This window comes from Miscanthus floridulus, chromosome 9, assembly GCF_019320115.1.
Source record: "Miscanthus floridulus cultivar M001 chromosome 9, ASM1932011v1, whole genome shotgun sequence".
NCBI classification, from domain to species: domain Eukaryota; kingdom Viridiplantae; phylum Streptophyta; class Magnoliopsida; order Poales; family Poaceae; genus Miscanthus; species Miscanthus floridulus.
This window is the reverse complement of record NC_089588.1, coordinates 102,244,745-102,316,833: the sequence shown is the minus strand read 5'-3', so window position 1 is coordinate 102,316,833 and position 72,089 is coordinate 102,244,745. Positions and strand designations below refer to the sequence as shown.

The 72,089-nt window shown below is 44.1% G+C and overlaps 1 protein-coding gene, 3 non-coding genes and 2 pseudogenes across 4 annotated transcripts in view; all 6 read right to left on the bottom strand.

Annotated features, from left to right (window-relative positions):
* Positions 1-1,089: 1,089 nt before the first annotated feature.
* LOC136484617 (small nucleolar RNA Z267) lies at positions 1,090-1,163 on the bottom strand. The gene has a single exon (XR_010766123.1). It is a non-coding gene; the product is annotated as a small nucleolar RNA Z267 (small nucleolar RNA).
* Positions 1,164-1,266: 103 nt separating this feature from the next.
* On the bottom strand, positions 1,267-1,352 carry LOC136484648 (small nucleolar RNA snoR122; annotated as a pseudogene).
* A 72-nt stretch (positions 1,353-1,424) lies between these two features.
* Positions 1,425-1,514, bottom strand: LOC136484621 (small nucleolar RNA R44/J54/Z268 family). The gene has a single exon (XR_010766126.1). It is a non-coding gene; the product is annotated as a small nucleolar RNA R44/J54/Z268 family (small nucleolar RNA).
* A 14,054-nt stretch (positions 1,515-15,568) lies between these two features.
* On the bottom strand, positions 15,569-18,142 carry LOC136480436 (uncharacterized; annotated as a pseudogene).
* Positions 18,143-24,932: 6,790 nt separating this feature from the next.
* On the bottom strand, positions 24,933-25,071 carry LOC136484590 (small nucleolar RNA Z247). The gene has a single exon (XR_010766098.1). It is a non-coding gene; the product is annotated as a small nucleolar RNA Z247 (small nucleolar RNA).
* Positions 25,072-69,739: 44,668 nt separating this feature from the next.
* LOC136484030 (subtilisin-like protease SBT3.9) overlaps positions 69,740-72,089 on the bottom strand; it is a 7,798-nt gene continuing 5,448 nt past the window's right edge. The window contains exons 7-10 of the mRNA XM_066481201.1: positions 70,957-71,217; positions 70,714-70,828; positions 70,443-70,614; positions 69,740-70,364 (exon numbers count right to left, since the gene is read on the bottom strand). Coding sequence (XP_066337298.1) covers positions 69,862-70,364; positions 70,443-70,614; positions 70,714-70,828; positions 70,957-71,217 — 1,051 coding nt within the window. The 3' untranslated portion in view covers positions 69,740-69,861. The remainder of the gene's footprint in view (positions 70,365-70,442; positions 70,615-70,713; positions 70,829-70,956; positions 71,218-72,089) is intronic.

Genomic DNA, 72,089 nt, shown 5'->3' with positions numbered 1-72,089 from the left:
GCACTGCAGCATGGGGGAGAAGAAAAGGAGCGGCCGGGTGAATGCGGGGTGCTCTGGCGAGGCCACAGGCAGATTTTATATGGGCGGAGAGGGAGTGGAGAGGCCGGTGGTGGAGCTCGAGTTGATGACCACTACGATTGACGTTTTGGCTGCGATGCTCGAAGGTGGTGGAAACTGATGAGTGATGAAGTGGGCACCTATAGTTGTATTCCTTGATGAGCTTGACGGTTCTGCTATGAATTGAATGAGCACATGCAAGAACTCTGGAAGTCATCCGTGGTTACTGGGAGAAATCCACAGCGTCAGCACAAGGTAGATGAAAAGGTCGCTAGCAAACATGCAGCTGCATGCGCTTGTGCATCAATGCAAGCAGCATGCATGTACATAATGGCATGATTGACGGGATGCACGGTAAAGAAGGAAGTGATGTGATAGAAAAAGATAAGAATAGAAGAAAAATATAATTAAGCTTGCTTGCTAGCAGAACGTGGAGGCCTGTTTGTTTTCTTGTCGACGTGATTCACTACTACACAAACTTTACTGGAGGCGGGCGTTTTCGGTTTCCCGCGGCGGGCAAAGCCGTCCGCCGCGGCCTAGATGCCACGGTAAATCGTGGCTTAACCGCGGCGGGCGGCTTTGCCCGCCGCGGTTAACCGATTTACCGCGGCGGGCGGTGTAACGTGCCCGCCGCGGTAAATATACTTTTACCACGGCGGTCACGTTACACCGCCCGCCGCGGTAAATTATTTAAAAAAACAAAAAAAAACCCAGGAGCCCGTCGGTGAGCCCATTCTCGAGCCCACCGAGGAGCCCGTTCCCAGCCCAATACCAGCGCCACCGCACCTCGCTGGATCCGCCGCCGGGGTCTCCTCCTCGCCGTATCCGCCGCCGAAGAGGTCATCCTCGCCGGATCCGCGGCCAGGGAGGACGACCTCGCCGGATCTGCGGCCAGGGAGCGCAGATCGGCCGGATCCGCGGCCGTGGACGAAGAGGAGGCCGGACCCGCGTCGTGGACGACGAGGGCATGACACGAAGAAAAGATCGTCGAGATTATTGAACTGATAGGATGCAACAACGATTATTGAAGTGCAAATGCCTCAGATTTAAGTTTATTTCACAGCGAAAACGCTACAAAGTATATTTAACACCATCATAGGCAATTTGCTCGAGATAACTTATCAGACCAAAGGAAAACAGAACCAGAAAGAGAAAAAAACAAACAAATTAATCAAATTCAAAAGAAAACAGATTGCAGATCTAAAAGTCTGCCTCAGTGAGTCAGTGGTAGTGACAATTTGTAGATCGTCATGGAACAATCCGATAATACGTGCATTTGTTATGCATCATCGGCAGCCAATTACCAGGAAGAAGAAACAGATCTCGGAAGAAATACAGAGAAACGAGATTTGGTTTTGGGGAAGCCAAAAGCATCAGAGAGATTCCCATTGAAGACTTAGTCTATCACGCCCAGAAAAGGGTTCTGATGTCCCTGTCTTGTTCTCATCACCTGCTCCCATCTAATCCCAATCCAAATCGCCAAGAAAAACGATCAAAACAGTAACCAAAGATCCGGAGAAAAATCGGAAGAACATGCTGAAGCAACACGGCACAGCACGGATCGGAGCCGCTACCCGCAGGCCGAATCGAATCGAACGAGGCATGGGGAGGTGGCTGCGGGGGATGGGGTGGAGGAGCAGTGAGATAGTGGAGGGGATGGGGAGGGGGAGTGAGAGAAGAGGGAGGGGCGCTGCCCTACTTGCCGGCTATGGAGAGGGAGAGGGAGAGGAGGGGCAGCGCCGCACGGGGAAGGACTGAGAGAGAGGGGAGGGCGACGACTGATTGAGTGAACGGGGATGAGTAAAACCCTAACTTTCGGTATATATACAATGAGCGGATATTGGGCCCAGATGGGCTGCCTGCTAGGCCACTATTTACCGTGGCGGACCTTATAATATGCCCGCCACGGTAAATAGATTTACCGTGGCGGGTGTCTTAAGACGTCCGCCGCGGAAAATATGGTATTTTCCGTGGCGGACATCTTAAGACGCCCGCCACGGTAAATCTATTTACCGTGGCGGACAAAAACGTCCTCCTCGGTAAATAAAAAAGGCCCGCCTCGGTAAATCATGGCCATTAATCGCAGCGGGCAAAAATTGTGCCCGCCACGGAGGCTATTTTGGTGACGCTGCGCAAATTCGTTTTTGTAGTAGTGATTATGACGTACAAAGGATTAAGTATATAGACAAAGGAAATATATATATGAGAAAAGAAGAGAGGAAACTGAGTTTGCGAAGGACATGGATATTTTTGTTCAAGGACTAAAATGTGGTCACGTGGTGAGAAATGAGATGGGTAATGGAGCAGATGGACAAAGAATTGGCATGAGATTAAAAGGATTTTAGTCAAACAAGGATTAAAGAGTTTGACTATGATTTTAGAAATTATATTTAAATTACTTTTCAAAGACATTAAAACTCAAACTATTTTTTGAGAGCTTTTTAAATCATATAATTTGAAATTCATTACTTTTTTAAATAGAGCAAAACCAATTCGAGGCTTAAATGAGTTTTTAAATTCATTTTTCACTCAATAGAATTTAATGCCCTCAGTATGAATGCAACAAACATATCAAATTTAAATTTCAAATGTTTAAGGAAAATCACATTTTCACTATTTAAATTCTAAATAACGTAATTTAATCTTGGAAAATTTTTGGAAATTCATGAGATCGCTTATTTTATTTAGTGTATTATATTCACAACCCAAAATCAAAATTTTGGGGTGTGACAATGCCGAGGAGAGGGGCCTCGACGCTATGAACCAAATGCATGAGGAGATCCAAGAAAAGAGACGCCGAGTCGAGGTGCATCTGCGTGTGGTCAGATAGAAGGCAGACCAAGCCAGAGAGGAGCTCAAGAGAATGGATGAATACCTTGCAGCCCTCGACCCCCGCAACCCCCCTCGCTTCCACCCCTGCCACCTCCACCCCACCACCACCCTAAACCCTAAACCTTAACCATATACTTGAGCACAACAACCCACCTCTACCCCCGCCATCTCCACCCCCACCACCACCCCTTCGCTTCCACCAGATCTACCCAGAATACATTCCCCCAGCCATACAATACCAACCCCAAAGAAACCCACCCCCGCCAATGCCTTACGACCTGAAATCTCCCCTAACCCAAATACTGAAAACCAAAAGCTGGCCACTTGAATACAAGCCACAAAATCTACCAAGGTACGATGAAAGCTTAGACCCTCGCCAATTCATAATGGCAGTGGTAGCAGCAGGTGGGTACGAGTACACCATGGCAAAGTCTTTCGTAATCATAGCATGAGACATCGCCCAGAGCTAGTACAACAACCTTCCACCAGGATCGATGGACTCATGGGGAAGCCTCCGCAAAAAAAAAATTGTGCACAAACTTCAAAGGTGTTAACTCCTCAACCAACAATCCCAAGGAGCTATTTACCTGCACTCAATCAGAGAGAGAACCCTTTCAAGGTTTCTGGCGAAGGTTCGTTCAGCTCAGAGCCAGAACCCCAGGCATAACTCATGAAGCAATAATCCTAGCAGTAGTCAACGGCTTGAGGCCAGGCCCATGCTCCTCAAGGCTCGCAAGAAACCCTCCAAAAACCATCGCTGAGTTGCATGAAGTTATGGAGAAATACGATAGAGCAGACATAGTATTCCGATCCAAAACCAAAGCTCAGAGAAACCAACCTCACCCACCCCCAAGGCCGTAGCAACACAACCAGTACCCTCGCAACGACCAAGTCAATGTAAACACCATATAGCCACACCTCTGCACCATCAAAAATAGCAACAAAACACAAGATCTCAACAAACCCCCACCAATAACCAAAACGACAACAGAGACCACACTCAAAATAGACCCTCGCCAAGAGACCCAGCAAAGCTTTACTGCCATTTTTGTGGCCCAGGAAAGGGGCACGCGACAAAACAGTGCACTTGTTTCACGAAGGGAAAAGAATACCAAGAGGCGCAGCAGGCTACAGCAGGGCAACCAAAACCCATGAACTACACAAGAAGACAACCCACCACCCCATTTCACTACACACCAGTAAACTATGGCATAACTTCACAACTCCTGATGAGGACATCACTTCTTCAGAGGTACCCGCTGATCCTCCAACCGTCATGCAAGGTCCAATGACCCGGGCTCAAAAGCGACAACTCAATTTAGAGGTGAGCTCGTTCTTAAGCGATACTTTTCATACTTTTGAGAATAGACTACTACCTAATGATGTTATCTTGCTTAGGAACATTGGAGAGGGTCATGAAGGACTTAGAGGAAGTGGTGGAGGTGATGATGACCAGCAAGGACGTCCAACACAAGCCGGAGGCCCAGTCCAACAAGAATTCGAGTCTGTCTCGGCATCCAGGACCAGTCTGCCTTAAACTGGTCGCCCAGGACGCATCCGGACTCCGTTTTCAATGCTCCACATATGGATGGAAAGCTATTTTGATAAGAAAGCCAATCCAAGTTGTTTCACGTCAAAAGCTGTTCGGAATCAACAGGAATCATCGAAATAAGTCAGCGTCCAGAATCTGTCAGGGTGCTGCGACACCGTCTTTTGGTCCGTTGGACCATGTATCGAGTTTGGGCCCATTAGAGGCGCGTCCAGTGGTCTTGCATGACCCTAGAGTCTTCATAAACAGCCGCCGCCCCTCCATTAGGGTTCGGGTTTTGCTTAGATTATTCTGTCAAGAACAGTTTCGCCGTTCATCGGTTTGTGAGACCCCAGCTCGTGAGATTAATCATTCATCTGCAATTTGGTTGCTTTCTTTCTTGTTCTTGCTTTTGTTCTTCGTTGCGCAGGCAGGGATTAGCCTTCTTGGCAAGGTCAACCTGGTCCGTGACTTGGTTGATAACCAGAGGAGTTGTGGTACTAAGATTGTAGGGTTCGATCTTTCGATCTGAAGCCGGATCGGTGTGTCATTCTCCGCCACAACGATAGTTACCATCACCTGACGGAAGATCGAGACCCTCATCCCCATTAAGTGGTAATCAGAGCTTCAGGTATACCATCAAGTTCGCATCTTACCCTTAGTTCGACTGTTTTTGCTTTTATCCCATAGTCCAATGCCATATTTGTTTCCTATCCTATAATCATCCGCGTCATAGCCTTTGCATGATTCAGTTTCAGAGTCCACTTTGTTGAGTTTGTGTCCTAGGTCAAAGTCTTGTTGCTGGTTTAGATTGTGTTCTTTTCTAGTTTGTGTTGATACCTCCACCCGTCGCTATTCCGTATCACCATCGGTTTGCATCTTGTGTCCACTAAATCCCTGATTCGAGCAGCTTCCTTAAAACAGTCATAACTTTTGCATCCGAACTCAAAACCGGAAAAATTTTATATCTACGGAGAACGGCAGAAAATTTTAGATCTATTTCATCCCAGTGCGGCTGGGTTCGCAAAAATTAGATTTGCGAAATTCGATTAGGAAAATTGAGTTTCTGGGCCCACAAGTTTTGGTATGCTTTTTAGCACAGTCCTAATTTTCTATAGGCCACATCTTTTATTCAATTGAGCTCAAATTTTTTGTGGTTTATTCTTGTGTGCTCCTTGATGAGAAAAAATATCAAAAATAGCAAAAGCAAGAAAAAAAAGATTGGACAAAAAATAAAAGAAAAAAATAGTAAGAGAATAGAAGATATCGAAAAGGAGCACATAAGAAACACTCAATAGCTCTATTGTTTGTGATACCTTTTGCCTTGTTCACATCTGTTGCTACCTTTGATACTTGTTTCCTTTCATCCTTGTTTCCTCTCTTGTTTATCACAACTGGTGATAGGAACACGTATAGGCCAGCAACTAGGACAAGTGCTCTGGACATTTATTCAATATTGATGTCTGTCACTGACTTGTGTGCCACATATACATATTTGTTCTTTTGCGTGCCTCCCAAGCTCCACATATACTTCAGATCGGTACAGAAAAAGACCCTTGCAATCTTGGTGTCACACCCTCACAGGTATCACGTACCAGCCACCGGTTGTACCGTCCACTGCTTTGCGTTGGTAAGAACCTTGTAAGAGCTTGATAAGGTGTTTCCTTTTGCTGTGATCTTGAGAGGCAGCACCACTCCACCTGCGTAGTAGGATTATTAGGGATAACCTTCACTGTTTGTTGCTATGTTTTGTGTCTACGATGGCAGGTGATGATGAAGATAAGACGCCCAAAGACTTCAAGGAGTGCGTCAGCCAAGAGCAACTACAATCTGTTATAGAACATGCTCATAAGGATATGAGCGAGGCAATTGCCAAGGCTATAACCAACGCGCTCAATGACCTCAAGCTCGGTAGCACTCTCGAGAGATTGGACAAAAGAGTGTCCATGTTAACCGATAGGATAGTTGCATTGGAAAATCGTCCAGCACCCGATGAAGATGTGAACGACGATGACGCGATGTATGATACCGATGGTAATGTTGACCGAGCAGCAACAAGGAGAAACAAATTACATCTTCGTCTTCACACAAACACCACAGGTATGGGTGGCGCTCGACACTTCAACCACCATCAAGGTAATCGAAATCGTGCTCCCAATGATCCTTATGCAAAGGTTAAATTTACCATACCTTCTTTTTCGGGACAATATGATGCTGAGGGATACCTTGATTGGGAGATGACAGTAGAGCAAAAGTTTAGTGCCCACCTTGTACCTGAGCAATATAGAGTTCAACAAGCTACTAGTGAGTTTAAGGACTTTGCCATTATTTGGTGGTATGGGCTAGTTGCAGAGGATGTTTTACCTGGTACATGGGAAGAACTTAAGATAGCTATGCATGATCGTTTTATTCCTCCTTCTTATAAACATGAATGGCATAACAAATTGCAATGCTTAGAGTAGGGCAATATGTCTGTCCAAGAATATTATACAGAGTTTCAAAAGTGTGCAATAAGTTGTGGGATAGTAGAGGACATTTTTCCAGCTGAGATACCCCCGGGGCTGCCACCTATGAGAGGGATAGAGCATCAAATCGATTTGATTCCGGGAGCCACCTTGACCAACCATGCTGCTTATCGAACCAATCCTGAGGAGACTAAGGAAATTCAGCGACAAGTCCAAGACCTTTTGGACCGCGGGTATGTACGTGAAAGCCTTAGTCCTTGTGCCGTTCCTGTACTTTTGGTTCCTAAGAAAGATGGAACTTGGTGTATGTGTGTTGATTGTAGAGCCATCAATAATATTACTCTTCGGTATCGTCATCCTATTCCTAGGCTAGACGACATGCTAGATAAGTTGTGTGGTTCTATAATTTTCACTAAGATTGACTTGCGAAGTGGCTACCACCAAATTAGAATGAAACTTGGAGATGAATGGAAAACTACGTTTAAAACCAAATTCGGGTTGCATGAGTGGTTAGTAATGCCTTTTGGTTTGACAAATGCACCTAGCACTTTCATGCGCTTAATGAATGAGGTTTTAAGAGCTTTTATTGGACATTTTGTGGTAGTTTACTTTGATGATATATTGATTTACTGCAAGTCTTTTGATGAACATATGGATCACTTACGTGCTATTTTTAATGCCTTACGTGATGCATGTCTATTTGGTAACCTTGAGAAGTGCATCTTTTGCATGGATCGAGTTTCTTTTCTTGGCTATGTTGTAACTCCACAGGGAATTGAGGTCGACGAGATGAAAATTGAAGCCATAAAGAGCTGGCCAGTTCCCCAAACTGTAACGCAGGTGAGGAGTTTTCTTGGTCTTGCAGGTTTCTACCGCCGCTTTGTCAGAGATTTCAGCACCATTGCTGCCCCATTGCATGAGTTGACGAAGAAAGGAGTGGTGTTTCATTGGGGAGAGGCACAAGAGGAGTCCTTTGACACTTTGAAGGACAAGCTTACACATGCACCATTGCTGTAACTTCCAAATTTTGGTAAGACTTTTGAGCTAGAATGTGATGCTAGTGGAGTTGGCATTGGTGGTGTTTTGATGCAAGATGGTAAACCAGTTGCTTACTTTAGTGAAAAATTGCATGGTCCTGTTCTTAATTATTCCACGTATGATAAAGAATTGTATGCACTTGTTCGTTCTTTAGAGATGTGGCATCATTATTTGTGGCCTAAAGAATTTGTTATTCATTCTGATCATGAATCGCTTAAGTATCTTGGCTCTCAAAATAATCTGAATCGTAGGCATGCTAAATGGGTTGAATTTATTGAATCTTTTCCTTATATTATCAAACACAAGAAAGAGAAGGATAATGTGATTGCTGATGCTTTGTCTAGAAGATATACATTGCTGTCCCAACTTGATTGCCGGATTTTTGGTCTTCAATCCATTTAAGAACAATATGCGCTTGATCCTGATTTTAAGGATGTGTTGCTTAATTGTAGAGAGGTACGCACATGGAATAAGTTTATGATCAGCGATGAGTTTTTGTTTAGAGCTAACCGCCTATGCATTTCAGTTGGTTCCGTTCGTCTATTGTTGTTGCAGGAGGCACATGGAGGCGGATTGATGGGATATTTTGGTGCCAAGAAGACAGAGGAGGTGCTGTCCACACACTTCTTTTGGCCAAGGATGAGGCGAGATGTAGAGCGGTACGTGGCTCGGTGTGCCACATGTCAAAAAGCTAAGTCGCGGTTGAACCCACATGGTTTGTATATGCCTCTTCCTGTTCCTTCTACTCCTTGGGCAGATATATCTATGGATTTTGTGTTGGGGTTGCCAAGGACTAAGAGGGGGAGGGATAGTATTTTTGTGGTGGTTGATCATTTTTCTAAGATGGCATATTTTCTTCCTTGTCATAAGAGCGACGATGCTGTTCATATTGCTGACCTTTTCTTTCAAGAAATCATTCGCTTGCATGGTATGCCTTCTACTATTGTTTTAGATCGCGATGCAAAATTCTTGAGTCATTTTTGGCGCACGTTGTGGAATAAATTGGGGACCAAGCTGCTGTTTTCTACAACATGTCATCCCCAAACTGATGGGCAAACTGAGGTTGTGAATCGAACATTGTCCACCATGTTGAGAGCCATTTTGAAGCGCAATTTGAAGATGTGGGAAGAGTGTTTGCCGCATGTGGAGTTTGCATATAACAGGGCGGAACATTCCACCACCAAGGTAAGTCCTTTTCATATAGTGTATGGTTTTAACCCCTGTGCTCCTATTGATCTTTTGCCTTTACCTACCACTGAGAGAATACATAGTGATGCTAGAGAGCATGCTGATTTTATTGGTAAGTTGCATGAAACAACTAAAGCAAATATTGAAAGAATGAATGAAAAGTATAGAATTGCTGGTAGTAAAGGTAGAAAAGAGATTAAACTTGAACCGGGTGATTTGGTTTGGTTACATTTGAGAAAAGATAGATTCCCTGAGCTGCGTAAGTCTAAATTAATGCCAAGAGCAGCTGGTCCTTATAAGATCATTGAGAAAATAAATGATAATGCCTACAAACTTGAATTGCCACCCGAGTTCGGGGTTAGTCCCACCTTTAACATTGCAGATTTGAAACCTTATTTGGGAAAAGAAGATGAGCTTGAGTCAAGGACGACTCCAATTTATGAGGGGGAGGATGATGAGGACCTCACTTCTTCAGAGGTACCCACTGATCCTCCAACCAGTCATGCAAGGTCCAATGACCCGAGCTCGAAAGCGACAACTCAATTTAGAGGTGAGCTCGTTCTTAAGCGATACTTTTCATACTTTTGAGAATAGACTACTACCTAATGATGTTATCTTGCTTAGGAACATTGGAGAGGGTCATGAAGGACTTAGAGGAAGTGGTGGAGGTGATGATGACCAGCAAGGACGTCCAACACAAGCCGGAGGCCCAGTCCAACAAGAATTCGAGTTTGTCTCGGCATCCAGGACCAGTCTGCTTTAAACTGGTCGCCCAGGACGCATCCGGACTCATTTTCGATGATCCACATATGGATGGAAAGCTATTTTGATAAGGAAGCCAATCCAAGTGGTTTCATGTCAAAAGCTGTTCGGAATCAACAGGAATCGTAGAAACAATTCAGCGTCCAGAATCTGCCAGGGTGCTGCGACACCGTCTTTTGGTCCGTTGGACCATGTATCGAGTTTGGGCCCATTAGGGGCACATCCAGGGGTCTTGCACGACCCTAGAGTCTTCATAAACAGCTGCCACCCCTCCATTAGGATTCGGGTTTTGCTTAGATTATTCTGTCAAGAACAGTTTCGCCGTTCATCGGTTTGTGAGACCCCAACTCGTGAGATTAATCATTCATCTGCAATTTGGTTGCTTTCTTTCTTGTTCTTGCTTGTGTTCTTTGTTGCGCAGGTAGGGATTAGCCTTCTTGGCGAGGTCAACCTGGTCCGTGACTTGGTTGATAACTAGAGGAGTTGTGGTGCTAAGATTGCAGGGTTCGATCTTTCGATCTGAAGCTGGATCGGTGTGTCATTCTCCGCCACAACGATAGTTACCATCACCTGACGGAAGATCGGGATCCCCATCTCCATTAACTCCCACCACAACATTATTCAACCTTCACAAACTACAACCACCCCTATCATCATATAACACCTTTGACAACACCCAAACATCATTCAGCTACCAGAACCGCCAAAATACATAGCCATACGTAGTTACTCACCCGGCCCCTCCACCCACCTCAAATGCAAAATCAGCATCGAGCCTTACCACCAACACCTCCACCACCACCAGCTCAACCCCCACAAAAGCAAATAAAAATAGAGCCTACAAGCCAACCCAATCAAATCATAATCAACAACCCAACCTCAACCTTTGGCATGATACTCGCGATCACCGGGGGATCCAACGAGGATCGCGGCAACAAGAGACAGCGCAAGGAACACATGAGGCGGGTGCATCACCTCGCCACAGATGGCCATCACAAAAACTCGTAGTGGTCTCACATCCCAATAACCTTTGACAACATAGACCTCAAACTGAGGGATTATCCTCACACAAATGCGATGGTCATAGAAACAAACCTAGCCGCTAGACAATAACAAAAATACTGGCCGACACCGACAGCTCCACCAACATCTTGTTTGCATCAACCTTTGATAACATGAAACATGACAGAAACCTTCTCTAACCAGTCGGCCACCCGCTGTATGGATTCGAGGGCAAGCAAGTCAAGGCAATTGGCAAAATCTCTCTACTAGTAACCTTCGGTGACCAGAACAATAGCAGGATAGAGTACATAACCTTAGACATGGTTGACATGCTATACAACTACAATGCAGTCTTCAGTCGAGGGGTCACAAACATTTTCAGCACAGTCCTCCACGTGGGTTTTCTTTCTATGAAGCTACCTTCCGCCAAAGGCGTCATCGCTATATACGGTGACCAAGACCTCGCTCGAGTAGCAGAGGAAACAGCCACGCTAGGGCAGAAAAATTACACAACCTCAATAAGGAAAAGCCAAAAACCAAGGACCCTTCTCCCGATGTGCTAGAACAGTAAATCCAGGCGATGCTAGTAGAAGAAACCAATAAAGTGTTGTTGTTCGAAGGCAACACCAACAAGCAAGTCATCATCTCTGCTCTGCTCAATGAGAAAACTGAGAGTGATCTCATGAAATTCCTACGCGATAACATTGACATCTTTGCTTGGTCAGCCGAAGACCTTCGCGGGGTTGATAGGTCCATCATTGAGCATAACCTAGAAGTAAACAAGAATCACCCTCTAGTAAAACAAAAGCTTTGCAAAATGTCTAAAGAAAGAAAGCAAGTAGCTAAAGCGGAGGTCCAATGCTTGCTAGACGCGGGGGTCATCCGACCAGTCAAGTACCCAACTTGGTTATCCAATGTCGTGCTCGTGAAAAGGAAAACGGCAAGTGGAGAATGTGTGTCAACTTCACGAGCCTCAACAAAGCTTGGCCCAAAGATGACTTCCCATTGCCAAGAATAAGCACCCTCATCGACTCAGCCGCAGGATGTGAGCTCTTGTCACTTCTCGACTGCTTCTCAGGCTACCATCAGATCTGGACGAACTAAGAAGACGAGGAGAAGACTAGTTTTATCACCCCTTTTGGAACATACTATTTCAGGAGGATGATAGAGGGACTACGCAATGTAGGCTCAACCTTCACTCGCATGATAGCGAAGGTATTCAAAGAAGACATGATAATATCAGCCTACATGGATGACATCTTCATACATGGCAAGCTCAAACAAGACCATATCGAAGACCTCCGTAGGGCATTCAGCAACCTCCGCAACACAGGCCTCAATCTCAACCCTGAAAAGTGCATATTTGGTGTAAGTAAAGGAAAGCTGCTCGGCTACCTCATCTCACCAAGAGGAATCAAGGCCAACCAGAAAAAATGATGCAATCCTCAACATGGAGCCACCCACCTCCAGAAAGTTAGCACATAGTCTCGTAGGAAGGCTCGCCGCTTTAAACAGATTCATCTCAATGTCAGCAGAGAGTGGGCTCCCATTTTTTAAATCTTGAAAAACACTAACCCATTCAGCTGGGGACCTATCCAGCAAAAAGTCTTCGAAGACCTAAATGTTTACGTGCACAACCTCACATCCCTTGCCAGCCCTCAACATGGTGAACCACTCCTTTATGTGGCAGCCTCGCCTCATGCCGTCAGCGCCATGTTAGTAAGAGAAAAACAAGAGCACCAAAAGAAACAACAACCAGTCTATTACGTATCTAAAACCCTTGACAGGGCCAGAAAATTCTACATAGAAATGGAGAAGGTAGCAAACGTAGTTGTTATGGCCTCCAGAAAACTCAAGCACTACTTCCTAGCACATACGATTATCATACCCTCGAGTTTCCCACTTGACAACCTTTTCAAGAACTCTGAACCAATTGGGCGAATTGGGAAATGGTCCACGGAAGTCAACGACTATGTAATAGAGTTCATTGGTAGAAGCACAATCAAATCTCAAGTCCTCATAGAATTTATCGCGGACTGATCACCTAACACACACAATACAACAGAGGTCTCAGAACCAATCTGGATAGTGCACACAGACAGGGACTAGGGATCATCAGGAGCAGGAATTGCAGCAATACTAACCTCGCCGTCTTGTATCAAGCTCATATACGCAGCAAGGCTTGAATTCCAATGCACCAACAATATCACAGAATATGAAGCAATCATCCTGGCTCTATCAAAGCTTCGTGCGCTCTCAGTGAGGCGGGCAGTAATCAAAATAGACTCCTAGGTAATCTCAGGCCACATCGAGAAAAGTTTCAAAGCCAGAGAACTCGAGCTACAAAAATACCTGCTCACAGTCCGCAAAATCGAAGGCTTCTTCCTGGGAATCACAACCAAGCCAATTCACAATAAAAAAATAGTGAGGCTGACGAGTTACACTACAAGAATCCTGTTAATCCATGATGGAAAATTTTCGTCACGGATCACTGAAAAACCGTCAGTAAACAGCATCTGTGATGGTTTCAGAAATCATCACGGATTGAGCATCATGGATTGACATGCGTGACGGTTTGTCGAAAACCATCACGGATTAACATAAACGGTGATGGTTTTAAACCGTCACGATAGAGCCCGAGGCCTAGTTAGTCCAGCCCGAACCCATTTCCTGTGACGAAAAATAACCGTCACGAATCAATTGCCACATCAAAGATACACCAGCTCATTTGTTAACAGGCCAGAATCAAAGATGGGCCAAGTTTGGCCCAATTTCAGCCATTTTCGCATCAATTTTTCAGCCATTTTCACAGGCCCATTTCAGCATATTGCAACTCAAATCCATCACTAATTTTTAGCCCACTTTTCAGTCCACTACTACAGCACATATAGCCCATATACACAGCCCATTTTTGAACATTCAGCCCATATACACAGCCCACACACAGCTCAAATAATTACTGTTGCAACAATATACACAGCCCACACATTAAATAAAATAATACACAACCCACACATTAAATAAAATAACTCATATTTCCATCCAACAATATATCACATAAATTTGCAACCAACATCAGATTACAAGTATTCATCCAACAATAGTTAACATACAGAAGTGCATACAGCCATATAGTTTACCATGGCACAAGCCAACAACATAGAATGCATAGAAGCCCAGCAGCTTGATGCATGTAGCAGCAACAGCAAAATGCGAGCAGCAGCAACAAAATATATACCACCATGTATCGCTTAACTTGGTCGAAATTGACTTGACACAAGTTAGCAGCAGCAAAATGCATCAAGTTAGTGGCAAAAGATATGCACCATGCACGTCTTAACTTGGTCGAATTTGACTAAGTAAAAGGTTAAGTTTTGCTTCCATCTCAGATTGACTCCTCTTCATCTCCTCTCGGTCAATAATCCTTGCCTGCTCAGATTCTTGCACTTTATTTGACAAATCAATCACTTGTACACGAAGCTCAGCATTGGTCTTTTTCTCCGCTTCCAGTTCAGCGCTCTGCTCATTAGAAATACGTCGGGCATTCTGGTACCCCACATTCTGCAAGAACTGATTCTTCTTGGTGTTCTCAGCAAGCACATCAGCAACAACTTGAGCCGCAGACTTAAGTTCTTCACCTTCTGTTGTTGTAGATAGCTTGTTTTCCATCTGAGTCTAGCAAAAAAGTAGCAAAGATGGTTGATGTTGAGAGAATTAAAAATACAAAGATCAAAGTCTGAAAATTATCTTACAATAGCCTCTTGTACAATAGGGGTGTAGCATTTTTTTTTGCTGTAGTGGCACTCCTTGAACAAATCAAATGCATTAGGTTCTTCATCATTATATTTGTCATCCTGAGAACAACATATATGCATTAGGTCCGGCATGAATTAAGATGTTACAAAATTTTGGACAGCTACTATTCAACTAAAAATCTAGAAGAACATGTTCAACTATAAATAGGATTAACCTGAATAGTTACTGTTCAACTAAAAATCTGGAAGAACATGTCCAACTAAAAAAAAGACAGTTGCGGTTACAATAACAGCAGTAGCTTATTACAATAGCACCAGTAGCTTGTACCAAATTATACAAAGACAAATCTAAAAAATAGCAGCAGTAGCTTGTTACAATAGCATATGCAGCAGCATGTTACAAATAGCTTAATATGGTGGTTAATAGCAGCAGAAGCTTAATATTTTTTTTATGACAAAGGAACCTTTATTGATTAGCAGCAAGCTGCTGCAACAAGGGAGAACCACTCCTGGTTTACATCATACAAAGCCTCATGAAGAGGACATCTACAAATATGTTCGGAACTGATACATGTGAAAACAGCAAGGCTACAATTATCTGGTGAGGCTCTAAAGGCTTGGGAAGATAAAATATGCTTAATATTGTCATCACAAGAGCACAGCATGTTAAAAACACAATATTATGTAAACTTATCCTTACATTAGAGCAGCAGCATGACAAGTAGTTGTGTTCTTACATAAATCAATACATCTCAAATTCCCTTATGTAAAGTGAGAAAACATTTCAGCAATATGAAAATTATTGATGAGCTTCATATAGAGAGCTTTATCCCCCAGCATGCTTAAGTAACAGTTGCATACATTTATTTATAAGGTGTTTAACATGGCTCACTTACCAAATTCTCAACATAAAAGTATCATATAGATGTCTAGAAGTAAGTTTATAGAACATACTTGACGTAATCCTCAACTTGGGCACAGTTGTTCAGCACAAACCACACCATTTGATCAATGCCATTTTCATCATATACATATTCAGGTGCAGAAGTAAAATTAACTCCATGCCCAAAAACATCAACACCATAAGCTTCTTCATTGGAAAAACCTTTATTTCTTGGCTCCCGATTAAATCTTGTTTCAACATCGTCCATGTATTTAGAGCAAAATGTCAGACACTCATCAGCAATATATGCCTCAGCAATTGAACCTTCTGGTCGTGACCTATTCCTCACATATCGCTTCAAAGTATATAGCCGCCTTTCAATTGGGTACATCCACCCATATTGCACAGGACCCCTGAGCAATGCCTCATCAGGTAAATGTACAGCAAGGTGTATCATCACATCAAAGAAAGCTGGAGGGAAAAATTTCTCAAGCTTCACCAAAATTATAGGGATTTCTTTCTTCATTTGAACTAGCACATCCTTGTTAAGCGTTCTGCTGCACAATTCCCTAAAAAACCTCCCTAACTCAGCTATTGCTTCATAAATATCCCTGTCCAGAAATCCTCTCATGGCAGCTGGCAAAATTCTTTGCAAAAGAATGTGACAATCATGTGTTTTTAGCCCTTGTACCGTTGTTCCCTCAGCATTTAAACATCTTGAGATGTTGGACGCAAATCCATCTGGAAACTTTACCTCCTATAAAAAAGCATAGAAAGTCTTCTTCTGTTCAGTGGACAAGGTATATCTAGCATGAGGCATCTCTCCATCCTCTCTAAATTGCAGCTCCTTTTTAATACCCAAATCTTTCAAATCAAGCCTAGCTTTAGCTGTGTCTTTTGTCTTGCCCTTTACATTGAGAATTGTCCCAATTAGGTTCTCACATATGTTTTTTTCAATGTGCATCACATCAAGATTATGTCTCACCTTTAGCTTTTTCCAATATGGTAACTTCCAAAAACTAACCATCCGGCTCCAAATTTCCACATGACCGCCTTCAGAGTTGGAACGCTTCCTTTTCCCAGTTCCTTGTGGCTTCCCAGGTCTGACGTCTTTAACTCTCTCCAATTCAGCCAGTAGCTCTTCCGTACAGAATTTACCCGGTGGATCGTTGCTTTCATGAAGTCTGATAAACTCATTGTTTCTCCTCAAAGAATGTTCCTTTGGAAGGAAACGGAAGTGCCCAAAATAACCAATTTTGCTTCTTAGGGCATATGAAAGAGGATGCTTGTCACAATGGAGACAAGCAAAATAGCCCTTTGTTGTACGCCCTGAGAGAGTGCTCAACGCTGGGTAATCATGGATGCACCACAAAACTGCAGCACGAAGTTTAAATGATTTGCCAGTAATAGCATCATAAGTATCGACACCTGTCCAAAGCTCAAGTAAATCCTCTACAAGAGGCTGTAGAAATACATCGAAGTCCTTCCCGAGTGATTTCGGACCTTGAATAAGCAAAGCCATCATAAAGTTTGATTCCTCCACGCACTCCCACGGTGCTAGGTTGTATGGCACAACAAGCACAGGCCACATGCTATATTTTGTGTTCTTTTCTAAAAAAGGATTGAACCCATCAGTAGCTAGGCCAAGTCTAAGGTTTCTTGGATCCTTTGCAAAATCTAGATATTCGAGGTCGAAATCTTGCCATGCCTCACCATCAGCTGGGTGGCTCATATTCTTCTCATTGGGCTGCCGCTTTAACTTGTGCCATTGTGCCGCTTCTGATGCTTCTTTGGTCGAAAACATCCTCTTTAGCCTAGGTGCCAATGGAAAATGCTGCAACACTTTTTGTGGAATCTTCTTTCTTTCTGCATCTTTCCATCTCGAGAGACCACAAACCGGGCAATTGTCATGCTTGTCATATTCCTTTCTGAACAACACAAAATTATTGTAGCACACATGTATTGATTCATACCCTAGACCTAGTTCCTTTAGAATACCCTTTGCTTCATCATATGATTTTGGGAGTGTATTGTGTTCTGGGAAAGCATCAGCCAATACCTTCATGTGTGCAGTAAAAGCAAAATTGCTAATTCTATATAATGACTTCATATGTAGAAGCCTTACCACCAAAGAGAATCTTGAAAATTTGGAACATCCAGGATAAAGTTGGCGCTTTGCCTCTCTCATGACAGTTTTCAAAAATGACTCTTTATCACAAGGTTCTTCAGCACCAACTTCATTTTCTACATCCGGCCTTGCCTGTGCCGCTGCATTCTGTAGGTCTCCTAAAATCCCTTCCAAACGATCACCATAGTTGTCATTCTCTGTCACACCGACCCCATGTGTGGAACCATCATCATCTTCATGCATATCAATAGGATGCTCAATAACATTGACATCTAAGCTCTCTCCGTGATGAATCCACTGAGTATAAGTAGTTTCCATGCCATTCATCAGTATATGCTTCCTCACAACATCCTGTTTTCGGTACTTCTGATTAAGGCATCTGCTACAGGGGCATAGAATTTCAACATTCTCATTGAATTTCCCCTGAATGAAATTCATAAATTCTTTCACACCGTCAATGTATTCAGGGGAAAATAGTTTGCTATGCACCCAACTTCTATCCATCTAATCAAACGTCGTAGATAAACCACAATGAGCTAACTGCTATAATTCAAATGCTACATCCAACAAAATCAACAAAAAAAAGAGAAGAGATATATACCTTGGTTGTCAGTAGGAGTTCAGGTGAGGCAGATGGGGATCCCCTCGGAGAGGAGGCAGCTGCTTAGCGTTTGACGATTTCAGGCGTGCTCGAGGCCGTAGGAGTCCACTCAATAGTTGGATTTGTCACTAGGTGGATGCATGGCCGCACTCGGCATCTCTCATTGGTGCGGCAATGGAGGGCAGCGGCGCTGCGGAGCTACAAGATAGGGTTGGAGCCTTGAAGGGCGGCGGTGATGCGAGATGTTGCTGGTGTGCAGCGGTGATGCGGGAGGACGCGGCAAACGAGGAGGCGACGGTGCTGGACGGCGCGGCGGTGGTGGGCAACGGCGCGGCTCTTGCCTAATCTCGCCGTCGGCGGCAGTGTTTGAGTCCAGCGGCGGTGGCTGAGTCTCTGAATCGCGGCTGGTGTCTAACTGAGTCCGTGAAGGAATTGAGGAAAGGGGAAACTTACTCCTACATTCATCAACAAAAAGAAACAGAATTGTACTCGGTCACACACAAGTTGCTAGCACAGTGGTGAGGCGGACTGTTGTCCACTCGCAGGTTGTGGGATCGATTCCCACGGACTCCACTCTTTTTTTCTATTTTCCCTATTTACCTAATGTTGGGCCACTCCCGCCAACAAAAGGCTAATAGAATCATGTTCTGTCACATTGGAGCAGCTAGCGCAATGGTAAGGCATATTGTTTTCAACACCTAGGATCAGGGTTCAATTCCTGGGGATTCATTTTGCCACGCCGTGTGCGGGAATGACCCAGGCGAGTGAATGACCCAGGCCTACTGTGATGCTAGGCCGGTAAATAAATAAAAATACTTAAGTGCACATTTAGACACGTAGTGTAAGTACCTCAAATGGTAAGACATGTTTCTATTTTTTTGCAAGTCTTGTGTTCAAATCCCATATATATAGTTATAGGTGTAAAGTTTTTTGTTCCCATCCACAATAAATGGAGAACATTTTTAATTTTGCCAAAAAAAAACATGTAACAAAGTAACAAAATTATTTTGTTCAAATAATTTAACAAATTGTCTTTTGGGTTTGATACTTTTTGCAAATTTTCTACTTTTCTTTACACTAAATATTGATAGCGGGCCAACTGTCTTGGGCTAACTAGCGTATGACGAATTCAAAATCATACACTGTGACGATCCTAATAAAACCGTCACGAGTTAACGGGCTGGGAATATCCAGTGGGCTCATCCATGACAAAAAAATGAATATCGTCACCGATTACGTCTGTCAGTGGCTGTCAGTGATGGTTTGTAAATCCGTCAGCAAGAAATCGTCACGGATTAACAAGTTTCTTGTAGTGTTAGCAAAAGCTACTGCACAAGGCATCACCATACCCTCAGATATTTTTTATGAGGTAATCAATCAACCCTTGATGGAAATGAATGTTAAAGCACTGAAGCTTATCAACATAGTACATAGCGAAGATTGGAGGGCACCCATTGTCGCCTACCTCAGAGGTTACCATGAACCAGAAACCAAAGAGGAAGAAAAAAGAATACAATAGAGGGCCCGAGGGTACAAAATCATCAATGTTGAACTGTACAAAGCCAGCACAACAGCCCCGCTACTCAAATGCGTCACAATCAGCAAGGATAAGCAGATATTAAAGGAGATACATGAGGGCTCATGCGGGATCCCACAATGGGCACCGTGCGTTAGTAGGAAAAGCATTCAGACAGGGGTTCTACTGGCCTACAACAATCAATGACGTAACCTCGCTTGTGAAACATTGCGAGGGCTACCAGCTGGCGGCAACTCACTCGAACAGGCCAGCAGCGCCAACAACCCTCATCTGCACAATTTGCCTGTTACAACATTGGACAATGGATATAGTGGGATCACTCCCGACAGCTCCAGGCAACCTTTGATACGCAGTGGTCGCCGTCAAATACTTCACCAAGTGGATTGTAGCAAAGCCATTATCATCCATAACCTCGCAAACAATCAAAAAGTTTTTTGGCAACAAGTCATATGCCGCTTTGGAGTCCCGAGGGAACTGACAGTAGACAACGGAACTCAATTTGACAGTGAGCTATTCAAGGATTTCTGTCAGCAAATCAGAGCAAAAATTTGCTTCAGATCAATAAGGCACATGTAGTCCAATGGCCTTGTCGAAAGGGCCAATGGTATCATCCTCCAAGGCATCTCCAAAAAGCTACACGGAAACCAAAGGGAAAATGGGCAGACGAGATAACAGCAGTCATATGGTCACACAACACCTCCGAATTAAGAGCAACCAAGTTTACACCTTTCAAACTCTTGTTCGGTGAAGAGGCAGTCTTACCAAAAGAGCTCCACCACAAGTCACCAACAGTCACCTTCACAGAAGACTCCAAATCCAACCAAGAATAACAACAACTAGCAAAGGACCTTACAGAAGAATTCAGGTGTCAAGCAGTGAACAACCTTCACACTTATCAAGCTGAGACCACCCGGTGGAGAAACAAGAAAGTCAACCCCCATGAGATCAACTCAAGAGACCTGGTCCTCATCAAAAAACAAAACACAAAAATGGCTGGCAAGCTTCAACCAAAATGGCTGGGACCTTATGTGGCCAGTCAATCAACCAGACCAGGGGCATACAACTTGCAAGACTACGAAGGCAACCAGCTACCCCACATATGGAGTATCGACGAGCTCCGCAAATTGGACCCATAGCAGCGCCTTAGCGAGTGCTCGTGCCATGTAATTTTCCTTTTTTGCTAAAAACTTCTAAGAACCTGGTGTGATAATGATGGGTTAACGAGGTTGCCCTCCTGGGATCCTCGGCTTCGTGCTATATGGATGGGAACAGCCCCCACCGTGGTATGTTACACAAATTGTGGGATTAGAACAATTCATTCCTAATATATCTCAACTACCTATTTTGGTATAACAACCATGCACCATACATTGATCCTGGACTAAGCTACAACCGCACGTCCTATACATGTGCTAGCCGAATCCTCTAACACTCCTCCTCAATCTCAGCCACTTGTAAGGTTGAGATTGTCTCTGAATTGTCGAAGCTTGACAGTTGGTAGTGCTTTGGTAAATCCATCTGCTACTTGATCACCGGTGTGTATGAACCAAATGTCCAGTAGCTTCTGGGCTACCCGCTCCCGCACAAAGTGAAAATCAATTTCAATATGTTTAGTTCTGGCATGAAAAATAGGATTAGCAGACAAATATGTTGCACCTAAATTATCACACCATAGCAGTGCTTTGGGTGGATGTGAAACTCCGAGTTCGGTGAACAATTTTTGAACCCAGAGCATCTCAGCAGTAGCATTTGCAAAGCCTTATACTCTGCCTCAGTGCTGGATCGAGAGACAGTTGGTTGCTTCCTGGCTGTCCAAGAGATCAAATTATCACCAAGAAATACTGCAAAACCACCAATCGACCTCCGTCATCAATACATCCTGCCCAATCTGCATCTGAGAAGGCACTGACAAGCATAGACTTTGATCTTCGGATATGTAGGCCAAGGTTTATAGTTCCACTTACATACCTCAGGATCCTCTTCACGATGCTCCAATGCACAGTAGTGGGAGCATGTAAGAACTGACATACTTTATTCACAGCGAAAGCTATATCAGGCCGTGTCAAGATTAAGTACTGAAGGGCCCCTACCATGCTACGGTATTTGGTGGAATCATCAGGTCCTAGCTTGTCACCACTCTCAATGCTCAACTTCTCAGAAGGAGACAAGGGTGTATCAACCGACTTATAGGATTGCATGCCCAACCTTTTTAAAATGTCCATAGCGTACCTCTCTTGGGTGAGAGTCAATCCACCATGTCCCCTCTTGACTTCGATGCCCAAGAAGAAATGAAGGTCACCGAGATCCTTGAGTGCAAAGTCTCCCTGCAAGTCGGCTAAAAATGCATCTGTTGCCTGTTGTGAAGAGCTAGCCACAATAATGTCATCAACATAAACCAGAACAAACAAAGTGTGATCACCTTTGCTATAGTAGAATAGAGATGTATCAGCTTTGGAGGGCACAAAACCAAGTCGTTGAAGCTTACCACACAGCCGAGCATACCAGGCTCGAGGTTCCTGTTTCAGACCATACAGTGCTTTATCAAGCTTGCACACATATCCAGGATGTCTTGGATCAACATACCCAGGAGGTTGATGATATAGACCTCTTCTTCAAGAACACCATGGAGAAAAGCATTTTGCACATCGAGCTGGCGCAATGACCATCCCCTGGACATAGCCACAGACAAAATAACACGTATGGTGGCGGCCTTCACAACAGGACTAAATGTGTCCTCATAATCAATTCCATATCGCTGTTTGTAGCCTTTTGCAACCAAGCGGGCTTTGTAGCGATCAACAGACCCATCTGCTCTCCTCTTGATTTTGTAGACCCATTTGCACATAATGATGTTCTTCCCTTTTGGAGGTGGCATAAGTTGCCATGTCTTATTTTTCATAAGAGCTTGATGTTCCGCGTTCATAGCGGACACCCACCATGGATCTGCAAGTGCCTCATGAACTGTAGCAGGCTCCTCGGAAGAAGTGCTAGCCAGCTGACACCACCGTACAGTGCCATCGGTGTAAACCTTTGGTTTGCTGATCCCGTGCTACAAACGGGTTACTGCTCGCTGAGGCTGCTATTGATGTTCTGGTGCAGGTGGTGTAGGACTGGCCACAGGAGAAGAAAGTTTGGGCGCCGCCTGGGCCCCCACCACGGGGTCTGATTGTGGCAGTAGGCTGGAGCTGGATGACCCATTCCCTGCATGCGCCGATGTAGATGATCCAGCGCCGACTGGAGACAATGCCGCTGCATCGTGTGGCTGCAGGCGGGGCACTGATCCCACGGCTGATTCGTCATCACCAGGAACTCCCGTCGCGTCACCCAATTCTCCTCCGGGATTGCAGCTGCCTCCGGTGAGGGGACACATGAAATGATGCCCCCGGTTCTCTAGTATTACACCGGATAAGTTTGGATTGACACCTTATTTTTGTCCTGCATCAAATGAATCTCAAGAAGGCATATCAGTAGGTAATGGAGAGAACAATCCATGGTCAGACAAATGTGCATCCCCAATGTTGGATGGATTGGTCAAGATATCAGGAAGAAGAGCGATTTCTGCCCGCAACCGAGCGCCTGCATTTGGGTGGAGTGATGCAAAAGGAAAAATGTGTTCATCAAAGATGACATCTCTAGAAACATAGATATGACCTTCCTTTGGATCAAGACACTTGAATCCCTTATGCTGAATACTATAGCCCAAGAAAACACATTGCTTAGAATGAAATTCTAATTTTTTTGTATTGTACGGTCGAAGATGTGGCCAGCATGCGCACCCAAAAAGTGCGAAGGAAGGTGTACTCTAGTTGTTGACCAAATAAACGATAAAAGGGAGTGTCATTATTGATCACTTTAGAGGGAAGTCGATTTTATTAAGAAAACAACAGTTAGGAACGCTTCATCCCAAAACTTCAATGGCAAGGATGCATGCGCTAGAAGGGTCAAACCAACCTCAACTATGTGTCTATGTTTCCATTCGGTAGAACCATTTTGTTGATGAGCATGAGGGCAAGAAACTCGATGTACGATCCCTACACGTTTGAAGAAAGAACTTAGGGCTTGATATTCTCCTCCCCAATCGGTTTGGATAGCACGGATTTTCTTGTTGAATTGGCGCTCTACCAAGTTTTCGAAATCACTGAAGCACTAGAAAACTTCATATTTTTTTCTCAACAAATAAATCCAGACAAATTTACTGTGATCATCAATAAAGGAAACATAATAGTTGTTGCGACCAACAGAGGTTGGAGCAGGGCCCCATACATTAGAAAACACAAGATCAAAGGAGCTAGCTGAAGTGGTAATTGATCTTGGGTATGGTAGTTGATGACTTTTACCCTGCTGGCAGGCATCGCAAACACTAGGTTTATTGGAATCTTTTGTGACTGGAAGCTGGTGGCGTTGTATGACTTACTGGACTATGGCAGAGGCAGGATGTCCTAGGCGGTGATGCCACAGCGACGTGGTTGGCTTGATGACTCCAAGCACTTCTTTATTTGGCGACCTAAATGGATAAAGGTCATTCTCACATCTACCTTCGAGGAGAATTCTCCTCGTCGACTGTTCCTGGACAAGAAAACAATTTGGATGAAATTCAAGGAAAACTCCATTATCACGAGTAATACGATTGACAGATAATAAATTTTTGCTAGCAGCAGGAACATGAAGAATATTTTTAAGATGGAGATTAGAAGTTGGGGAGCGCAAATTGCCATGACCAATATGACTGATCTCCATACCTGAGCCACTGGCGGTGTGCACTTGCTCACCACTGTGGTATTTGTCACGAACAGTGAGTTTATCTAACTCACTGGTGATGTGGTCGGTTGCACCGGTATCCATATACCAGTTAGTGTCCACTCCATAGGACATCGTTGCAGACAAGGCCGACTTCTGTGGAGGTGTGTACGAGGCGTTGAACCTCTTGAAGCAGTTGAAGGCGATGTGTCCCTCCTTGCTGCACACCTGACAAAACACACCCGGCCGGAAGGGGATGCGGTTGCCACCACCACGTCCTTTGCCACGACTTGTACTGCCACGGCCGCCGCCGCTGCTGCGACCACCACCACGGTAGCCACCACCACTGCGCCCTCCTCTGGACGCCAGGTTGGCGGAGGACTAGTTTCCAGCCCCACCACCATGAATCTCCATGCGTTGCTCATGGCTGATGAGTTGAGTATACAACTCGGCAACGGTGATAGGCTCCACATGTGCGGTGACCGCGGAGACGACAGGGTCATAGTTGACGTCGAGACCCGTGAGAATGTAAGAGACTAGCTCCTCATCCTCAAGTTTCCGGCCACCAGATGCCATCTCATCTGCTAGGTTTTTCATCTTGCCATAATATTCAGCAATTGACAAAGTACCTTTTGTGGCCGTGGCGAGCGCCATCCTGGTGGAGATTGCACGTGCACGTGACTGCGAAGAGAACATCTTCTCAATGGCTGCCCATGCGCCCGCCGCCGTGACCTCATTGTTTACCTACCCAAGAATTTCCTTGGATATATTGGAGAACAGATAGTTCAGGACCATCTGATCTTTTGCCACCCAAACCTCATAATCAGGATTGGGCTTTGGTGGCTCCTTCGAATCCTCCTTGCCTTTCTTCGGAGCCAGGAACGGAGATGGCGGCTGTACACCCGACTAGATGAAACCAGCAAGTTGAGAACCCCACAACGCCGATACTACTTGTGCTTTCCAGGAGGGAAAATTTCCCCTGGTGAGCTTTTCATTGGTGGGAAGAAAAGTGATGGGGAAGAAGGTAGTAGGCGCGGCGGACGAAGAAGATGGGAACGCCATGAAGACTACCGCATGGAGAATGGCTCTGGTACCATGTGAGAATGATGGGTTAACGAGGCTGCCCTCCTGGGATCCTCGGCTTCATGTTATATGGATGGGAACAGCCCCCACCGTGGCATGTTACACAAATTGTGGGATTAGAACAATTCATTCCTAATATATCTCAACTACCTATTTTGGTATAACAACCATGCACCATACATTGATCCTGGACTGAGCTACAACCGCACATCCTATACATGTGCTAGCCGAATCCTCTAACACCTGGTACTACACTCTTTTTCCTTGCAAAGGGGCACAAGGTTTTTTAACGAGGCAGACACCTTACCCTCTAATGTAATATTTATTCCCCCAAAAAGCTGAACCTTCGACGAAACAGGCGGCCCAAGGCCGACCCACCCTCATCACCGCTAAAAACTAGGTAAAAAGATTTGCACCAAATGGGGCTCATTTACTTAAACCCTCACTCGGAACAAAACATTCCACATCCACACAAAGCAAACTCCACCTCTCCTTAAGGAAAAGGATAGGCGCGGAGGTCATAACATGTGAGCACCCTCGCACTCGTGCTAGGGGCTCGTAGAGCAAACTCCACCTATCCTTAAGGAAAAGGATAGGTGCGGAGGTCATAACATGCGAGCACCCTCGCACTCGTGCCAGGGGCTCGCAGAACATACTCCACCTCTCCTTAAGGAAAAGGACAGGCATGGAGGTCATAACACGTGAGCACCCTCGCACTTGTGGTAGGGGCTCGTAGAGCAAACTCCACCTCTCCTTAAGGAAAAGGATAGGCATGGAGGTCATAACATGTGAGCACCCTCGCACTCGCGCTAGGGGCTCGCAGAGCAAACTCCACCTTTCCTTAAGGAAAAGGATAGGCGTGGAGGTCATAACACGTGAGCACCCTCGCACTCACGCAAGGGGCTCACAGAGAAAACTCCACCTCTCCTTAAGGAAAAGGACAGGCGCGGAGGTCAAAACACATGAGCACCCTCGCAAAACGCGCCAGGGGCTCATAGCTCAAACTCCACCTCTCCTTAAGGAAAAGGATAGGTGTTGGCGGTCTCTATCGATGAAATCTGACTGCCAAATAAGTCACAAAAAGAGGAGAAATTAGCAATCTTAATCACATATGCATTTACTATTAATCAAGTTCCACATGTATTTGGAGAACATTATTTTGCAGGTCATAAACACAAATACATGGAATAATTCACCAAAAGGCGCTTTCTGACACTAATTTGTGCAAAGGAACAAGGGAGACACCTATCAAATCAATGCATCTAGGGCAAAACACCACACGGAAGCCATCCTGGTCCAGCCCATGGCCTGCCATGCGAAGGCGATGGCAAGTGGCCATGATCAAGGGGAGGCCAACCCCTAGGGGCGGCCGACCCCCTGCCAGCGCTGCTCAGCCACCCCTTGCTGTGGCGGTGGCATGCAAGCATGCTATGGCGGTAGGAGCCGAGGACACACCAAGAATAGCCTTAAGCACCGCCTTGAGCACTGTATAAATAGAGGGGTACCCCCCCCTCTTTAAACACACACCACATTGAGCAACACCTCACTCTCTACTCTCTTTACTTTTACCTTTTAGTTGTATTTGACCAAGGTAAAGCCACCTTGGAGGGCTTGGCTCCTTGGAAGAAGAGATTCTTGGTATGGATATCAATATGGGTTCTTCCAAAGTCATGTCTTCACTTTATTATAGTCATACTTATGAACTAGAGTATAGTTATTATGTTATGATCTTGATATATGAACTAGTGCAGAGTTTATGTGTCATGAGAATAGCAGACTTAACTCTATGCTTAAACAATCATATAACTTATATAATCGGAATTAGAGCTACATTGAGGTGGCGGTTCATCGTGCCGTCAGGTGTGCCCAAGTTCTTTACCTGTTGATCCGTAGGGACAGGGACTCGAGGGGATTTGGGTAGTTTCTGTATACGCAAGCATGGTGCTTGGGTATGGAGAGACTAGTGAATGCATTTCCTTCTCTTCGGTTGAGGGGTAGGTGGCCCGTGGTGACCGCCCTGTCTGTCCGTCGTAATCCCCCATGTTCGTTTAGGGTGTAGGAGTCTAAATTGTCACATGAAGTTGCTAGCCTCCCGACCTGCTTCATAGCTAGCCCTAAAACTAATTATGTAATTTGTATGATTATCAACTAATCTTTGTATGACTACACTAGACCAATGCCTGCTCACCTTAAGATTATTCTTTTATCCTTTCTTTTCTATTTTATCCTTTGAGGAATGCCAAGTGTGTGTCCACTATCTTGGAATTACTATTCTTACCCCTGTTATAAGCACTGGTGTACTTACAAGCATTATTATTCAAGTTCATATTCATACTAGACTCTAAATCAAATGCCTTCCTTTGGAAAAATGTAAATAATGATACCCTAAATACTTTCGGATGAAATGCTACAATGATAGCTCCACGCGCTTGTGGATAAATATCTAAAATTGTTAAGGAACTATCAAGGCTATTTCTTAGTAGCATGGCTACATATTAGTTATGTTGCTAAGAAGTACCAACAAGGTTTTTCTGGTGCCATTGCTGAGGATGGATTCAAACCCTGTACTTAGTAGTGATGTTAAGAAATACCAACAATAGGCATGGAGGTCATAACATGTGATCACCCTCGCACTCATGCTAGGGGCTCATAGAGCAAACTCCACCTCTCCTTAAGGAAAAGGACAGGTGCGGAGGTCATAACACATGAGCACCCTCGCAAAACACGCTAGGGGCTCACAGCTCAAACTACACCTCTTTAAGGAAAAGGACAGGCTGGAGGTCAGAACACATGAGCACCCTCACACTCACTCCAGGGGCTCATAGCACAAACAACACCTCTCCTTAAGAAAAAGGATAGGCGCGGAGATCAGAACGCATGAGCACCCTGGCCTTCACGACAGGGGCTCACAACGCAAACTTCGCCCCTCCTTAAGAAAAATTAGATACACAGATGGAAAAAATGAAAACAGCATCGTATCCACACCAGGGGCTCGCAGATCTAACCCTACCCTACCTTAAAAAAAACAGCAGGTACAGATATTATGACAAACCAGCACCATCAGGAAATTCGCCTAGGACTCACAATCCAAGCCCGAGTCTCCCAACAAAAAATGCTTTCGTAACCCTCGCCTGAAGCAGCAGGGACCCACAAAGAAAGCTCGCCACCCAAAAAGGGTGGTCCACCAACCGCATTAAAAACGCATAATCAGGCATCAAATCCCACCAAACCTCCCATTCAACGCAGCCACTATCGGCTCAACCACCATCCTAAGAATCCCAATCCTTCGGATTCAATGCACCATCAAACACCCTTCAAAGCGCCCACTCGAGCCCATCGCCCTAACCTCCAACCCTATAAATACAACCCCAAACACCCCCCAAATTCCCAATCAGAAACTCAAATCAAACCATCGCCCTAAATCCTACAACCAGGGAAAATGCAGCGAAAACCACCAAACCCTCGCAAGTGGAAAGCTTCGATGAGAAAGCCGCCTGACCCAAATCCCTCACAGACATCCAAGGGTACCACAAGAACATACACAAGATCAAGGATAGCTAGAGCAACCTCATCCGTGAGCTAGCTCAAAAGCAGTCCTAAAACCAAAGGCACTCAGGGGATACCACAAGAAAAAATGTAACATCCCCACGAGTGCCACCTCGCCACCGCTCTCAAGCCACAATGCGAAGGGATCGACACCACTTCCTACTAGAAGTTGGTCAGTGATTGGCGACTCCCTCACCAAATAGCACGAGTAGTGGAGCTCGCATATATTTAGCAACACCCTGGCGAGGGTCCAGCAGAAGCTTTGTTGACAAAAGCTTCGCCACCAACCACGCAATGATCAAGAGGAGGGGTTTCAATCCCCTTCTACAAAAAGTTGGCAGCCAGCCACACGCCAATGAAGCTTCGCTAAGAACCAGAACATGAAGGCGCTCGAGGAGAAACTCATGCTCCGAGCAACACGATGCCACGGTAGGTCCAAGCTCCACAGGAAGGAAACTTGCAACCTCTGTGGCCAACCAGGCCAGCATCAACTGGGACCTCCTTCTCAAGGGCCAAACGAAGCTCTCCCTTGAACACCAAGGTTCATCATCAATCGGCAAGAGAAGCTCCAAGCTCCAAAACAAACCTCACCATCGATAGGGACCTCTTCCTCAAGGAAGAACACCAACAACACCTTGAAGCATGAGCAGTGCGATAAACTACGATGAGGGCACACCTAGCTTCCCTACTAGACTACTTAGTAATGTAATTTTCGACCAACACATCAAAGTTATCATCTTTCACTACGAGTTTTACTCAACAAATGTAACCTCCAATGAATTCAACAAAGCTCTGCCCCTATTTCCATGAAGTCAAAAAGCATCTAAACGACCGAGCCTCGCCCTAAGGAAAAGTGGGGCGTCGCTGTGCGCCAATTTTTCAAAACTTTAAACGTGCAAGCCTCGCCCTAAGGAAAAAGGGGGCTTCGTTGCACGCTAACTTTCCAAAACTATAAACGAGCGAGCCTCGCCCTAAGGAAAAGGGGGACATCACTGCGCGCCAAACTTACCAAAATTATAAGCAAGCCAGCCTCGCCCTAAGAAAAAAGGGGACGTCACTATGCGATAACTTTCCAAAACTATAAACAAGCAAGCCTTGCCCAAAGGAAAAGGGGGGCATCACTAGGCACCAAGTTTACAAATCTTTAAACATGCGAAGCCTCGCCCTAAGGAAAAGGGGGGCGTCGCTGTGTGCCTCACCCTAGAAACATACCAAGAACCACACACAAGCCTCGTTGCTTCAAGCTCAAATACTATAATCTATTACAACAATACAAACCCTGGGAGGGGTCCACAATACCACCTTGTCCCTCAAATCACAACAAAAAAGCTCAAATAGCAAAACCACAGCTGCGCATTATGTGGTACCTCGGCGACGGTACTCCCAGACAATAGGAGCATCCTCTTTGAAACACACGTCACATGCAATCTCCCTGTCATCTCAAAGACAATATCCTCTAAAACGCTATCCACAAGCTCCCCTGCCACGCTCTCCACAAACTCAATCACATCATCCACTATAACTTCCAAACCCTCGCGAGCATCAACCTCTCGACTCTCAACAACCAGCCCCCAGAGAATGGGAGCCGCTAGAACCAAGGGTAGACCACCTTCCAAAACCCCCTCCCGGTACAAATGCCGATGATCACATTCATCAAGCTCCAAGGGTTCCAGCTTCGGTACCTTAAAATTACCCTTGCCATCCAAACTTAACCGCCCTCACCCAAAAAGATAATCAATTGCATCATCATCATCAACGTCATCAATAACCCCAGAAACATGCCTCGAACTAAAAATCAACCGCTCAGACTGACGATCCGTGAGATTAGAATTCCGCCAAAACCTATGTGCCTCTTGATCCTTTCTATCATAAGCCCCTACCTTTGCCCACCAAAAGCGGTCGAACGTCAAAGACAAAAACTTAGACTTGGCGTGCGCCCAAGACGCACCAGAGATAAAAACATCCTAATGATTCATCATCAGGGGCATCACATCCAACACCTCACGTGCAGGCCCCGCAGGAACCTGTGCGATGAAGGCAATAGTTAATTATCCAACCAACAATGCCCCCGCAAGAGTGCACATCAAAATGTATCACCAATGTTTTCCTAGCCACTATGATGCACCCACGCGTCAGACATGCTCCGGAGGGTCAACGTCCATATCCGTCATAGCTTGTGAGCTACCTCGACGCCCATCGTCAGCTCGAAGTTCATCATGAGGCACTTCAACATCAGCAACACTAGTCACCGCTCCACCCACAGAAGATAACACATGCCTCGCGCTGGTGGAAGAAGTCCTAGCTGCGCCAGTACTGGTTGCCATGGGCGAAGGATCCTAGGGGCGTTTGAGCTGACAAAAAGAAAAACATCAGTTAAAACCACATCAAAAAGATGATACCAGCAGCAAGCTATTTACTAACCTCCTGAGTACCCTTAGCAGCCTTGCCGAAGGCAAGAGCTCAACCCCCACCGTCCATCCAAAACTTCTTTAGGAAGAGCGCACAAATGTTCTTGCAAGCTCGATCCTCGGCGGCCCTCGCACGTCATCAACACTAGGAAAATTATGATTAACTCGCCCCAACTTCTTAAGATGCTCACAGCCGGTAGCCTGAAAGGAGCAAGCAACACCGAGGGTGGTGCCAAATGCACCAAAGTCTGAGACACTATCCAGCAGGGGGAGCAGCTGACCAACATTAGTTGTCAACCACGACATAATCAAATAATCACAATGTGAATCCCAGAGACAATGATGAAACGATGATTTATCCCCGAGGTTCACTTGCTTGTTGGCAAGCTATGTCCTTGTTGCAGCGGTTCACCCACTTGGAGGTTCATGCGCTAATAGGCATCACATGCCTAATCCGCAAGCTATTAGCAATCCACTCGAGTACCTTTTGGCTCTCCCCCGAGGAAAGGTCAAGAACCCCTCACAATCACCACGATCGGAGCTGGAGACAAACACCTTCCTCCTCTCGACGATCCTCGCTACACCAAGCCATCTAGGTGGCAGCAACCACCAAGAGTAACAAGCGAAATCCGCAGCGAAATCACCAAGTGCCTCTACATGCAATCACTCAAAGCAATGCACTTGGATGCTCTCCAATCTCACCATAAGATGAATCAATCAATGTAGATGAGTGACAGAGCAATGGCTAGGCTTAGTACGATGAATTCTCAATAGAAATGGCCAAGAAAGTGAGCCCAAGACGGCCAACTACTATTTATAGATCCCCCAAAGAGATAGAGCCATTGGGCTCAAAGTGGGGCTAACTGTGCAATGGCCAGATGCGCTGGTCCGGGCGACCGGACGCACTCAAGCCAGCGTCCGGTCAACTAGATGCAGCCACGTGTCGCGCCTTCGAATGTCAGTCGCACGATGCCAACAACTAGTAGCCACCCTCGCGCGCGCTAAATGGCGACCGGATGCAGCCATGCGATGACCGAACGCGCCCGAGCCATGTCATGTGACGCGCGCGCCCATGCCCTCGAGCAAACAATCAGACACGCCATGGAGCGATCGGACGCATCGCCGTTTGGAGTACGGTTGACTCCAGAGAGGTTCTAGACCTGGCAAATTATGACTAGATGCATCCGTTCATGCATGACCGAATGCAAACAGAGTCTGGTCCTCACTATCCTCACGCAACCACTCACGTCAGCATACATCTGCATTGACTAGACTTAGACCTTGTGCGTTCGGTCCCTCACCTCCTCAGTGTCTGGTCAAAAACCGAGAGTTCACCCTTCTCTACTGTACTAACCAGACGCACCTAGGGAGAGTCTGGTCTCCTCGTGGCCAGAGTCTAGTCATAGAAAACTTTGCCTCCTTGACTCCGACTTCTCCACCCTTGCTCAAATGTGCCAACCACCAAGTGTATCACCTTGTGCACGTGTGTTAGCAACTTTTCACAAACATTTTCATGGGTGTGAGCACTCACTAGAATCTAAATGCATATGCAATGAATTATAACATCTAGTAGCACTTTGATAACCGCATTTCATGATGAATTTCACCCCTCTTAATAGTACGTCTATCTATCCTAAATGTGATCACACTCACTAATTGTCTTGATCACCAAAACAAAATGGCCCTATCAAATATACCATTGCCTTGAGCTCATTTTGTTTTTCTCTTTCTTCTTTTCCAAGTCTGGAACTTGATCATCATCACATGTGCAACACCATCACCTTGGACTTCAATTGCTCCACCACTTGGATTGGTACTAACCTATCTCACATACACTTAGAGCCAAAGGTTAGCACCTAGGGTTTCATCAATTCACCAAAACCAAACTAGAGTTTTCAATCTCCCCCATTTTGTTAATTGATGACAACCCTTTCATAAAAATATGAATTATAATCATTTTGAATCCAAGTTGCTTGCCCAAGCATTTTTTCCATGTGTAAAGGATTTGGACAAGTTTCATGAACCCGAATTGGTAGCATTAGCTTCCCCTACATATGTGCTAAGAATTTGGATTGAAGCTTGCACATATGCATAGATTGGAGTTGTGGGAGAGTAATGTCTACCAAATGATGCTAAGGTGTAAGAGATGGACCTTTAAAGCATGATACCAATCAGAGTGCACTAATAATACCATCCTTAGCACCATGGTTAGTTAGATACCACTTGCAAAACATAAACACTAGATACCTTGTGAGATCAACATTATAAGCAAGGCTCTAGTACCACTTGAAGATAAGCAAGGCATATCTAACTATCATCCTATTCATGCTAGTTTCGCATTTCATCATTCAAGCCTACAACTAACATACACCACACAAGCATGTATAATGAATTTAAACTTTTCAAATGCAAGCAAGAATATGTGAATGCACATTCAAATGCATCAAACAAGTTCATGAGATTGTTCCACCTACTTGCGTGCTCAAAATTTTAATTGATCCCTTTCCTTTGTCATATTTCTCCCCCTATATCAACTATCTATCTTATCTTTGCAACTTCTCCACCTTTGTCATCATTGACCACAAAAGGTTAAAATTCAGATAGGTTATCAATGTCAATCAATGGGGTGAGGATCATTTTCCCAAATTTGGTTCAATATAGAACACTTGCCAAAGATATTTAACTCGGTTTGAACTAAGGACAAGCTTCTTCACACCTCGTTTCAAGGGTTATCTTAACCATGTTGAGTTAAGCACTTATAGTTCATTTTCTAGATTAAACACTAGGTTCACAAGCTCACAAATATGTCATATGCTACCACTAGATCAAGTCAATCATAGAAGCAATAGAGGTACCATACAAGCATCAAATTCATTTGATTTTCATGAATGAGCCTAAGACATGATAGGAATGACTAGATGCACTAAACAAGTCCTTAGCAAAGGATGTACGCATGCCAAACAACTTTAAACTTGGATTGTTCGAAGGAGAGGCATGTCATATAAGTGGGGGTGCATCAACACATATTTGAGAAATCCAATATGTTCAACTCATTCCTTAGCTTGCAAAACCTCTTCTCATCAAGTGGCATGGTGAATATGTTGGCAAGTTGATCTTTGGTACCCACACTCTCAATGCAAATGTCCCCTTTTTGTTGATGATCTCTTATGAAATGGTGACGGACATCAATATGCTTTGTTCTTGCATGTTGGACCAGGTTGTTTGTTAGCTTGATTGCACTCTTATTTTCACATAGCAATGGCACTTTCTTGAAATTGATTTCAAAGTCATTCAAGGTGGCCTTCATCCAAAGAATTTGTGCACAACAACTACCGATGAACATGTATTTGGCTTCGGCGGCTGATAATGCAACACTATTTTGCTTCTTTGATGACCAAGATACAAGTGACCTTCCTAGCAATTGACATGTGCCTGATGTGCTCTTTCTCTCAACTTTGCATCCCGCATAATCAGAGTCAGAATAACCAACTCACTCAAACTTTGCTCCTTTGGGATACCACAAACAAACATTTTTGTGTATGCTTCAAGTACCTCAATATTCTCTTTATTGCCTTGAAATCTTGCACACATGCACAAGTGGCATGGTTTTCTCTTGGTGAGGCTTGAAATATTGCACACATGCACACACTAAACATGACATCTGGCCTTTGATGCGGTCACATAGAGTAGGCTTCCAATCATAGACTGATATAACTTTTGATCGACCATGTTGCCACTTGCATCACTATCCAAATTGCCATTTGTTCCCATTGGTGTACTAATTGGCTTTAATTCATTCATACCAAACTTCTTGAGCATATCTTTGATGTACTTGCCTTAACTCACAAATGCACCATTCTTCAATTGCTTGATTTGATGACCAAGGAAGTAACTCAACTCTGTAATCATGGACATCTCAAACTCATTAGCCATCATCTTCCCAAACTGTTCATGAAAGTCTTGATTGGTTGATCCAAACATGATGTCATCCACATATATTTGCAACACAAACAAGTCCTTGCCAATCTTCTTGGTGAAAAGAGTGGTGTCAACCATTCCCATAATGAACCCTTTAGATAGTAAAAAGTCCCTCAACCTCTCATACCATGCTCTAGGTGCTTGCTTCAAACCATACAATGCTTTCTTCAAATTGTATAAATGGTTGGGCTTCTTGTCATCTTCAAACCGAGAGGTTGCTCAACATATACTTGTTCATTATATTGATGTAGCCATTGAGAAATGCACTGTTGACATCCATTTGATAGAGCTTCATGTTGTGGGCACAAGCATAGGCTAGCATGATTCTAATTGCTTCCAATCTAGCAACCGGGCTTAAGTTTCTCCAAAGTCAAGACCTTCAACTTGAGTGTAACCTTGTCCTACCAATCTTGCTTTGTTCCTTACTACTATCCCATCTTGATCTTGCTTGTTTCTAAAGACCCATTTAGTTCCAATCACATTATGTCCCTTTGGCCTCTCAACTAATTCCCATACTTGATTTCTAGTGAAGTTGTTTAACTCTTCATGCATAGCATTTACCCAATTAACATCCCTCAAAGCTTCTTCTATCTTCTTTGGTTCATTGATACAATTGAGAAATGCTCACAAAATAAAGCCAATCTTGATATTGTTTGTACACCTCTAGAAATATCTCCAATTATAGTGTCCAATGGATGATCTCTTGCAATATTGGTTGGTTGAAGTATTGGAACTTGATTATTTGCACTTGCTTGATCATTTAGTTGAGATGATGAACTAGCCACTTGATCTTGCACATTGTCATGAGAGCCACTTGTACTTGCTTGATTAGTATCATCTTGCACATTTGAGTTGGAGGGCACTTGCACTTGATCATCTTCTTCATCTATCACTTGTCTAGGCCTCAATTCACCAGCATCCATGTTCTTCATGGCATTTGAAAGTTGAATGTCTCTGTTTACACCAAAATTTGGAGAGAAAAGCGCGGGAACTCGAAACTTCCAAAATCGTGCCAATCAAGGAATCGATCGCATAAGGATCGATAATCAGCCAATTCAGATATGACTCTCGAGTTGGATCTCTTTGGATGACATCAGCAGATAGCGATGATGAGCTACGGTTGGCGCCAGGGAACTACATATCGGACTCTACAAAAAGGAAAAGATTAGGGTCCAAGTTATCTTAAATTAGGAATGTTTTCTTCTATGCCAAAGATTGTAATGAGTCGTGCTCGAGTAGGATTCATGTTTAGGCTCCGGGTATAAATATCAAACCCCGGCTATTGTAAAGGACACACAATCAATCAAATAAAAGTTACTTACTTTTTTCGGCTCCGGCCACCCCTTAGGAGTAGGAGTAGAGTAGATCTTGGTGAGTTCTTCAGCAAGTATGGCTGCATCGATCCGGTCAACCTCCACTACGACTCTGGTATAAGCTAGTTATCGACTCTTGTCTAGTTCAAGTACGGCTGCATAGATCCGGTCGACCTCCACTGCTCGAACTAGATTAAGATCAAGTTATCGGCTCTAAGGGTGGCGTTCCTTTGGATAGATTCATTAAGTTACTGATATTGCTTATTGCTTCCATTGTTTATTTAATTATAGCAATATCACTTCGCCCGATTGGGATTGATCTAGATCGGCCTTATATCCTTCTTAACCCATCATTTGTTAATCTGAATTTGATCGAATCTGCAGCTTAAACGATGAGTTTCTAGTTCGTCAAGTTGGGCTGGCTTATTACAACATTCCACATCCGTCGACCCAAGGGACTAATCAAGTCAGTACCAGCCATAAAGAAGCAGTACCAGCTGGTAATGATGATGTCTAGGCAGTTTAAGGTTCATCTAAACAAGCTCAAGGTACTACTACAAATCAGACACAGTATAATCCTGGATCGTCAGTGCAGTATGTGCAATAGCCGGTGGGGCAAGGTCAGAACCAGGTGATTAATTTTGGCACATCAAGCCACATACCATCATCGGCTCAAAAAATAGCATCATCAGTTCAAAGGATCCGTAGAGATATAGATCCTCATGTCTACAATCAGAGACTTCAAGTAGCAAACCAGCAAAGGACCCAACAGATAGAGATTCCACAGGGGTATCATTATGGCACATATTATAACACCCTTCACATGATTTCGAATCTAGGGTATCAGGGCACACGGGATTTCAATCCATAGATGGGTCAGCAAGTACAGAGAAATCCAAATTCACATGCTGACGAGTTGTTGCTAAAGGTGACCGAGATGATGAAGAATCAGTTTGGTCTGAAACCAAAAGGGTTGACCTATTCGTACAAACGCCCATATCTAGAATGGTATGATTTGGTCACTCTTCCTATAAATTATAGGCTTCCTGAGTTTGCTAATTTCACTGGCCAAGATAGCACAAGCATAATAGAACATGTCAGTCGGTATCTTACACAGTTGGGCGAAGCATCCGTTGAAGAGGCCCATCGAGTTCGTTGCTTCTCTCTGTCACTATCAGGGCCAGCCTTCACTTGGTTTTCATCACTGTCAGTCAACTCCATTGCTAACTGGGCTAACCTCGAGAAGAAATTTCATACATATTTTTATACTAGGACTAGAGAGAAGAAGATTACCGATCTGACAACTATAAGGCAGAAGACTAATGAATCGGGCACTGAGTTTCTTTAGAGGTTCTGAGAGACTAGGAACTTATGCTTCTCATGAAACTTAGCTGATGATCAGCTAGCTGCTTTAGCCGTTCAAGGAATGCTGCCAATGTGGAAAGAAAAACTGCTGGGACAAGAATTTGACAACTTGGGTCCATTGGCTCAACGAGTGGCAGCGCTCAATAGCCAATTCTAGAGTATGTGCAGAGATACCCAATTCTAGAAGAGTACCACAGTGGTCGAAGCTTATAATCCATACTCAGTCGATGACGGCTATGAAGATGAAGAGGAAGAGGTTATTGCGGCTGAATGGAATTGGGGCAAAAAGACAATAATGGTGCCAAATCCTTGGGGAAGAGGAGTCGAGGAGAACTATGACTTTGATGTCACAAAATCAGACAAGTTCTTCGATTTCTTGCTTGAAAAGGGATAGATCAAGTTGCTCGATAATCATGTTATGTTGCCCCCTGGTCCGTTGAAGAATAAGAAGTTATGCAAGTTCCATAACGCTACTTCTCATTCCACTAATGAATGCAGAATTTTTCGGTAGCATATACAGAGGGCTATTCAGCAAGGAAGGCTCAAATTTGATACGCCTCGAAAGATGAAAGTTGATGATAATCCTTTCCCAGGAGATCAAAACATGGTGGATGCTACATTGCTCAAAGGAAAGACTAAGGTTCTAACATCAACCAAATCAAGAGAAGCTGGAACAGTCAATCCCGAGAGGCAAATATCGGCCGACGAATACAGGGGAATTAAAAGACATCGCGACAAGCAAAAGAGCCGATATGAGTAGGGAGAAACATCAAAGGAAGGGGCGACAAAGCCGCGAGTTACATCATGAATTCTATTGAATAAATGGTAGCGGCAGAGGGAGAAGGATTATTAGCGTTGGTTGGAAAAGCAAGAATACCAGCATCAACAGGAAAAAAGAGAGGTACGAAAGAAAGCAAACTGAATTGCATTGGAATTGCCTTTCTTCAGACATTGTTGGAACAAAGGTTTGAAGTTGCCTACCAGGAGTATTGGGAGTTTAGGCAATCTCAAGCCAACCGCCGGTCTATCCATGCTAAAGATGCATATCACCATAATAACATGGATCGGCGCTTAAAAATGGAAGTATTCATAATCGGTTGGGAAAAAGATTTGTCGATCAAGATTGGGCTGATTATGAAGAAGAAGGCAACAAGAGAGAATATGTTTGGCAGGAAGGCCAATTGTGTCCAGGGGGTTTGACAAGAAGCTAGAAGAGAAGGGTGCAACACCTAAGGAATAAAGAGTTGGAATAGGCTCAGGCATTCGGTAAACCTCAAGTATGGCGTGCTAAGCAAACAACCGATAGAAAGCAACTATCAGCTAATATTCAAATGGCTTTTCTGTTTCCATCAGAGTTCAGGGCTCTAGCAGGTCAAGAAGTTTATTCGGATTTTGATGAATTGGAGTATGAGGAGATAGTTGCCAAGTTAATGGTTATACAACAAGCAATATTTGATAAACCAGTCAAGCATCGGCACCTAAAGGCTTTATATGTAAAAGGTTTGGTTGATGGGAAGCCGATGAACAAGATATTGATGGACGAAGGTGCTTTTATTAATCTCATGCCTTACACCACTTTTCATAAACTTGGCAAGGGACCAGGAGATCTGATTGAGACTGAAATGATGCTTAAAGACTTTGGAGGTAATGCGTCTAAAACCTGGGGGCAATGAATGTCGAACTGACAATCGGGAGTAAGACACTTCTCACCACATTCTTCGTCGTCAATGGAAAAGGGTCATATAGTTTGCTCCTTGGTCATGATTGGATTCATGTGAACGGTTGTGTACCATCGACCATGCATCAGTGTTTGATTCAATGGCATGTAGATGATGTCGAGCTAGTTCGCGCTGATGAATCTATGAGCTACACAATAGCTGATCTAGTCTTTTGGGAACTAGGAGATTTTGAATGCTTTTCTGGCAAGTTATGGGAAGGAGGCTTCATTAAGATCAGCAATGAAAGCCAACAGCCGATGCAAGCAATCGGCTCTAAGAGTTTGTTTTAGTTAGTAGTCATGGCTTCGTGTCGACTGTTGGAATAAGGGAAAATAAGCATTAGTTCTGAATATGGGTTTAGGCCGACGTATGAATGCTAAATGGAATCCTAAGTGTGGGTCAGAATTGATGGATTTCTTAAACGAAGTTTTGTTGCAACCTATTGATCGATCAAGATGCTTGCTCTGGATCGATCGATCGTTTAACCTTTGGTTTGAAGAGTTCTGGTGCAACCTATCAATGGTGGTCGACAAAAAAAATATTTAAGGGGATGTTATCCTAGCATTTGATCAATACTTGATAGCCGATTCATTTAGTCATCGGCTCGAATGGCCGGTACCCAAAAGGTATTGCCTCTAGTTAAAAAATGAAGAAACTTCAAAGGCATAAAAGCCGATACGATATGTATCACCTCTAGAGCAAAGAATATAAACAAAAACATTCATGACACATACAAGGGCATTGCACTGAGACACATTCATGAAAGAACAAGAGTCTTTGTTCATCGGTTTACCCTAAGTACAAACTAATCAAAGACCTTGTTCACTACATCCTAAGCGGATGTAATGTCCACAATGGCCTTCGTGGCAACGATGAATTCTTCGAGTAGGTCCTCATGTTCCTCAGGGCCGTCGCCCATCGAGAAGCCAGTCTCCATGGCGTGGAGCTCATACCCGGTCTGGACTTGCGCCATGGTTAGCGGCACTGATGTGCCATGATGAATGCCGTGGAGGGCGATCTCCTGAATGCGGGCTGTTATATCTTGGAGGTGAGTGTTGATGAGGGAACCCCTAGCGTTGACTGTATCCACGGCCGCGTTCGCCGCCAGTTGGAGAGACTCTGACTGCACCGTTAGGGCTAGCGATCACAGAAAACTATCAAGATAAAGATAGTGGAAATCAGAATAGAAGCACTCATGGAACTCATCTTACCTACCATCGTGGCGTCAGACTCAGCCAGCCATGCTCAAACGGCACTGGCCTCCTCCTCAGTCGCATTTAGGGCCGCTTGGAAGACCCCTAAATGGATTTCAAGCTGGCCGTTTTCCAAATCACCTCGGAATAGCGGTCCTTGGCCGCCCTCCATTCTCAGAAGAAGTGCCGAGCATCATCACCGTTATACGAGTTGGAAGAATCCAACGACAAAGCTGACGCGGAAGATGCAGTGTCAGAGGGCTTACTGGCCCTGGGAAGGGGATGAAGACTATCATTTAAGATGAACCTATAGGCGAGTCTGAACAAATCATTGTCATGAACAGAGGATGTCAATCTTACCTCATGCGTCGATGGCGCTGGTTCATCGGCATGTTCTCCTCTAGGATCTTCTCCGCCGCACACTTGCCGTGGTTATCTTCGCCAGCCATGGGATTAATTAGATCTACAGGAAGGGAGGAAGGCCACTATGGAGTTTTGCAAAGGCAGAGAAGTGCAAAGGAACAAGAGCGGTTGCAAGTGTAGATGTGTTCGAGGCTGGAGCCCTCGACCGATATTTGAAGCCACGAAGCAAAGAGGTGGACACCTCGGGACGTGCAAAAGGCAACCACAATTAATAGAAGATGAGGCTCCACCTCACTAATACCAAAGAGAATATGGCACCGAGTGACTAAAGATAGAAGATCAAAGGTCTCTCTTAATGAAGGTCATGTTTTTAGACTTAATTGGATTAAGGTTAGAAGTCTGGAATTGGCTGTTTCAAATCGGCACTTTAAGCCAAAACAAGAAGTATAATGAGACAACAAAGAATGTGGCTATCATTGATTCTACGCAAAATTTATGATACGTGGATTATGAATTTAGAACATCCTGGATTGCTTTCAGTACTTCTAGCCGGATAGCATCAGCTTCTATGATCTATTGCTTATCTTCTTCAGTTGATCTAGGAATGCTCTCAAGGCTACTTCGAATAGCTCTACCTTCTCTGACTTTGGCCAGTAGTTCCTATTTCTTTTGCTTAATGGCGTTAGGTATTTGAGCTAGGGTGGACTTGTGATGATCAATGGTGGCCTTCATGTTTCCCAGTTCCTTCTCAAGTTCTGCACGCCTGGCTTCCAGTTGAGACAATTCTAGATCAATACTGAGGGAGGAGCTCTTCAAGTGATCAATCGACAGTGATAGTTCTTTTGCCTCTTGCCTGTTAGAGTTCCCCTTGGCTAATAAAGTTTCACGATCAAACAGATTCCTCTGAGCCTGTTTTACCTTCAGGACCTTATCTTCAAAGATAGAAAAGAGAGACAAGACTCTGGAGAGAACTGGGGATGAATTACCCTTGATGGCCAAGAAGACTATATGCATTGGATCAATGTCTTGGACCAAATTGGCTATGTTCTTCTCAAATATTGGCAGAACATCTCTTAGCTGGTTTTTGGTCTCTTCTGGCAAGGTTTCCTTGGAGGAAGTAGCTGACAAACTGATTTCATCTTCATCAAAATACTCCTCCAGATTGAAAGAGTAACTCAGGGCTGGAAGATTGAGTGTCTGTGTATAAGGAAATCTTGATTAGGTGGCTTAAATCAGTTTATAACAAATGGATGGCAAAGAGGATACATTACCTTCTCTATAGTAGCCTCTACCTGGAGGGGGGGGGAACAGCTGATGATGTACCAGTGATATCTGGTTGAATCGGCTCTGAGCTCTCAACGTTGACATCTGCAAACCTCAGGAAGGATTTTTAGTTTGTGTTTGTTGTAAAGAAATGAGCTAAGCATATGACTATCTTACCATCAGTTGTGTGCTGGACCAGGGAATCAACAGTTTGAATATCAGCAACGGCAGGATTATTTTCAATAGGGAGACTGCTAGACTCCTGCTCTTGCATAGGTGTTTTCTTGGGAAGTATCTAACATGGCAAGGAATCAGATGAAGGATGGAAATCGAATAAAATCAAGAACTTTTGAGAAAATACTCCAACGAGCATCAAGGATAAAATGGAAAAAACTCACATTTTCTAACGTTGTGGGAGCATCGGTTATTGCCACTAAAATCGGCTCCTTGTGAGAATCAACCAATGAAGGTTCAGATGGCATTGGACCAAGTGCCTGGGACAGTAGCTCTACACCTAGGGCAGATTGGAACGCAATGGTTGATAACTGTAAAAAAAGGGGGATCAGAAGTTGAACATCAGTTTGAAAATAATGTGGATTGTTTACCTAAGCAGCTAATGGTCTCGTGCTATGAAGTCTTTTCCCACTAGTGGCTTTTCTGAGTTGTCCCTTGGACTGCCTTGCGTTTTGGAGATTGGTATGTCACGATCATGGGGGCAGCATGAGTTTTCATCAATTTCTTCAGCGAAGGTGCGGCCGACCCTATTCTTGAGACTGGTCATGGTGGCTGATAATCTATGGGATGCCCTTTCCTATCCAAACTTGGAGGATCGAACTCAATATCCTGAAAGAGTCGGTTAGAACAGTTGGCAGGAGAATTCACCAAGTAATTTCTCTAAAAAGGGAATAAGAGTTACCTCGCTATTAGAAGCAAATTCCCCGTCTAGAGCTATACACAAAGGGTGAACTAGCCCACAAAAGAGGTGGGAGCACCATTCTTACCACTAGGAATCAAAAAGAGTAGAAGATAAGCTAGCCCCGATCCAGTCATGCAAGTGAAGGGAAGGAAGATCTGATCCCAATTGAAAGACTCTGGTGGCTTCCATCACCTCACTGATATCTTCCCGTGGCTTAAGTGTGTTCTTGAAGAACAGTTGAGGAGGCAATTGACCAAGGCCAAACTGACGAGCCACAAATGAAGGGTTGTAAAACTCATAAGTTCGAAGGTTGCCTGGGGTGAAGGAACCTGTAGCCATTTTGCCATGGCCATGATGAAATTCGGCTGGAAGGACGTAGGGCTTGATAAAAGAATTAAAGATCGCAGCCGCCATCTCATCCGAATAGCCTGATTCAAATCAAAATTTGATTGGAAAGATCAACTCATTGTTTTCATCCTCATCGTATGGCAGCCAAGTCAAGACTTCTGCATCAAACCCTCTGTAAAACTTTTTGAAGAGATGACCAACATCAAAATCAATTACTATGGCCGATGCAGCCTCACCGTAGCTCGTGCACTGGCAGGTTCTTCCTTCTTCACCCTCATACTCCTCATCAAAATTAGAGGAATGAAAGCTTAGGTTTCTGAGATTAGGCCTTGCAATCTTGTGCATATACAGATTAAGCCACAGTTGTATCAACCACCAGGGGCCACTGATAGTATGCACTGGTTCGTTCTTCAGTAATTGGGCAATCACCTAGTACATCAGATGATAAGAAGCTCCTAGCAGATACTTTCCAAGAGGGATACCCTTGCCTAATGCTAGGTGCTCCGCCATGAGTTTGTGATTGTAGGTTGGACCACAAGATGACCTGTAGAAAATGAACCTTTCCAGCCACATGTTCAAGAAGGCCACGTATTCCCTTTCGTTGACAACTGATCCATCTCCAACATGGTTCATAATGTAACTGGCACATCCTGTACAGTCCGCTATTTTGGCTAATTTCTTGGAGCCAGCAGTCAAGTACTCATAAGGTTGCATTGATCCAGTGATTCTAAGGCCGGTCAACATGTAGACATCGGTCAGGGTGATGGTCATTGGGCCATGACCAAATACAAAGGTGTTCAGGGCAGTAGACCAAAAATAAGATGCAGCAATCAGAAGTGAGTCGTTCCTCTCCATCCTTCCTCTCGGACACCCTATGAAACTTTGCTCCTTTGGGATACCACAAACCAACATTTTTGTGTATGCTTTAAGTACCTCAATATCTCTTTATTGCCTTCAAAAGGGTTTCTCTTGGTGAGGCTTGAAATCTTGCATACATGCACACACTAAACATGACATCCGACCTTTGATGCGGTCACATAGAGTAGGCTTCCAATCATAGACCGATACAACTTTTGATCGACCATGTTGCCACTTGCATCACTATCCAAATTGACATTTGTTCCCATTGGTGTACTAATTGGCTTTGCTTCATTCATACCAAACTTCTTGAGCATATCATTGATGTACTTGCCTTGACTCACAAATGCACCATTCTTCAATTGCTTGATTTGATGACCAAGGAAGTAACTCAACTCTGCAATCATGGACATCTCAAACTCATTAGCCATCATCTTCCCAAATTGTTCATGAAAGTCTTGATTGGTTGATCCAAATATGATGTCATCCACATATATTTGCAACACAAACAAGTCCTTGCCAATCTTCTTGGTGAAAAGAGTGGTGTCAACCATTCCCATAATGAACCCTTTAGATAGTAGAAAGATCCTCAACCTCTCATACCATGCTCTAGGTGCTTGCTTCAAACCATACAATGCTTTCTTCAAATTGTATACATGGTTGGGCTTCTTGTCATCTTCAAAACCGAGAGGTTGCTCAACATATACTTGTTCATTTATTGATGTAGCCATTGAGAAATGCACTCTTGACATCCATTTGATAGAGCTTCATGTTGTGGGCACAAGCATAGGCTAGCAAGATTCTAATTGCTTCCAATCTAGCAACCGGGGCTTAAGTTTCTCCAAAGTCAAGACCTTCAACTTGAGTGTAACCTTGTGCTACCAATCTTGCTTTGTTCCTTACTACTATCTCATCTTGATCTTGCTTGTTTCTAAAGACCCATTTGGTTCCAATCACATTGTGTCCCTTTGGCCTCTCAACTAATTCCCATACTTGATTTCTAGTAAAGTTGTTTAACTCTTCATGCATAGCATTTACCCAATTAACATCCCTTAAAGCTTCTTCTATCTTCTTTGGTTCATTGATACAATTGAGAAATGCTCACAAAATGAAGCCAATCTTGATATTGTTTGTACACCTCTAGAAATATCTCCAATTATAGTGTCCAATGGATGATCTCTTGCAATATTGGTTGGTTGAAGTATTAGAACTTGATTATTTGCACTTGCTTGATCATTCAGTTGAGATGATGAACTAGCCACTTGATCTTGCACATTATCATGAGAGCCACTTGTACTTGCTTGATTAGTATCATCTTGCACATTTGAGTTAGAGGGCACTTGCACTTGATCATCTTCTTCATCTATCACTTGTCTAGGCCTCAATTCACCAACATCCATGTTCTTCATGGCATTTGAAAGTTGAATGCCTCTATTTACACCAAAATTTGGAGAGAAAAGCGTGGGAACTCGGAACTTCCAAAATCGTGCCAATCAAGGAATCGATCGCATAAGGATCGATAATCAGCTGATTCAGATACGACTCTAGAGTCAGATCTCTTTGGATGACGAGCAAATAGCGATGATGAGCTACGGTTGGCGCTAGGAAACTACATATCGGACTCTACAAAAAGGGAAAGATTAGGGTCCAAGTTATCTTAAATTACGAATGTTTTCTTCTATGCCAAAGATTGTAATGAGTCGTGCTCGAGTAGGATTCATGTTTAGGCTCTGGGTATAAATATCAAACCCTGGCTATTGTAAAGGACATACAATCAATCAAATACAAGTTACTTACTTTTTTTGGCTCTAGCCACCCCTTAGGAGTAGGAGTAGAGTAGATCTCGGTGAGTTCTTCAGCAAGTATGGCTGCATCGATCTGATCGACCTCCACTGCTTGTCTATAAGTACCATCATGGCTTATACTTCTATTCGTACGGCTGCATCGATCCGGTCGACCACCACTGTGACTCTGGTATAAACTAGTTATTGACTTTTGTCTAGTTCAAGTATGGCTGCATCGATCCAGTTGACCTCCACTTCTCAAACTAGATTAAGGTCAAGTTATCGGCTCTATCTAAGGGTGGCGTTCCTTCGGATAGATTCATTAAGTTACCGATATTGCTTATCGCTTCCATTATTTATTTAATTACAGCAATATCACTTCGCCCGATTGGGATTGATCTAGATCGGCCTTATATCCTTCTTAACCCATCGTTTGTTAATCTGAGCTTGATCTAATCTGCAGCTTAAATGATGAGTTATGTTTTATCGGCCATTTTATGTCAATCTTGATCGCGCATAGTGTGCGGTTAAGGCATGTTTTGTCTTGAGTAGATCTGTTGGCTAGCGAAAACCGTTCCATGGCCCATTATCACGACCTGTGTGATTCTGTCTCACACCCCACTATTAGCGAAAACCGTGGATAGGGCATCACCTTAACTATGCGCTATGCCTAAATCGACTGTTTTAGCCGATATCGAGTGCTTTCACGAACAATTCATGTCACGAGACCATTGAAGTAAATATAGGTTGAAAGATGTGTTAGCCCCATGATCTTATGATTGTATTACGGCCTGCATGATTCTGCCTCATGCCCCACTGATATTAGTAATAAGTTAGGGTCGTCGAATCTATTGTTGTTTCTACGGCCTGCATGATTATGCCTCATGCCCCACTGGTCGTAGCGATAGATGAGATCTAATATGTTCATTAGATTTATCTTTATTAAATGGTTAAATGATGATGAGTTGTTTCATTTATACAAAAGGGATTCGGTTACTTGCAATTATTGGCTTACCATAAACTAATCATTGTTGACATCCTCTTGCCATTGACTAATCTTAGTCTAAATAACGAGATTTATCCTGAGCGATAACCGATTTACCTTGCATAATTCCATGAGCTTTAATTGATTTATCTTTATGAGTATACTGGAATTGACTATTTAGTCAATTTCCTTCCATATCGGCTCTCAGAGACGCATATTCGGGACTGTCTGGCAACACCAGCATGTTCCTCCTTAAATTACTGATTAGCTTTCTCTCCTTGTCAATTGTAGGGTCAAATTGACTGACATATCTCGGGAGGAGTGCGTAGGATCGACCATCCCTGTGCTAAAGCTAGGTGGATCTATAGCTCCATCGAGCGGACCCTTTCGGCTTGCTCGTGTGCCCTCGGCACGGGACGAAATTTTGTGCCGACAGCCTCCAACATCATCAAGATTCTCATTCTCATCTTGGGAACCCTTGGTTTCTTCAAATTTAACATCATGAACTTCCTCAAGAGTACAACTTGCCAAATTCCAAACTCTATATGCTTTGCTAGTGGTTGAGTATCCAACCAAAAATCTTTCATCACATTTCTTGTCAAACTTGCTTAGTCTAGTGCTTTTCTTCAATATGTAACATTTGCAACATAAGAACCAAAAATATGCAATATTGAGTTTTCTACCATTCAAGAGCTCATAAGGTGTCTTTTCCTTCAAGGGGTGACAATAGAGTCAATTGCTACAATAGCAAGCCGGGTTGATTGCTTCAGCCCAAAAGGATTGACTCATATTATACTCACTAAGCATAGACCTTGCCATATCTATAAGTGTTCTATTCTTCATCTCAACAAGGTCATTTGATTGTGGAGTGTACTTGGCCGAGAATTGATGTCTAATTCCAAAATCATCACATAACTCATCAATTCTAGTGTTCTTGAACTCACTACCATTATCACTTCTAACTCTCTTGATGGTTGTTTCAAACTCATTATGAGTGCCCTTGACAAATGATTTGAATGTTGCAAACACATCACTTTTGTCCACTAGAAAGAATGCCCAAGTGTATCTAGTATAGTCATCCACTATCACAAAGCCATATTTGTTTCCACTGATGCTAGTGTATTGTGTTGGCCCAAATAAATCCATATGCAACAACTCAAATGCCTTGCTATTACTCATCATGCTCTTCTAAGAATGGGTGTTCCCAACTTGTTTTCCGGCTTGACAAGAGCTACATAAAGCTTATCCTTCTCAAATACTACATCTTTCAAGCCTCTAACTAGATCATGCTTAACCAATCTATTCAATTATTTCATTCCAACATGACCAAGCCTTCTATGCCATAACCAACCCATGCTAGATTTAATCAACAAGCATGTTGACAATTGAGTTTTACTAGCATTGAAATCAACCAAGTATAGATTCTCATATCTAAAGCCTTTGAAGATCAAATTAGAGCCATCTACACTTACGATCTATACATCATCTACTCCAAATATGCACTTAAATCCAAGATCACACAATTAAGCCACAGATAGCAAATTAAAGTTCAAGCTCTCTACTAGCAACACATTGGATATGCTTAAGTCATTGGATATTGCAATCTTAGAAAGCCCCTTGACCTTGCATTTTCTATTGTCACCAAATGTGATACTATCAAACCTATTGCTATCATTGTTGTTGATTGAGTTGAACATTCTTGCATCACCAGTCATGTGTTGAGTGCACCCACTATCAAGAACCCAATGCCTTTCTCCGACTTTGTAATTGATCTACAAAAGAAGATCAATTCCTTTTAGGTACCTAAACTTGCTTGGGTTCTTGAAGGTTAGTCACTAAGCTCTTTGGTACCCAAATGGCCTTCTTCTTTGGGCCCAACATGGATGTAATAGCAAACTTAGGCTTCACACCATTGGAACCCTTTGTAAGCAAATAACAAGAATCAAACTTAATTGAGGATACAATAGCATTCTTGTTCTTGTTCTTGCAATCATGCTCTTTGTGACCAACTTGCTTGTAACTAGTGCAAAACCGACCATTGTTCTTCACAAAACTAGTCTTCTGAGGAGCAAAGGCCACCTTGCCTTTCTTGAGGTATAGCTCAATCCCTCTTTGTTGAGAGATGCTCTTTAGCTACCCAAGCACATAAGCAAGCGGTCCTCACCACCATAGTCTTTGCCTAAGGTGTGAGTGAGCTCATTTACCTCCTTCTTGAGGATCTCATTCTCAACCATTAGTGAGGCATCATAAGTGAAACCATCACTACTAGATGAGGTAGAAGTGGAAGTGCTACAAGAAGCGTTAGTGGGAGCAACAACAATAGGCTTATAGAAAGATTCATCAATTATGTCACAAGTTAAGCTTTTGTCACATGTTACAATATGCTCCTTCTCATTTTGCTCAAGAAGAGTGGAATGGGCCTTTTGATGCTTCTTGTGAGCCTTGCCAAGCTTCTTATGTGCTTCCTCTAGCCTCTCATGAGATGCATTAATCTCATCAAAGGCTTGCTCAAGGGCTTTTAGTTCCTTACACAAGTCTTTGCATTCCCTTCTCTTGATGTCAAAGTCAGTTTTAGCATCTTCTAACATGTCAAATAGTTCATCTTTAGTTGGTTCATCATCATCATTATCACTTTCATTTTCATTATTGTTCTCATCACACTCATCATTGGATTGTACCTTAGTGGCCTTAGCCATGAAGCGTGTCCATGGAGTGTCAAAGAGAGAAGACTTCTCATTTATGGCAATGCTTGCAAAAGCCTTCTTCTTAGTGGTCTTGTCATCATCACTTGAGGAAGCATCACTATCCCAAGTGACCACATATGAACTACCCTTCTTCTTCTTCTTGAAGGTCATCTTGTCCTTCTTCTCTTTCTTTTCCTTCTTGTTCTTCTTCTTGCTCTTCTTGTTGTCATCATAATTGTGACTATTGTATGGACATTCCGCAATAAGATGATCCTTGCTATTGCACTTGAAGCACCTCCTTGCTTCTTCCTTATTCTTGGATGATGACTTCTTTCTTCTTGCACGATACCCTTCTTCACCATGAATTTGCCAAACCTCTTCACAAAGAGAGCCATCTTCTCATCATCTTCATCATCCCAAGAAAATGAGCCTTCATCTTCACTTGATGTGTCTTGCTTGGCCTTGCCCATGGATGATGTTGTAGCCTTGAATGCCACACTCTTCTTCTTCTCATCCTTCTTGTCATCCTTCTTCTCCTTGTTCTTTTCTTCCTTCTCATCATCATCTCTATATGTGTCATCGGTCATCACATCTCCCAACACTTGGTTTGGCGTCATGGTGTCCAAACCACTCACTACTAGAAATATCCACTTCTATGAGAAATAGATTTCATCACTGAAGGAGCCAAATTCGTCATAATTTTAGTTTTATTACGAATTTATGATGAAAAAGCTTCGTCATAGAAGTCACGTCACACTTTCATATCTATGACGAATATGACAAAATCGTCATAGAAGTGTTTTGATCTGTGATGAAAAATAGACTGTCATAGAACCGTTTTCACATGCGTGGCAGGAGGCTGCCATGGTAGTGGGCGCTTCTGTTGGAGATGTTTTCCATGTGTACATGTTGTAACCCACATGTACATGCTATAGCCAGTTGCATTGGAGATGGTTTGGGTATGTGTCACCTTTTATTGCACAACATGGCCATCTCTGGTTCTTGCACGCATCAGGTTCTTACTGGACCATGCGTCGGGTCCCTGTTGTTCCACATGCCAGTTTTCTATTGGCACACGTGTCATGTTGCGGTTGGATCATGTGTCACTTCTTCATTGGACCATGTGTCATATTTTTATTGGTCCACATGGTTGTTTCTTATTCGACCACGAGTCACGGCACTGTCCGTCCATGTTTTGTATTTTTATTCGGCCACATGGCTTCACGACTTCCTTCCATATGTTGGATTTTAATAGCCCATGTGTCGAGTCCTGGCTATTGCACGTGTCATGCACTGGTTTGTCCACGTGTCGCATTTTTGTTTGATCACGTGGCCTGTCCTGGTTCTACCGCATGGAGAACAATCAATTTGTCATAGAAGTAATTCGAGATCGTGACTACTGTACATACTGACTACATAACTATTTAGCCTGGCAATCAAATAACAACAATTACATTTCACATGTCAGCAGCGAACCACTAATAGAGTATCACCACATCAAACCGGCATACGAGTCCACACATTAAACCGGCACATGAGTCCACACATCAAACCACAAATGTTCACTGCATCAAGCCATAGGAGTTGAAGACTGAGAGTTACCAGAAGAACTAAAGCACATGCATAGCTCACAGAGATTGTTGTACTCCTCCTGTTGCCGTTTCTTGTATTCCTCAAGCTCCCTTTCAGTCTTTTTTGTCTTCCTCTTTAGTTCATCCACTTGATCGATGAGGGCAGTGGAACTTTCTTGTTCAGCAGCAACCTATTCCCGAAGCATTTTTTCCTTCGATGTCTCTGTTCTGGTGGAGCTTGTCCAGATACCAGCATTCTTCAAAAAAGGTTGTTGCCGCTTCCCTAGGAGGTGGCCTTCCCTTGGTAGACATAGAGGACCTTGCAAACAACATCAACACTATTCATAGTTGCTACCCATCAGCCACAGATTTTGCTTGCATAGTTTCCATAGCTTCCTGAGAAATTCAATCAGTAAAACATTAGGTTACAGATAGTATAAGAGGACTTCCATTGAAAACCCAAGAGATTGATTCATAACAAGTAGTGCATAGGTCTTCCTCAGCCTACTGCTGATAGAGATTACATAAGCTTCAGTAAATTTTAGTAGATTTCCATAACACTAGGCTTCTGCTATGTTTCCTTCTTTCATGGCAATGGCTTCAGTAGATTTCAAGGGAAGCAAAAGAAGGTACTTACAACTGCTGCTCTTACAGCATCACTCAGGCCCTTTTTCTACTAGTATGGAAGTCCCTGAAGACTTCCACAACATTAACATCTTCATCAGGTGGACCATTTTTGTCTTCAAGTCCTTGATCAGGTTCTACGGCCTTCCTCTTGTTCTTCTTCTGTTCACATTGCACATGAGTTTTGCTTTATATTTATACAAAGGCAAGAGTAATAAAAAACACAATCATCACTTACAAATTTTTGCATCTGGACAACATAGGAGTGAGATCCTATAGCCTGGTGGTACTTCACTTTTGCATTGTTTCGCTTGTTCTTCTCAGATGTTTCCTATAGCTTCATTTGTGTTAGACTGTAGCACAAGTAGACCATAGCAAGACTAGATAGGAAATCGATGGGTTCGCACACCTTGTTCTTAGCACTAGACCAAATATTGACAAGTTCACACCGCTGTGCATTGTTCATGGATGAGATAGGAGAGGTCATGCGGATCTAATCAACAGGGATGCCAATGAAGTATTTTTGCTTCAACCTATAGCATGCCTGCTGTACCGCAGACTACGTTACATTCCTGCAAACTTCTTTTGTTGGTGAGTGATCACCGTTTACGTGTAGCCTTCGCTGCACACAGTAGTGTGAATGAAAAGTAAATCTGTTAAAGTTGCTCAAAATAGAGTTGAATGTCAAGAGGGGATACCCATACATACATTTAGCCTATCCACAAATCTTGTGCAATAGACGACGTGAGGCCTCTTCCTCTTGTATTTTTTCCAATGCGTCAAAATTGGTAATTCACTCCTGACTAATACACCTCCCTTTGAGGCAAACTTGGTAGCTTACACTGAATCATGTGGCCATCTATTCCCCTCAGCAACAGAGATGCCCATCCTCACGCCTCCAAGTGATTTGCTCATTTTGTCAAGCATAATTCCATGAGTTTGAGGCCATGGCTTCCTCGCTCTTCCCGACAATGGTACTACATAGTTTTTATACATTTAGATTGTTAGAAAAGTTACATGGATATCAAATAGCTAGTGTAAATTAATTAATAGACATCTATAAGGTAATACCAACCTTGGCAACTTTCATCATTCTACGGGTGGGGGACACAGGAGTTTGCTGAGAGGGCTCCTCTTTGGCAAGGCTATCATCATCTAGCCATAAGGAATCTCTCTCAGGGCTAGGTAGGGTGCCATCCTGACCAATGTCTCAAATCAATTGATGGACTTGGAATTGATCCCTAGGTCCAGGTGTCGGTCGTGATGGTGAATTATGTTCACCTACTGCTGCTACCTCCACCCTTTTGCCAGTGAAAGACCTCTGAGTACAAAATTCATGAGCAGGCTCTTCTAGTGGTGTTGGCCTCACTCACTTGGAGAGCCTTCACCTAGGACTCATGGTAGTGCTTCCTTTTGTCCTACTGGCAGAGTCTCCTCTATGGCTTCTTCGACCCAGACACTAAAATTGGAGATACAAACTTAATCATCAAGCATGTACAAATTCCATTGATATCCAAACAGTAAACCATTGCATGGCTACCTACACCCCCTCCCACTCCAAACTAAATACAAGATAGAACAAGCACCTCAATTGATAGGGGCACCGACTTATCTTCTAACTCTGAATCTGTTTCATCTGTATCATCAAATCCCTCAACTACCTCCCCTAGTTTAGGGATATATTCCAAATCTTCACCATGTCTATCCTTTGTGCTTGACTTTTTTGCCTTTGGAGACACAGGTTTTGGGCCCACACATCGTATTCCAAGTACTTCCATCTTTCTATGATTCCTTACGATTTGTGCATCTCGTGCTCATTCATAAGCAATTAGTGGCTGTTTATCTAGATTTCAAAGGCATTTATGAACTAAAACATCTATGGAATGTCAACATAACAGAGCAAGAGTATGCAAATAAGCACCTAACTAGTAACTACAGCCTATATGAAAGTCATTAATCCAATAAAGCACATGTTAGCAACACTCAACTATAGGAAATATGGAACCCATCGCTATCTACATATCCTTGGTTTAGCCACTATAGTAGATCGCACATCATAAAAGGAATTTAGGTAGCTCTTTCTCTGTGTTCCCTGCCTTTGCTTTATCATCGGCACCACCATCCTGTCATCACGGTCGTAGAGTTGGTGCGGTCGGCATTGACAAAGGGGTACCAAATCTGGCTCTAGCAAGGGATCAGATTCGGTCGGTCATCACAGGTGCGGATATAGGTAGGGGATCCGGGTCTGGCTTGTACCATCATCGAGGTGGTCCTTCCACCATCAGTTGATCGACCTACTATCGATGAATCGAAGGGGATCCGGCTCTGGCTAGGGTTCGAACATGTATGAGAGAGGGTGTGGCTAGAGAGTGGAGAGCAAGTCGAGCTACTATTCTGATGGCGCCTAGGGTACAGAGCGGGGTGGCGGAGGGGTTGACTGGAGAGTTGAAAGGGAGGCCATGGGACTTGGGTTTAGAGCTGGAGGAGAGACGGTGCGGCTGGTGAGTTGAGATAGAGGCGGAGACGGTGACTCTGTGCTTTTATGTGGCCATCACATTATCATAAATGCCCTTGTTTGAAATTGATGGCGTGGTAAATCTATTTTCCATGCGGAGGGCAATAGCGAGACATCTAATTTTTGGTGTGTGTTGGCGGGACTGCTCGATGCGGTGTGAAATCAAATTTTTGGGTGGGCAGATCGCCCCGTCTGCTCAGCAGAGATCAGAATTTTGGGTGGCCTTAGTGGTTGCCTTTTCGGTTTTTTTCATAATATAAATAAACATAAAACTAAAAGAGGATGACAACAAACAATTAAAAGATTCATGAATTTGACACCTAAAAATTACCAAAAATAGAAAAAATAAACCTGCTCGCTGTAGCTTATTTGCTGCAACTGGCGATGTTTTTTTTTGTGTGTGACTACATCTGTGGCTGTTTGAACTAAGGCCTATAATTAGGAAGCAAGGGGAAGGCACGCCCAGGGATGGAAAACCCTCCAAAAAACTAAATGGGTTATTCAAATGATACCCCCATGGATTTTCCAACCTGGAAAATGTAGTCATGGATTCTAAGGTGTTCTGAGATTCAAGAGAAGAGAAAAAAAATTAAAGCATCCTCCTCCTGGCTAGCGATCTTGCGATTCGCCGACTCGCTAGTACTCCGAATCGTCGTCCTCACTGGAGTCGCAGTCGGTGCTATACTTTCCATCGGTCGAGTACATACCCATTGTTCGTGAGCCCCGAGTCGGTCGCCAATGCCATCTTAGCAAAGGTGAGCGTGGACGACAACATCCTGCACGCCTGCCTCGACCCTTGATCTGTGGGACATATTAGTAGTACAAGTCATGACTAGACTTGGTCTGTGGGACGACCGTATGTGAACTCTTATTTGTATGCATGTCTGTGTTAACTTTTGTTGAACTTTGTATTAGGTCGGTTAAACTATGTTGAGCGTTGTGTAGCTCAGGTCCTTTGATCATTTGGTAACTGGTTATACTAAAAGTGTTTTCTCTTTCTGATCGGAGGACGTGGGTGTCTAGATGTTGAAATTTTTTGGACCCTAAAATAGTCTGACCCTACAAAATGTAGACGATCCAGATCACTACGAAATACAGGGGCCATCCCAGTACTCCATAGAACTTGACTACCAGGGGCTAACAACTAGTTCTAATCTATAGAACCCAACAATTAGTTCAGGATACAAACAGGTATGGACTAATAACACAACTAATTTGCTGATTTTTAGTTGGCTATTTTTTAGCCATGGCTAACTAGTCACAGTCCAACCAAACAGGGCCTAAGATAGTTCGATACTAAAGAAATCTTGACAGGCTGGATCATAGTTTTGATGAAACAACAAAATACAGATCATTTCAACTCTTGTGCCATATATGTGGGGTCGTGGGCGCGCAGCCACGCGCGTGGGTCATGGGGTGATCCATGACCCATGAACTATATAACAACAGAGACAAGGGGTGAGAGGAAGGCTCTCCGCAGCTCCTGCTTCAGTTCCATCCCAAAGCTTTTGCCCTCCACCCTACTACTAGGCATCTTTGGTCTTCGTTTTTTTCTGCATATTGTTTTCTTTTTTAGATAGATCATGGATAACTATGATCATTCTTGGGACATGTCTATGTATCACTATGTCTTCCATGAGCTTCATGTTTGTCTTGACCTACAAACAAGGGTTGTAGTGCTTGTAGTGCATTCTAACCGTTATAGTAGGTGGTACATTGCTTCTGTAGTGTTCATCAAGTTCTTGGCCATCGAAACTACCGTTTTGATGAGGATCATCTAGGACCCTATGTGTTTGTTGTGGTTCATTCAAATACAAATCTCTAGACTTTGCTTTCATACTGCTATGAGTTCCATGGTGCAGAAAGTATTTTCTCATCATATTCGTTATCTTACAATATGTCCAAATGATTCAGATATTGGTGGAGTTCATGCAGTTCCTTTCAACTGAGCAGTAGCAACATGGTCAGATGATGTTAACGTTTAGTATGTATGGCATTAGAGATATGCCCTTGTTGTCTGTTTCTAAAATAGGTGTGATGTTTAAGTATCTCATAACACTAATGTTCTGATTTGTGTTTTCAATGTTCACCAGAGACAATTGTGATGTTCTTTAGTTTATCTTGTTGTAATAATATCCATGCAAATGGACTTTTGTTGAACTTTGTATTAGGTGGGTTAAACTCTGTTGACCAAATATATATAGATAAGTATAGTATTGATGAAATGATGTTTACCTATTTCTTGTAAATCGTACGCACGTCTCATAGTCCGAGTCATGTAAATTTGACCAGCCTAAACATTTTACTCTGCTACTGAGTTATGACTAGAACTTTTGCCTGATCGGCTGTGCTACAAAGAATAGCTGCACCAGCTATGGCTGCATGCATGAAGTACTAGTAAGGTAGTTAGATTTGATGTGGCATCTTCAGCCACAAACGAGCAAGTGCAAACGATCAGGACCTATAAAACCATGTAGCCATCTCTAGCTAGCTGCTGCTCTGCAAAACCAAGCAAGAGAAATTGCATACAGAAGAAAGGGCAACTCATCTTCACTCTTCAGTCTACCCCTCGATTGCTGTGAATGGTTGGAGTGAAATAACTGCAGAGGCTTTCCTCATAAATTCAATTCACTCATCGCAACCGCGCAAGGGTTGCTTTGCGCCTCGGTTTGTTGAACCAAACACGTATCAATAGTACTAGTAGTCATGAGTGGCTTTGATCTTGCATGAACCAAATAGGTATCAGTAGTCTTTGATAAAATTTGTTGAACTTGCAAGAACCATGCAGCGAGGAGTTCATCTCAATAAGTATCGCCTTAGATCTAATGCATAACGGATGAGACATAGCTGTTGAATTTTACTGCGAACGCAAGAAAGTCTGGCCGCTGTATATTTGATCTCGTAGGACACAATATAAAGGGTCATTAGTTTTGAATGTAGTAGCAACCAGTCTACCCCTCAATTGTTGTGACTGCTTGGATTGGAGTAAAAAAGTACAAAAAAGACCCATCACAACCGCACCAGACATTCAAGTCTCAAGCGTGTAATGGTGGTCAAAAGCTCATTTTCTCAATTCCTTTTTGTGTCCAGCTTTCTTGCCGCATTCACTTCACTCTCGTCAACCATGCAAGGTCTATGTGAAAGGAGCATCCTCCTTTCCCTCATCCGATAGAATTGCATTAATCTGCTTGGTCCCCCTCTTCCCTCACCCATTTGCATTTTTCCAATCGCGTTCCCTGGTGGTTTTAGGATCTAGATAAAGGTAATGTGCTTCATATCAAACCATACTATTAGTATGAACTTATTATTGTGTCTGCTAACCTCATTGCTTCCCCCTTTCCTCAATTGTCATTTGTTCTAACTAAAATCATGTTTATAGATAACATGAACTTTTCTGTTTTCCATGTTATATGCGATGACGGTTCTTTCCACCCCAGCCCCAACAAAGAAAACCAAAATCCATTCTAGGTGAACTATAACCGCTGTGTAGCATGACTCAAAATCAAAGTAACCCATTTGTTTCTTAGTCTTTCCAAACAACTTACACAGGCTGATAGTATGCTTCAATGTCTATTTATTATTAGTACCATAGTCTTTAAGGATCCAGATTGAAAGCTTTGCCATATTGCGACCACTAATAGTACATTGACACAACTGAGCCTGAGCTTGATGGATGGAGCGTGAAAAATCACGCGGCCTATTAGGAATTTTCCTCTATGCCTTTCCCTCCATATCCATAGCAAGTATATGACAGTAACCCTCGCAGAACCCAATATAGTGTAGGCAACCGTTAAGAAACACAGTTGCTGATTTTGAAAATGTCCACCCAGCCTCCTCGCCCCATTTAGATTCCTTAAAGATCCATACTGCAGTTTTGGATAAGTAGATGTCCACACCCACGCACTGACCATCCTCCTCTATATATTCAAACACATGGAAGTGCGAGGAGGTTGTCAAATCGAACCCCAATCGAGCCTCAACAATAGAATGGATTCTAGGCAGCAATACCTTCAACTTCTGGGTTTCCATATTGCAGACGACATAGCGGTATCCATCAGCCCCAAGGCACTAGTATAGGATGAGGCCATTGTAGCAATCTAAGACAGCTACATTGTTCATGGTGAAGGGCAAGAAGGACAAGGAGGGGTAAACACCGGTGATGCTAGTGAAGTTTCATTGGCCGTAGATTCCATCGTAGAAGAAGCTAGCCATAGTCTGGGGCATCAACTTATGGTTGTCCGAGATGAGGTTTTTCTAGGAGTGACAAACACATTTGTAGCAGAACAAGCAGCGGGCATGGAGGCGGCGAAGGATCTTGACAAAGACATCATCCATGAGGCTGGCTAGTGCATTCCTCTTGTTGGGGGCCTCCTCCATTTCATCAGTGTGCATGCAGTAAGATGAGAGCTTGCTCAGTATTGAGATCACGGAGGAGGAAAATAATCCAACAAAGGTCCATTAGTGAAGTCCACAACTCATACCAAAGTCATACTTTAACAACCATTAACAATTTTCATGGTACAACCTCATCTAAATTTAGAGTAGCGCCACATTGATATATATAACTCAAACTAGAGTAGCAGTTAATAGAGCTGTAACCATTATAATTCTAGCTAAATCAAGTCTAACCATCACACTTACAATCAGTACACGAGCTTAGAGTTTCTTCCATAGAAGACAGATAAAGATTAAGAGGACTATAATTACAACAGTTTTGAAGGACAAGAGGGTGGAGCAGTTGTTGGGTTTTGAAGATAGAAGTCATCAACATGAGCTAAGGGTGGATTTGAGTTGGTTCTTGACTTGAAGGCAGCAATTCCTTCTTCATAGGACCTGTACTTTTTATAACAAGCACCATGAAACCTATGAGCTTGTTCCACGTAGTGAGGCCAGTTGTAGTCAGTGTTATCCTAAACGCTAAACGGTAAACAGTCAGTCACCTACCGTTTAGCCCATTATTCGGGCAAAATGGGTGTTTAAACGGGAAAACGGCCGTTTAAACGGTCAAAACCACCAATTAAATGGAAACGGTGTACCACCATGTAGTGTTTAAACGGTGCGTAAACGGGCTAAACGGCCATTTAGGTGAACAGTGGTTGTAGTAAACTCTTTGCTCATGGCCATTGAACACAACATAGCAGGGATGACTCATCTCAAATCTACACAACCCAAACAGGCTGCCTCAGTTTTCACAAGTAGAATGTCAGTGAACAAGTGGTAGTGATCATCATGGGCATTAGTAGCAATATGTGCGGCTTAGACATTAGTGGCCTCAATCATGTGAATGATGGACACAAAGCATTGATTTACTTTCGATGCCTTCATCTTGTTTAGAACCAAATGGACAACTTGGTTGTCAATAAGGACAAGACACAGAAAGCAAACATATGAGCTGCATCCTAATACATCCAATAGCCATGTAGACATCATTGGCAAAGAAATGTGGCCTCAGATATGTTACAAGTTCAAAATACCATAAGGACTCACTAGTGGCACTAGAGCATACGAAACAGAAATGTAGAATCAAGCAAGCACTAGATAGAAAAAATAGTTTTAAGGCAAAAGCGAAGGGCCTATTTGTTTGCCTAGATAGATCTGCAAGTGACACGCACCGGCAGAAAACCAACCAGTGCCACCTCCTAGTTCTTTTCATCATCATTGGCCTAACCAGATCTGAAACACTACAATGTTTCTTGTATACCTCATGTTCAAGCAGGGACCAAAATAGTGAAGCGAACAGGAAAAGGCTAGAAAGCAGACCTGTGAATCAGATCTATCGTCTCTTCCATGGCACATGACGGATACGAACACCAATGCTGCCACGCTCCACCATGAAGACCTACCACCTAGCCTCCAAAAGGACGCTTGAGCCACCACAGCACACTAGGGATCCTCCATTGCCGCCGCCGCCGCCGCAAGTCCAACGGGCATAGATATGTTTCCACTTGCAGGGGATACATCAAATATATAAGTCAACCTGTCCACATAGAGAACATATACTACTATTAGGAATCCAAAGACATGTCAACACAACCATGTGTCTATCACCATGGTGAAGACGGTCTATTGCTTGATCTAGGTCCCGAGTTCGACTCCCAAGTATCATGGTTTTTTTTAGTTTGAATTTATTAAACCCTGGCGGCAACAAGTGACACGCAAGTCGACGGGTCCCACAGGTCAGATGGACATGGAGAAAGGTCCCACAGGTACATATGACACATAAGCCGCCGGGTCCCAAATGTCGGATGGTACCACATGTACACATGACACCCAAACCATCGGGTCCCATAGGTCGGATGGAGATGGAGAAAGGTGCCGTCAAGTCCCATAGGTCGGATGGATATGGAGAAAGGTGCCATTGGGTCCCACAAGTCGGATGGATAAGGGTCCATAAGCACAAGTGACACGCAAGCCATCAGGTCCTATAGGTAGGATAGAGATGGAGAAAGGCCCCACAACTACACGTGACACGTAAGTCATCGGGTCTCATAGGTCGGATGGAGAAGGGTCCCATAAGTACATGTCACATGGAGAAAGGATCAAGCGGAGACTTTTATGATGAATTACAAGCTTCACGGATGAGTAACTTTAGGTCCCATAGGTACACGTCAGATGGAGAAGGTACCATGTGGAGATCTATGACAAAATGCCATCGTTACAGATCAAATATTGTTCGTCACAGATCAATAATTAGTTCAATAACAAAGCCCAATTCATCAAAGTTCTGAATAAGATCATCACAGACGAGTAGGAACAGTTGCACGAGTGATCTATGGCGAAACCCTGTGCTGTTTTGTGACATTTTTTGTGACAATACCCGATTTCATCACAGATAAGGGGGTTCGAGGTTCGTCATCGATGAACTATGACAAAACCAAAATTTTCATCATAAAAAGCGATTTTTATGACGGTTCCGGATTCATCATTAAGATTTTCGTCATAGAAGTGGATATTTTTAGTAGTGACACCTCGCTAGACAGATGTGCAAGTGACATGCACTGGCAGAAAACAACCAGTGCCACCTCCTAGTTCTTTTCATCATCATTGGCCTAACTAGATCTTAAACACTACAATGTTTCTTGTATACCTCATGTTCAAGCAGGGACCAAAACAGTGAAGTGAACAGGAAAAGGCAAGAAAGTAGACCTACGAATCAGATCTGTCGCCTCTTCCGTGGCACACGACGGATACAAACACCAATGCCGCCGCACTCCACCTAGAAGACCTACCGCCTAGCCTCCAAAAGGACGCCTGAGCCACCACAGCACACTAGGGATCCTCCGTTGCCACCGCCACTGCCGCAAGTCCAATGGGCACAGATTTGTTTCCACTTGCAAGGGATACATCAAATATATAAGTCAACCTGTCCACACAGAGAACATATACTACTATTAGGACTCCAAAGACATGTTAACACAACTAGGTGTCTATCACAATGGTGAAGATGGTCTATTGCTTGATCTGGGTCCTAGGTTTGACTCCCAAGTATCATGGTTTTTTAGTCTGAATTTATTAAACCCCAGCGGCAACAAGTGACATGCAAGTCGTCGGGTCCCACAGGTCAGATGGACATGGAGAAAGGTCCCACAGGTACATATGACACATAAGCTATCGGGTCCCAAATGTCGGATGGTACCACATGTACACGTGACACACAAACCGTTGGGTCCCACAGGTCGGATGGAGATGGAGAAAGGTGCCGTCAGGTCCCACAGGTCGGATGGATATGGAGAAAGGTGCCATTGGGTCCCACAAGTCGGATGGAGAAGGGTCCACAAGCACAAGTGATGCGCAAGCCATCAGGTCCCATAAGTCGGATAGAGATGGAGAAAGGCCCCACAACTACACGTGACTCGTAAGCCATCGGGTCCCATAGGTCAGATGGAGAAGGATCCCATGGGTACATGTCGCATGGAGAAAGGATCAAGCGGAGACTTTTATGGTGAATTACAAGCATCATGGATGAGTAATTGTAGGTCCCATAGGTACACGTCGAATGGAGAAGGCACCATGTGGAGATCTATGACAAAGCGCCATCGTTACAGATCAAATATTGTTTGTCATAGATCAGTAATTAGTTCAATGATGAAGCCCTGTTCATCAAAGTTCTGAATAAGATCATCACAGACGAGTAGGAACAGTCACGCGAGTGATCTATGATGAAACCATGTGCTGTTCTGTGACATTTTTTGTGACAATACCCGATTTCATCATAGATAAGGGGGGTTCGAGGTTCGTCATTGATGAACTATGAGGAAACCAAATTTTTCATCATAAAAAGCAATTTTTATGACGGTTCTAGATTCTTCATTAAGATTTTTGTCATAGAAGTGGATATTTCTAGTAGTGACTCCTCGCTAGAATAGTGACCAATGTGCCAAATCTTGATGGTAAGCATCTCAAGAACTTGTGAGAGAAATCCTTGTCCTTTACCTCTTCTCCAAGTGCTTTGAGATTATTGATAAGCACTTGTAGCCTATGGAACATCTCCGGCACACTTTCATCATCCTTCATCTTGAAGCTTGCAAACTTCTCCTTGGAAAGTATGCCTTGGCGCCCTTTACGACTTGGGTGTCCTCAAATAATTCCTCCAATTTCTTCCATGCATCATAAGATATCTCAATATTCTTGATTTGCTCAAATGTCCTCTCATCCAAAGCATCATGAATGGCGCTAAGAGCAATGTCATTGTTTTGGAGCAACACCTCTTCGGCCGCGGTGGGATTCTCCAGATTGGCTATCTCAAATTTGGTCTCCACCACCTTGCACACCTTTCTACTGATTGACTTGATATAGGTGGTCATCTTTGCCTTCTAATATGGACAATTTGAACTATTAATTTGGGGTGGCTTCTCAGAGTTATTGATTTGAGCCATTTCGACACCAAAGGTTGTTTAGCCTCAAATCATAGTGACCATTGCTCTGATACCATTTGTAAGGTCCTAATGGCTAGAGGGGGTGAATAGCCCATTAAAAATTTCTACAACAACATTTAAGCCTAGTGGTTAGACAAATATGAAGCGAAGCGAATATTGCGCTAGCCTACTAAAAATGCAAGCCACCTATCCACAATTCTAGTTGCTATGATCTCTAATTCACACAATGGCTAAGTCACTACCCTCTAAGTTAGTGAGCTCACAAAGACTAACTAAAGAGCCCCACAAACCACTAACAAGACACAAGCTAGCTCTCAAAACTAGTTAAAGAGCTTAGCTACACTAAGAAAGTAAATGCAAGAGAGGTAGTCAGGTTTATACCGTTGTGGCAAGAGATAATCAATCAATCACAATGTGAATCCTGGAGACAATGATGACACGATGATTTATCCCCGAGGTTCACTTGCTTGCTGGCAAGCTACGTCCTCGTTGTAGCGGTTCATCCACTTGGAGGTTCACGTGCTAATAGGCATCACATGCCTAACCCGCAATCAAGTGTCGTATAACCAACACAAGATGGGGATCCACAAGCTACGAGCAATCCACTAGAGTATCTTTTGGCACTCTACCGGAAAAAGGTTAAGAATCCCTCACAATCACCATGATCGGAGCCGGAGACAAACACCTTCCTCCCCTCGACGATCCTCGCTACACCAAGCCGTCTAGGTGGCGGTAACCACCAAAAGTAACAAGCGAAATCCGCAGTGAAACACAATCACCAAGTGCCCGCTAGATGCAATCACTCAAAGCAATGCACTTGGATGCTCTCCAATCTCACCAAATGATGAATCAATCAATCTAGATGAGTGAGAGAGGAATGGCTAGGCTTACTAGGGTGAATTCTCAATAGAAATGGCCAAGAGAGTGAGTCCAAACCGGCCAACCACTATTTATAGAGCCCCCAAAGAAATAGAGCCATTTGGCTCAAAGTGGGGCTGACTGCGCGGTGACTGGACACGCTGGTCGGGACGACCGGACACACCCAAGCCAGCATCTAGTCAACCGGATGTAGCCACTTGTCGCGCCTTCAAATGTCAGCCGCACGATGCCAACAGCTAGCAACTGCCCTCGCGCGTGTTAAATGGCGATTGGCCGCACCCATGCGATGACTGGACGCACTCGAGCCATGTCAGGTCACGCGCACGGCCGGGCCCTAGAGCAAACGATTGGACACACCGTGGAGCCACCAGACGCATCGCCACTTAGAGTCCGATCGACTCCAGAGAGGTTCCAGAGTCGGCAAATTACGACTGGACACGTCCGCTCAAGCATGACCAGACGTAGCCAGAGTCTGGTCCTCATTGTCCTCACGTAACCACTCGCGTCAGCATACATCAGCACTAACCGGATGCAGGCCCTGCGTGTCCGATCCCTCACCTCCTCATTGTCCGATAAAAAACAGAGAGCTTGCCCTTCTCTGTTCTACTGACCAAACACGCCTAGGGAGAGTCCTGTCCCCCCGAGGCCAGAGTCTGGTCACAGAAAACTTCACCTCCTTAACTCCAACTTCTCCACCCTTGCTCAAATATGCCAAGCACCAAGTATATCACCTTGTGCACGTGTGTTAGCAACTTTCACAAACATTTTCAAGGGTGTTAGCACTCACTAGAATCTAAATACATATTTAATGAATTAGAACATCTAGTGGCACTTTGATAACCGCATTTCACAATGAATTTAACCCCTCTTAATAGTACGACTATCTATCCTAAATGTGATCACAATTACTAAGGGTCTTGATCACCAAAATAAAATGGCCCTATCAAATATACCATTACCTTGACCCCATTTTGTTTTTCTCTTTCTTCTTTTCCAAGTCTATAGCTTGATCATCATCACATGTCCATCACCATCACCTTGGACTTCAATTGCTCCACCACTTGGATTGGTACTAACCTATCTCATATACACTTAAAGCCAAAGGTTAGCACCAAGGGTTTCATCAGTTCACCAAACCCAATCTAGAGCTTTCAGCATTTGATTCAGCTAACTCAGCCTTCTTTCAGGTGTCCTCAACCTCGACAATCTTGTCACGCTTCTCCCTAAGCTTCGTGCAAAGGTCAATATTGCGATTTAACAATTCATCCGCCTGCTCCACTTTGTTCTTGTTCTGAGAGATGGTAGCCTCCAGCGACCCAACCTGTGCCTTCAACTCCTTGTTGGCCATAACCAACCCCTCCTTTGACTTCTCAAGTTTCTCAATCCGCTCAAGCAGCTCAGTCTCAATATGGCCGTGACATCAGCGAGCGGCCCGCATGAGCATGATAGCCCTCATGCCGATCACCTCCAAATCCTCGGTCAAATGATCGACCGACCGATTGCTCAGCAAGAGCTCCGCCTCGGGGATACAAATCTGACGATACACGCCATCCATAAATCAGCGCTCCTCGTCAGTCCCAACCAAGCGGCAGCCGTGAAGGTCCGAGCTAGTAAACAGCTCAATGTCCGACTCATCAGCACTGCAAGCGGTAGCGAAATGCTTTAGACTACCATGGCTGGCCTCGCCCAGTGGCTGCTTCCCTACAAAACTCTCATCCTCATCTTCATCGGTGGGAACATCACGACCCTCGCACATTATATGAACACGGCAATGAGGGATCGCACCGACATCCTCAGCATGCGAGTCAACCTCTCGATCCTCCCCCGCCCTACCACCTGCCATCCCAAGTTCTATAGAATCAGCATCACGACGGATCACGTTGTCTTCATCCCCCGCATCCTCATCCTCATCACCATCATCATCATCAGTCCCATTAGAACTTCTACCCTGGCTGGACGAGCTCGATTCATCGCCCTTACCCTCGCCCAAACCCTTGCTTGCCTCCTCCTCATCCTCCTCATTGTCTTCCTCATCAGAAATGACTTGCAAAAAGCAGCAAATTAGCGAGGGTCGGCATCCTCCGAGTCGGTCGAGCCTATACAACCGCATCCGATTGAATCGCCGGTGCAACCACTAAAACAGGCCTCACGGCCGCAATGGGAGACACAACTTTCAAAGTAGGCACCTTCCCCGCTGCGACCCTCGCAGCCTTAGGCGCGCCAGCACGTCCATGACCACGTCCGCCATGCTTGGACACACCAACAGGCTTGCCAGCTACCTCCGACCTCTTCCTTTTTTGGGCAGCCACTTCCTTGCTACCCCAGTCTCCATTGGCTCAACCTACGACCAATCTAGATACGTCAACCCAAGTAGGTCGAAGACGCGATTGACGCAATGGCGATCAGCTAGTGCAGCCCTTATCGCCTTGGCTTCAGCATTACCAAGAGCACTAACAAGCTCCTCAGTGGCCTCCGCAACCTCCGTATAAACAGCTTTAATCCCTGCTACCTGAGAGCTGCTCTTCTGGAGGACCCTCGACCAAGCCTGCTTAACGTCAATCCCAAGCCCCTTCAATCCATGACCCCGATACATCTCATCATCCTTCACATCAAACCACGATTGATTAGCCCTTAGAGGCAGGACCTTCGCACAAATAAACTCAACCAGGTCACGCGCGCATTAGTGGTGCGACAAAGCCCTCAACGCATCAACAATAGCAAGACAACCATCAGTCATAACAGCATCCGAGGTTACATTATCAAGCCTCACCAATTTTCCACATAGGCCTGATTCACTCTCTAGCCTTAGATAAAACCAGTGCTCTGTCCAGGGCGAAGCCCACATGTTCTTCTGTGCCTTAACTGGAACCTCCGCACCTTGTCGATAGCAAAAGGTATAAACTCCAAACTAACCCAAAGCAGTCTTCCCAGCAACCTTCAGCTTACGGGGCTGTGGATGAACCCTATGGAGTCGTATGAACCCCTCAAGATCTGGCTCCACCCCCTGCGAATTACAAGCCCCAACATAAATACCAAGCTTCACGAAGCTCGAAGGGTTCAGCTAATGAAACTTCAGATTAAACCTCTTCAAGACCCCAATAACAAGAGGATGCGGGGGAAACCTCAACCCAGCCACAAAGAACTCTCGATACACGACAACCTCATCATCGTGAGGGTCCGGAACAGTCTCCCCCTCCGGCAGCCTAGCAAGATCCTAGGAAAACCAACCAAGCTTCGCAAACTCGTCCAACTCCTCCAAGGTGACCCTCGTAGGACCAAACTCAAAACTCACAGCAACCTCCGGTGCAGAACCAACAGCCTCGGAGCTATCAATGGGCCTTGAGGTCTTCTTCACCCGAGCCATCTAGCTACAAAACAAAAATCATAAAAACAGTGTCAGCAACAGTAAAAGGCTACGAAAGCTCAAAAACAAAAAACAACTACAATGTACATAGAAGAGAAGGAAGCTGTAGATATAACAAGGAAAAACCCCAACCTTTGTTCAAAACACCAACCCTCGCACCAGCACAACCCTGGCTCACTCGTTTCGGGAGCAGCAACTAGTCAACAAACAAAGTGAGAACAAGGAAAAACCCTAAACATACCACAACTATTTATAGGCACCCAGCGTCCACCCGAAAGAAAAGAGATCGTTGGAAATCCCAAGAAAACAGGACACGAACGGGAGACGTGAATCCCGAGAAAAGCAGGAAACAGCCTTCAACAATCGCGCGTCACATCAGAGTGCATAACAAAACCACCTAAAAAGAAGGAAACTATACCTCTAAAACAACGGACCGAAAACCGATATAGCCCAGCATTGGTCGAGCGCAATGGGGGCATAGCTGCGCCAGGCCGCAGGCAAGGTACCCTCACCTACCACCCTCCTACGAGTTTCAACGTTGCTCCGACCCATCATGCTAGGTCTGATCCTCGAGGGGCTACTGTTGGGGGCGAGGACCCCAGCATAGCTCCTACCCTGGCGCCTGACCCTCCGCTAGCCTGACTAACTAACCTTGTGGTGGGTAATCACCTTCGACGCGAGGGTTTCTGTTCATCGTGTTGTCCTATGTTTTTAGGCGTCACATGCGAAGGTTCACCATTTTGGTTGAAGGACTACCGCGAGCGAGGCACTGGCTGATAGCAAGTGGTGGACCCTCGTTCGGGACGCACGAAGGTCCAGCGCGAGCCGTGAGAAGGAGCCAACTTGAAGACGCCAGCAGCCCCACCATGACGGTTAGGGTTCGGGGGGGGGGGGTGGCCAAGGGAGGAAGATTACTGCCGTACCCTTGGCTGTTGTGTAGCGGTTACCTTGTCGAGGTTGACCCTAGCGTAATTTTACTGCGACCCCGGGTGTGGTCTATAAGTACCCAGGGTGCTCGTGTAACAACGAGAGATTTTTCCGGACAATTTAATGAGTTATTAATCCGCATTTATTTCTGGTCCCGATCTCGGTGGACCTTCGCTCTCTCGTTCACTCACTTATACACTTTCCTCCGTGTGGGAAACCCTTGGCCTCTCCGTGCGTGATCCTCAGCGAGGGTGAGAGGTCAGGAGTGACCCCACATCCGGGCGGCCACCTTGGAGAAGATTCACATAAAGCCAGCAAAGGAGAATTTAGGTGAATGCATAGACGTGGCAGCGTGATGGCGGTGAGGCAGAGGCATGGCGATGCGATACCGACATGGCAAAGACAATGATTGGCCTATTTTGATTGTATAGCCTATGAACTATAGGCTGATAACGATTTGGAACTGTGGGCTTACAAACCGTCTGAAACTGAAACGATAGAAGAAGGTTCTTCTGGTTTTTCTAGGAACATAATTTTTGCTAAGTATCTAAAGATAAATTATATTTAGATAATGGTAATAAAGAAGAAGGTTCAAATTGATAACGAAGAAGGTTCAAATGAAAAAACCACAGTCCCAAAGGGAGTTACAAGGAAAACAAGGACCATAGTAGTAAACTGATTTGAAAGGGGGGTATTATTGAAATGTTTCCACGCATGCATGTTTCTTGCTACACGCATGCCTGAATCAACAACGAGGAAACATGCAAGCTACTCGTTCCGCTTGAACTCAAGATGTGTCGGCGACGAAGTCCCGGACGACGGTCCGAACGGCGACGGGGATCCTCACTGAGTGCTTGCCGTCATCCAGCCACGTCAGGCTCCCAAACGCGTAGCCGCCCTGCACTCTCTGCTTCGCCACGAACGTCACCTTAAACGTCGCGTTCCTGGCGCCACCTTTCTGGAAGGCGATCACCGGAGGCTCCACGCTCATCCTCAGGCCCGCCGGCACCTCCACTACGGCCCGGTACGTCGCCTTGGCCGGCCCGACGTTGGTGACCGTGCGTGAGACTGTGATGGACTTTTTGAGGTCGGGCACAGCGATGGAGGGGAGGTTGAGCTGGGCAATCTCGTCGGTGTCGGTGTACTCCTCCGGTGTGATGTCGTATACCAGGCCAGGGTCAATGGCCTTGTCCGGCTGTATGATGCCGCCGCCCATGTCGAAGGCGTCCGCCGGTTTCCTTTGCAATGAGTTGGCTTGGATTGGAATGCCGAATCGATCCGTCACCGATGCTGAAGCAGACGGACAGTAGGCTTGTTGTTAGCGTTAGGCTGACATGCATGCATATATATATAATAAACTGGTAGTACCTGTTGTAACAATGGCGGACTTGAGCATGGCAGGCGACCAGTCCGGGTGAACCGCCTTGAGCAAGGCGACCACTGCGGAGACATGAGGGCATGCCATCGATGTCCCAGACATGAGCTCGTACGAGTCACCCTTGGCTGCCAAGATGCTCACTCCAGGAGCAGCTATGTCGGGCTGTCGTCCAAACACAAACCAAGGGCAGCTATGTCGTCATCACGGCAAAGATCAATGCATGACCCAAGAGAATGTACTCCTATATAAGTATCACATCACCTTGAGTATACCGGGGAACTGTGCACTAGGGCCCCTCGACGAGAACATGGCGACTCTCGGTGAGGCAACCTGGGCTCCGACCACGGTCGTCGCCCGAGATATCTTGGCCACCGTGCTGGCAAAAGTTACACACACACACACACACACGTACACAGGAACAGGGGACGACGGTATAATGAGAAGAGGAACAGAAGAGCTAGGCATCATTCGAGGACTAACTGAATATGGTGTCTTTGTCCACACCTTTCGCTGTATAGGATCCTGAATATGGTTTCTCTATCCACCGCCACGCAGGGCATGTGGCCTTGGCAGTACATCTGGTTCTCGAGGACGTCGGTGCTGTACTGCTCGAAGATGATGCCCTTGGCCCCGCCGGCGATGGCGGCTTGCGTCGCCATGTAAAACTCCGCCGGCGGAGGATAGGTGGACTGCGGGAACGGCGGTGCAAAGCATACGATGATTTTCCCGGTGATGTTTGCGGATCCCAGGTTCTTCCTGTCGCAGCTGATGCAGGAGTGAAGATTGTTGGGTTATTTAATTATAATATAAATTAATTTCTAAAGTTTTCAATGCCAAACTTTTTTAAGTTTGACCGAATTGATACCAAAAAAACACCAAGATTTATAGCACCTAATTAATTAATATCATTAGATAAACTATGAAATATATTTTTTCATTTGGTATCATAAATATTGTTGTATTTTTTTTATAAATTTACTTAAATTTGAAAAAGTATGTCGAAAGTTAACTCCAAAATTTGTAATAAAATTTGTCATCTAGGCCATTAGTAGAATAGCCTAAAGTAACCCATTTATGATATTATAAAAATGGTATAAATTATAACCCATAAATTTGCATCTAAGTTCTGTTATTCAAATTTAAGATTACATAAATTAGCCTCCTATAGATGCGTCATGGTAAAAACATATCCTAAAGAACTTCTATATGTGCTTTCAAATTATTCACTTCTGTTATTATTAACATAATAAATTGACAATCAAACAATTATTGGAGTCCAATTTTACCATTTCAACTCAAAAACAAGGTATCATTGACCATCAAACTCATTGAAGGTTTTTCCAAATATTCTAAAAATAAAATTCATTTTCTAATGTATCTAAACATTAAATAATATAAAAACTTCATTTTCATTACAAAAAAAAAGAATTTGGTACCAATTTTTGTCGAAGAATTCAATCCATCTACCTAATGTTTTATTGTTCTCAGTTTTACCCTTTTTTGGTTAAAGTATCGTTTTATGCTATACTAAGAGCATCTCCAAGAGTTTTTCTAATAGTTACTCTCTTAATCATCATTTGGATAGACATGTGCATAAAAATTATTTTTCTTTATCTTTTCACTCTCTAATTGCTTTT